General features: G+C 34.4%; 1 pseudogene; it reads left to right on the top strand.

Moving 5' to 3' along the window:
* Positions 1-20,679: 20,679 nt before the first annotated feature.
* Positions 20,680-59,502, top strand: LOC125085591 (39S ribosomal protein L2, mitochondrial-like; annotated as a pseudogene).
* The last annotated feature ends 12,587 nt before the right edge of the window (positions 59,503-72,089 follow it).

The following is a 72,089-nucleotide window of genomic DNA, read 5'->3' as shown; positions in this document are numbered from 1 at the left end:
CTTCGGCTCAGGTCATGATTCCAGGGTCCTGGAATCAAGCCCTGCATCCGGCTCTCTGCTTAGCAGCGAGTCTGCTTCCCCCTCTCTCTCTGCCTGCTTTTCTGCCTACTTGTGATCTCCGTCTATCAAATAAATAAATACAATCTTCAAAAAAAAAAAAAAAAAGAATTTTCCATCTGCTTTGATAACTCTGAATGCTTCTGGCTCTATCCAAAGTCTAATGATCTCTGTCATTATCTGCCTTACCCTGGTCCCATTTTACCTAAATTATTAACTCATTTTTATATATTGTATTCAAGGAGGAGAGATGATTCTTCATTACATGTAAGATGAAGATTTCGTCAATAAACTTGTTGTTTTGAACAGCTTCAGATAAAAAGGAACAGGGAATGTCTCTATATTAATCTACTATCTTATTACAGTAGTGTAATAAAATTTTAAAAATAAGTAATTTTACATTTCATTTTATGATTACAAAAATTAAATTTTAAACTAATTTGTTTTTCAAGTCTAACTTTTATGCAACATTTTAAATTAATAAACCAGTTGTAAAAGTATTAGTGTTTTAATAAGATGTATTTTTATTCCCAGCAATTAAAACCATATTAAATTTTGTTAATATGAATTGAAGGAAATAGCTGCAGAATTTTATCATTTATTATTTTTTAAACTAATCCAAGGCATGTTGTTTTGCATTCATGTGTCTGTGCTCATGTATAAATCACTGCTGTTTCACAAATGTCCATGAATCTCAAGTGTACAATAAGTTAAACATAATAGTTTAATATTTTAACATACTTAATGAGAATATTGAAAGTAAACATCTCCAATAACTATTTAACTGATTTTAGTGGAATTTCTTTTAATCTCTCAAACTTTATTAAGAGCTTGACATATTAAGAGCTTTGATAACTACTTTGATAACTTTTACCATGATCACATTAACAAATATGTTTGGTTATACCAAAATTATTTTTGGTGAAAATAAATTTTTAAGACATTCAGAAAAACATTTTTATGATTCAACAAAATTTATTACACTCCAATCTTGACCTGTATATTTGTAGTCTAATAGCTACACTTTGACTTCTCTTTCAAAGAATTTTGTCATAGTCCTATACCATTTTATTTGGTTTGAATTTACTTTTCTTATAACTACATATATGTTTTAAAAGTGTAATTGTTTACTAATCTTGCTATCAAACTCTACTATGATGGATTGCTTTGTCCAAAAGTCTTAGATAATTCTGACTAAAGATAGACTTTCCATCAACTTACATTGAATTAGTTAATTCACATACTTTGTGAACAGTAGGAGGAGGACTAATTAAGCAGGTTAATGAATATTCCATCCAAAAAGGGATCTATCAGTTTATCAGTTATTTGTATAATCTTTTGATTGACTAAGCAAGTCACAAAGCATTGAGGAGTTCATTATCTATGAGTAGAAAATAATAAAAGCAAACAAAAATCCTTTAGCTGGGAGCAAAAGTTTATCTTAAAGAATGATCCCTGTTTTAGAAAACACATTAGACCTTTGGTTTATTTGTTTTGGAAAGTTTGTACTCAGGTCCTGGTCAGAATGAGCTGGGAAAGAGGCCTAGATTTAGTAAACTGTATTGCAGAAGACTATTAAATTTGGGGAAGGAGACTGGGGTAGAGAGTGATAATAGCTAGAAATAGAACAAAAGAGTTACCCCAAAAAAGGGAAGAGCAAAGCAAAGAGTTGGAAGGATAAAGCCAAGTGATTAAAAAAATAAGAATCAGTAAAGCACCTGCAGTTAAAGGCAGGGGTTCTAGTACTGTGGTTTGCTGAATCGCAATTCCCAATCATGGTAAAATCTTCACTTTTTCTTTAGGAAAAATTGAAAACATGCACCTTATTGTACATTTATGTCAGAATAGTGTGGATAAAAGTAAAGTTATAAACATCATGGCGTGAAAGATACTGAGGTTTTAGGGGAGCCAGAAAATTGAAGACAGATACGGGTAAATAATATTTGTCACTTCTTAAGAAACAGTGCTGATAATGGAAGAGGATTTCTTCTTATGCTCAGGAAGAAAATTTGAGTTAATTTTAAGAGAATGTTGAAGTACATGATGAATTCTGGATTACAATTAGATGAATGCAGTATTATTAATTGAATGAAAATTAATAGCTAAAACCACCATCATTACAATAATTTTGCTTCTGTAATTACTTGGGATTGGTATAAAACAGCTAGCACCCATTCCCTGCATTTTAAAAATGATCTTCAATATATCTCCATAACGATTTTAATTTTTGTGTTTCATTTACCCTTAACTAACTGCTCACTCACATGCATTTATCTTCAGGCAATTATGTTCAGTTTTTAACATATAAGGACTCTTCTTCTGTTTCAAATAGAACTATATCCTATAAGGTAATCCACCCTATAACTATAAAGCAGTCATATACCCAAAAAGTCAAACGTATTCAAGAGAAATATTGAACAATCTGCTTTCATTTTAAAAGATAATGTTATGACTGAAGATCTGTTAGTATAACATTGGTGGAGACATATTAGTTGCTTTTTTCTTTCTCAAATTTTCTTCTCCCGTATGTTATAAAAAGCACTTCATGGTATGTTTATTTTTCTATAAAATTTTCTCTCAGTATAAGCATTTGACTGTATTTTCTGATCATTCTCTCCTGTCCTTGCCACAAAATCGAATACTTTTTTCATTGGATACATACACATCTCCAACTGGTGATATCCCCATCAGTCGAAATGAAAATTAATTTCTTTCTAAAAGAAAACATTATTTTCAATGTTTTCCAAAATCATGGTCCCCACAACAAATCTAATTTATTTGCCCACCCGTATTTTTAACTTGGGTATCTATAATATTTCCCCAAATACACTACTGATTAGAAATTCTTGTTTCTTTCTAGAGCATAAGAATATGCCTCTCTATAAGAAGGTGTCTGTATAAAGAATAACATCACTTTACTGTTTTATAGTTTCTTTCCTCATTTTGGTCACTATTTTTTTATATTGCCAATTATGATATGTTGGTCTCTATAGAATTGGTTGCCCTACATTATTGTTTTTTTGAGTATTGAAAAAAATCATTTTAGAAAATTTAGTAATGAACACAAACTAACATTGTATTTGAAGCTTGTATAAGGGAAGAACCCTCTGACTAAGCTAGTTCAAAAATCCAATATGATGGGGACACTATACAGACACAGAAAGTGTTTAGATATTCTTTATTACACTGTATATACGATAAAACATATATAGCTAAGATTATCAGATCCCTGAATGACCATCAGCTTGGTCATTATATAACTAGTTTTCTAAATGAACAGGAAGAATTGCTTCCTAATGCTAGAAGAAATTAGTTTCTCCCCAAAAGAATGTTGTCAATGACACCACAAGAAATATCTTTCTCAGATCAGGTTTTTGTTGATTTTCCCCTCAAAACTGTACTTTCTTCAATACAGTTTAAAAGCTCTCATCTTTCTTAAAATGTTCTTTCTTAAATTGGGAGAGTAATTTTCTTTTAGGAAGCACGTTACTGCTACTAGTTTGTGCACTAAAACAAAGGTGTACCCTACAGGCATCAATAACTGTAGAGTCAGCTAATATGCCGTTAAGAGAGAGTGTTCTAGTTTACTCTCATCTTCATTGTCTCATCCCTTGACTTCAGATCATTTGCTTTGTTCTAAGATTCACTCTAAGAGGCTATTAAATTGTATCCTCCTGCTTACCTTTCCTAGCAGTTTCTTATAGGAGAATTTGTACAGGTAAAAATAATTAGCCATTGCCAGTCTCGAATCAGCAATTAGCTTCAATTAATACTTCCCACCTGCTCTGTCAGGCCTGTGCTGACTTCCTTCAGCTGCTTCACACCCTGAAGCTTGATCACAATACAAGCTAAAAATGTAAGCATCACTCATATCTTCTCATTCTGATGGACAAACTTTTTGATTACCTCCTGTTACCAAAGCAAATTTCTTATTTTGTGGGTTCTCTAATGCATGCAGCTGTAGGCAAATCAGTATCTAGGTGGCAAAATGAGACCATGAAATATATAGGAGGTTGGTGGAGATAAGCTATAAAAAAAGAATGAAAATTAAGGCAAATGTCACACATTCACAATTTAGCCTAGAATCCTGGAAGGAGTGCAGGCTATATGCAATTTAAGTTTCTTATTAAAGTATTCAAAAGTGCACAAATATGAAAACACAAAAATTCATAAATAATAATGTATAATCAAAATAATGATTAAAGAAATAAAAGTATAGATAGCTATACTATTTTATCTCATAGATGACGAACAGGTAGACAGGGAGGCAAAAATGAAAGAAAACAGAAAGGAAGAAGGGGAGGAGAAAAGGAGAAAGCAAGGGAGTGAATCCTCAATGCTAATGTTAGTGCGGTAACCGGAGTACCCATACACCACTGGTGAGACTAGAAAGAAGTTCAGTCTTTCTGGAATGCTGTTTATTAATGTGTATTAGGAGCTTAAAATGCTATTTTTCACATCACCAATTAAAGTTCTAAAGATGGGCACCTGGGTGGCTCAGTGGGCTAACGCCTCTGCCTTCAGCTCAGGTCATGATCCCAGCGTCCTGGGATGGAGCCCCACATCAGGCTCTCTGCTCAGCGGGCATCCTTCTTCCCTTCCTCTCTCTGCCTGCCTCTCTGTCTACTTGAGATCTCTGTCTGTCAAATAAGTAAATAAAAATCTTAAAAAAAAATTAAAAAACATAAAGTTCTAAAGATTTATCCTAAGGGGAAACAGGATAAGCACAAAAGTTTTATACAAATGGGTTAATCCCAGATTTTCTAGTAACTGTAAACATTTAAAACAATGTATGTTTTTGAAAAAGAATTTTTAAAAAATAAAAAACTTCTAAGGCAACACTATAAAACTTCTAAATTTTTGTTATTAATAGTATTTAATGATTTATCTTATGTTATCTTCTGGAAGTTCTATAGTTTTGTGCTGTATGTACATTTAGATCTGTGATCAGTTTTGAGTTAGATTTTTGTGAAGGATATGAGGTCTCTGTCTGGATTAATTTTTTATAGAATCAGCTTGTTGGTATCCACAAAGTAACTTGCTGGATTTTGACTGAAATTGTATCAAATCTACTGTTTAAGTCAGGAAGAATGGATATCTTATATATACTGAATCTTCCTATCTATGAATATGGAATATCTCATATTACATAGTTCTTTGATTTCTTTTTTTCAGAGTTTTGTAGTTTTCTTCATATAGAAATATATATGAATTTCATATAAAAATATATGAATTTCTTCATATATTTTGTAGAGATTTATACCTAATTATCTTCCTAGTATTAAGATGCTAATGTAGGGGCACATGTGTGGCTCAGTTGGTTAAGCATCTGTCTTCGGTTCAGGTTCCAGGGTCCTGAGCCCCTTGAGATCAAGTCCCTTATGGGGCTCCCTGCTCAACAGGAGTCTGCTTCTCCCTCTGCCCCTCTACACTGTTCATGATCTCTCTATAATTTCTCTCACCTTTCTCTTTCTCAAATAAATAAATAAAATCTTTTTAAAAAGATGTTAATGTAAATGCTGTTGTGTTTTTAATTTCAAATTCCAATTGTTTTTGCTGATGTAAAGAATTGACTTTTGTACTTTGACATGCCACTATATGCTGCATGTGATTATATATTTTTCCAGAAGTATACAATGTACAACACCAAGAGTGAACCCCAACATTAACTATGATCTTTCTGTGACAATGATGTGTCATTGTAGATTCATCAATTGTAATGAATGTATCACTCTGTTGAGGGATACTGATAACGAAGAGGCTATGTATGTATGAGAGCAGAGGATATATGGGTCATCTCTGTACCTTCCTCTCAATTTTTCAGTGAACCTAAAACTGTTCTAAAAAATAAAGCCTATTAACAAATATTTAATGGTTTGTGATATAAACTTTAAAAACAGAGATTACTATGGCAGAAGGTTTAGTTGCCACCAACACAATTTTTTTTAATTCTTTATAAAAAGAGAACTGGGGGCGCCTGGGTGGCTCAGTGGGTTAAGCCGCTGCCTTCGGCTCAGGTCATGATCTCAGGGTCCTGGGATCGAGTCCTGCATCGGGCTCTCTGCTCAGCAAGAAGCCTGCTTCCCTCTCTCTCTCTCTCTCTCTCTGCCTTCCTCTCCGTCTACTTGTGATCTCTCTCTGTCAAATAAATAAATAAAATCTTTAAAAAAATAAATAAATAAATAAAAATAAAAATAAAAACAGAACTGTACATATGTAGCCAAAGCAAACGAATGTTCATCCACCCAAAGCAAAGGAAACCAATAAAAACTCACACCGAGCTTTTGTATTGAAGAAAGACAGGCTCTTTACTGGTGTGATGACACCCAGGAGAATGGAGAGCTAGTGCTCTATCATTATCTATCATTAATACATTCCAAACACCTTATTAGAAATATATATATCATAAATATTTTTAAATCATCTTACCTTTTTGTTTGGGAACCACTATTTTCGTGCTTCATTCTAGCCGGATTAGTTTCTAGACTTTCTGCACAAATGTCATCTTTGAGATTTTTCAAAACATGTTTCTGATAAAGTACCCAAAACAGACACAGAATACTTAGAATTCAACAATTAGAAAACAAATGAACCAAGCAAAACACTGGCAAAAGATTTGGATAGCACCTCACCGGACAACATAAATAGAAAAAACAAACAAACAAAAACAAAAACCATGGGAAAAGATATTCAACATCATTTGTCATTAGGGGATTATAAATGGAAACGATAATGAAATTCCTGCAAACACCTATTAGAATAGCTACAATAAAATAAAAAGACACTGACAGCGAGGCTGCAGATCTACAGAAAGTCATATTCATTGCAAGTTTGTGCAGCCGTTTTGGACAACAGTTTAGCAACTTCTTACAAAACTCAGTATCTTTTTGCCATAGGATCCAGAATTTATGTTCTTAGGTATCTACACAACTAATTTGAAAAATTATTCCATGGAAAACCTACATGTGAGTGTTTATAGCAGCTTTAATGATAATCACCAAAAACTGGAAGTAATCAAAATAACCTTCATTAGGTTAATTGATAAACAAACTGTGGTATATCCCATGAAATGAAATGTTATTCTGCAATAAAAAGCAGAATAGCCAAAAAAGACATGGATGAACCTTAAATGCACACTGCTAAGTAAAGAAGCCAGTCTAAAAAGGCTACAGATTGTATAATTTCAACTGTATGATATTCAGGAGTAGGCATAACTATAGTAATGGTAAAAACATCAGTGGTTGCCAGGGGCCTGGGGGGAAGAGAGGGCTGAATAGGTAAGCACAGGGAATTTTTGGATGTTCTGAAATTATTATTTATGATACTATAACAATGGATAAAGACACTGCACATTTGTCAAAACCCACAGCCCATTACAGCACAAAGACTAAACCTTAATGTATGCAAATTCTGAAAAGTCATGTAGGAAGTTGGAGATCCCAGGAGGGAATATAGAGTGTGACAAGATAGTCTAAATGTATAACAAATACATGAAAGTGCTGACCTAAATAATTTTGGAAATGAGTGTAGTCTGCAGAATTTAAGGCAAAACAAATTACGCATAAACATTATAGTCTGCTTAATAGAGTTGTTTTCCATGGGAGTGCGGGTTAACAATTCTGATGCTGATTGACATTCACACTGGAATTGAACAATGAAGTAAATAAGTGGCAAATGGTGGCAGCCAGATTTTTATTGGTGAATGAGAATTTATAGATAAGAGAAAGAACTAACGTAATTCACATTACTAGTAATCTAATAGTACTGATAGATCAGAACTGGAGACAACAGAATAAGCTCATGTTAAATTTAGCATAGATTCAAATTGTTTCATACGGAAATATTTGTAGATATATCTATATACATGACTTAGTAGACACACGTGTAGTTCCTAGCTTGGACACCTAAGAAGGCTTAGACATAAGGGTACTTCAGTAGCATTGAACACACTAGTACCTGGTTCTTGATTTCTAAGGCTATTGTCCAATAAAAGGAATGAGGGATCCATAGAAAATGGCTGATTCTAGGATTGGAGCTAGAAATAAACAAGATGAGGTAAGAGAATTGTGTTGTGCCAGAATGTAAGAAAGCGAATTTTTAAATACCTGGATTGATGAGAGTATGTCAAAGGCAGACAGGAATCAAATGAAAGAATACTCAATGGCTAATGCTGGACCAATTTGAGCAACAAAAAAATTAAAATAGTATTAAGTAGCAATCCAACGTATGAAATAAAAATCTATGATCTGGGACACCTAGGTGGCTCGGTGGGTTAAAGCCTCTGCCTTCGGCTCAGGTCATGATCCCAGGCTCCTGGGATCTATCCCTGCATAGGGCTCTCTGCTCAGCAGGGAGCCGCTTCCTGCTCTCTCTCTCTCTGCCTGCCTCTCTGCCTATTTGTAATCTCTGTCAAATAAATAAATAAAATCTTAAAAAAAAAAAATCTATGGTCCACTCTGATATAAATGATTGAGGAAATACATAAATGGGGAAAGAGATACAAATATCCTTTGCAGAAGAATTCTAAATAAATTTATGTAGAAATTACACTCTCCAAGAAATTACACTCTCCAAGAAGTCTAAATAAATTTATGTAGAAATTACACTCTCCATAGTTCCCCAATTCTTATGTGTGGGCTGTGCATAGCAGCCAAAAAGTACAGTATGGGAAGGGTACAAAAAAGTAACCCTATGGTAGAGAAACCTGACCAACTTCCATTAGGTGATCAAAGTCAGCATCAACAATAATAATAAGAATCACCTATATGTCTATAAAATACTAATCCCATACTCTTCAAAACTATCAAACTCATCAAAAATGAGGAAAATCTGAAAAACTGCCATAACCAAGAGGAAACTAAGGAGACACAATGACTAAATTTAATAATGGCATCTTGGGTTGGGTCCTGGAATGGAAAAAGGGCACTAAGTTAAAACTAAGGAGAGAAAACTAAAGGAATCTGAAAAAGGTATGGTCTTTAGTTAAAACTAATGTATCAGTGATGTTTCACTGATTGTATCAAATATACCATACTAATGTAAGATGTTAATAATACAGGAGACTGGATATAGTATGTATGACAACTTTTACTATATTCACAATTTTGCTGTAAATCTAAAATTGTTCAGAATCTTTAAAATTTTGGTTAATAAATTAAAATCTTATTAGTAGATTAAAAATTCTATTTTTAATTTAATTTAATTTTTTCAGTGTTCCAAGATTCATCGTTTATGTACCACGCCCAGTGCTCCATGCAATACATACCCTCCTTAATACCCACACCCAGGCTCACCCATCCCCACAGTCTCCTCTGCTCTAAAACCCTCAGTTTGTTTCTCAGAGTCCACCATTACAATGTTTTCTATTTTTAAAAAGGAATTGATTATGCTCAAGAAGCAAATGAAAAAAAGCTACTGATAGCATATGCCATATTTCATAGTTCTGTTCAAACAGCATTATACCAAACCAAAGATGTTTTTGACCATTATCATTTAATTTAGTGTTTTCAAGAATATTAAGAAAAAGGACTAATTGATAAGGTAACATCGTAGCAATGGAGAATAAATGGTCTTTATTCTGGCTTCTTCTAAACTGCATTGTTTCAAATAGGCTACAGTAACACAAAGGGTTATCTAGAACTTCTTGTAATATAATTTACCCACACTTTCTTAAAAATAATTATTCTGATACACAATGAGGTGAAATATGAACACATGGTATTAGGTAGATTTTATTCTTTCCACTAACAGAGGTTACTGGTGTTAGCACTGTTGCCAGAGTTTCCATTAATTTGGGGTCATTAGTCTATTTTTGGCTCTAATGCAGTTTTCCCTCTTATTCTTCACTTTTTTTTTTTTAACACAGAGCACATTTATTGAACTGTGTGGCTTCTATAATTTTCAAATAAATACCACCCAAGTCATGCTTCATATAACAAGTCCTTAAAATTATAACAAGATAACATGTATCCCTATTACAACATATATCATTTCGTTATTCTCTAAGTAAATTAAAACTGGTTATACTTTGTTGCTAAGAGAATAGATCTTAAAATTTCTTATTACAAGAAAATAATTGTAACTATAGATGGTGATGAATGTTAACTAAACTTATGGTGGTAATAATTTTATAATATTTTATGTATATTGAATCATGCTATACATCTTAAAATAATATAATATTGTATGTCACTTATATCTCAACAAAAAAAACTTGAAACAATGTTGGTTTGTAACCCTCCTGGCGGCTTCCCTGGTATAACCTGAAACTGGCCTGTGTACTCAGAGGTCATAGAGAGATAGAAGAGGCAGTTCACTCCAGGTTGATAAGTGGCAGTTTCAATAAAAAAAGGGAACTCACATATCAGGTTTGTTTTGGGCAGCAGCAAAATGAATGGACTCGCAAAGTAGCTCATCAAAGCTTAAGTTTATAAAGAGGCCTTAACTGGGTTGAGTCATATATACTGTGCGGATGCTGTCACCATCACATCAGTTTTTCAAGGCTGTGTTCTGAGAGCAACCTCTGGAAGTGGAAAAGGCAAGCAGAACCCACATTTCAAGGACATGGGAGGGGGTAAGTAGCCTTCTAGTACCAGAGTCCAGCTCATAGTCAACTAGTGGTCATGGCTTTTCAGTGACACTCCCCAACAAACAAAAAAGTGGGAATAAATTATCTGTAACTTACATAAAAATAATAGGTTATTTTTTCTAAAATATAAAGAGCTCCTACAAAATAATAAGAGATTGACAACTTAATAAAAAATTGGGAAAGGTTCATTATATGTGAATTCTTTTTATAAGAATTTTAAATGGTTCTTAAAATATGAAAAGATAATCAACTTTCCTCATAATGTAATAAAAGAAATACAAATTAAGTCCCACCATGATATATTTTATACCTATTCAGTCAACAAATATTTAAAAATGTATTAAACAAATAAAAATTTATATCATCTGTATTGGCTAGAGTATGGGAAATAAGCACTCTCATACATTGATGGTAGGAGTATAAATTGATATAACTTCAACTTAAGGTGATTTGGCCAAATCTATCAAAAATACAAATGCATATGCTGTTTAGCCAGAAATTTTACTTCCAAAGTTTTTCTATAGATACATGCATACATATAAAAATATTTACATACAATAATATTCTAAAAAATAATATTCTCTTGAGCATTATTTTAATAAATAAAGTTTTTAAAAACCCATAACAATAGAAAAGTGGTTACATAAAATATCCATAAACTGGTATGCTTCACAAGAGTCAAAAAAGAATGAGGTTTATGTACTTAGCCTATAAACTGATATGGACAATATATCATTTTAAAAACCTAGGGACAGAGCAAGTTATATACCATGTGTATGAGCAGTATATTTCTATATAACAAAGCACCCCAAAATGTAATAAAACACCCATTAATACAAAAAGTGGTTGCATTCTTTCCTGAATGATACATTTTTATCTGGAATTGTTACATTTTTGTGTCTATGTATGTGCATATATTTGCATTGGAATGGATAAATATAAATTTAAATAAATATAAAATATATATTTTACATACAGGAAGAGATTATACACTCTATTCATAAGTATTCCATTTTTATGCTTTCATTATAAATCCTAAATGAATTTTTAAAAGTACATTGAAAAGTTCCTCAACCCCAGAATTATTATTGTGGTTAAAATAGATTTTGAAATAGATCATGCATATTTTTGTCTGCAAAGAATCACATCGTCTTTGTTCCCCAAATCCAAAAATGATATTTGCAGTTTTAATGACTTTGCAACCACATTCTGGTTTTTATAAGTGTCAGATAAGATTTTATATGGAATTAACTTGTTCACAATAATTATTATTCATTATTTTTATTATATTTATTACTATGCCTATCATAATGCTTAACCATATAAGAAGAAGTGAATAGCAGTTTAATAAAGATTTAGATTTTTGGTTTCTGTCATGCTTGAAATTTTGGTAGCAAATTGGAATCAGGATGACTAGTAATTCAAGCAATTAATAGGCTATCATATTCCTGGGAACAAAAATGTCTTTATCAAAATGTTAATTAAAGCTAACTATGCATAAAGTCATATTTCTGTCCCAAATTATACATAAATTTACCCACCTTGGGCTTCCTGTCTCATGCACACCCAGCTTTTCCCCTTGGAGTCTTCACACAATGTTATTCTTTGTCCTTAGCACATTCCTGCCAACTCATTTTCTGGTGAACTTCTGCTCTTAATTCTGAGCTCATTTATCTTATTACTGTAATAAGGCCACATTAAAACCACCTTAAAACCTGGTGCTTTACCACAGCAAAAGTTATCTTTATGTATGAGTCTATAGTCCACTGTGAGATCATAATGACATAGTCTGGGCTCAGCTGATCTTGGCTGGGCTCACTCAAACATTTGCAGGAAGCTGGTTATTTGGCATAGGCTGACTGATGTAGGATGACTCTACTTGTGCTCCCATTCTTCCAACCACCTACTCTCAGCATGCTCTATGGTGGCAAGAAGATTACCAAGGGAAGTGAAAACACAAATGTGCTTTCTCAATCTTCTGCCTGGTCAAAGAAATTGTCAAAAAATTGAAAAAAAATCCCACAAAGCCCAGAGTTAGTGTGGGAAGATCTTGTCAAATGATACAAATATTGGCAGGCATGAAAAAAAAATGGAGTTATTCATGCAATGCATCTACCATAATACCTGTTATTTCTTTTATAAGCAGAAAAAAACTACATTCTGAGTCCTATCAGAGGGAAGTAAATTGAAGGATTAAGGAACAATAATAGAAAATAATAATTAGAGTGATATTGCAAAGTTCTTGACTTTTGTGAGAAATTTTATACACGGCTTCCTTACATAATTTGATTTTTTTTTTAAATCTAAAGATTTAGATGAGTTACTGTTATCAGGATTTAGTCAGAAGGTTTTGGTCATCTATTCTTGTGCAACAGTGTATCCCCAAATTTAGTGGATTAATACAAGAACTATTTCATTTGGAGCATCTGCGGGGCTTAGTGGGTTAAGCGTCTGCCTTTGGCTCCGGTCATGATATCCAAGTCCTGGGATTAAGCCCCATGTCGGGCTCTCTGCTCAGCAGTGAGCCTGCTTTCCCATCCCCCTCTGCCTGTCTCTCTGCCTACTTGTGATCTCTCTCTCTCTCTCTCTCAATCCCTCTGTCAAATAAATAAATAAATAAATAAAATCATTAAAAAAAAACAAAACAAAACAACTATTTCCCTATAGGGAACTAGAATAGTTCCCTATCCTATGAATCAGGAACTTTAACAGGACATGTCAGGGACAGCTATCTTTGTTCCGTGAGTCTGCTAGGGCTGAAATGCCCAAGATTATTTCTCGTTTCACATGTGTAGTCCCTCAGCCAAGATTGCTTCAGTGGTTGAGGAAAAGCTGAAATGTCTCAAGTAGGACTGTGTGATCCATTTCCAAGATGAATCACTCATATGGCCATCAAGATGGTCCTGGCATTTAGGTAGACGCTCCAAAGAGAGTTTCAACTGAAAAAAAGTATGTCCCTTGTTGTCAGTTGGGATCCTTCATTCTCCTGATCATGATGGTCTTAGGTTTTCTCACAGCATGATGGAATCAGTGTATTTATACTTCTTAGGTGGTTGCTTATTTCTGAAAAGTACAGAAGAAGCAGAAGTTTCTAGAATTCCTTATGGCTTAGGCCCAGAAATGGCACAACATCATTTACTTAAAGGAGATCATATAGACATCTGGGAGGGGGAGGGGCAGTGGAAGTACTAAAAACATGTGAATATCAGGAAGCATTCATTAGGACTGCCAACATGACCTTTTACAATAGTCTACTCTCTGTCCTCTGCTAATTTATGACCTAACATATGCAAAACACATTCAAACACCCACCAAAGACACTCCAAAACTGATCTTGTTACAACATCAAACTCAAGTTTGAAGTCCCAGGTCATGTTATGTAACTCATGCTCAGATAGGAACAAGACCTCTCAAGTATAGTTCCTCTCAATCTGAATATCTATGGACTAAATAGATAGGTTGTTTTCTTTTTCCCCATATTTAAAGTAAGAACTGTGTAATTTCAATAAATATTTCATTCATAATGAGGCATTGTTAATGAGTTATACATAGCATCCATTTGTTTATAATCTTTCTTAAATACAGTCAAGCACATGTAACCAGTTCTTAATGAGATCCCGGTTTTACTCCTGGGAATGGTTTTATGTGATTCTTATATCATATGTCTATACCATCCATATGGTCTATATGTCTTCTGTGATCTTTGAATCTTCCTTCTGAGTCATATTTTACTTAAAAAAAGAAAAATGACATGCTTGTAGCTGAGAAGCTCTCCCAGCCTCTTCTCTACCTGTAGGAAATTGGAGGCCTAGAAACCTATATCTATTTTGCAGTTTAGTTAGCCCTTTTTTTCCAAATTAATATATTTTTCTTTATAAGTATGGGCATTTCCTATGTATTAAGTTATAATCTTCTCCAGTAGACACAGCACAAACACATTTACACATGTGAAAACAGGTACACAAACACATCTCTCAAACAGGTAGTCTCCCCTTCACCCTGTGCTGTATACCAGGGTTCTTAAAATTGTTATGGGCTTTATTCTCTGGTTGAGAGAATCTTGACAAAAGGTCTTACAGGAATTTTGTTGTGAAGATGGTAGTTTCGGACTTTTAATCTCTTCACTAAGACCATTTCTTATTTTGAGAACCTTAAACTATCTCCAAAAACATTTTTTTTTCATTCTTTATGAAGAATAGTTTTATTTTTCAATATCAGTTTTGGTTTAGAAATATTATCCTTAGATTCTGCTTGAAAGTGATCAGTTTTTCATTAGTTCATTTCTTTTCATCGTTATATATATAGATAAAATAAAGCACATAAAACCAAAAACCAAACAGTAGTTGGCACTTTTAGTATCTGCAATGAAATTCTCTTGGCCAAATATGCAAGTTTACAAGTTAATTAAAAATATTTTTTATCTTTGGAGTGCCTGAATGGCTCAGTAGTTTAAGCATCTGACTGTTGGCTCAAGTCATGATCTCATGGATCCTGGGATTGAGCTCCCTGTCCCACTCTGCACTCAGTGGCGAGTTGGCTTGAAGAATTGGTACCACTGCCCCTCCCCTGACTCACAGTCTCTTGCTTTCTCTGTATCTCTAAATTATATAAATAAATATTTTTTTAAATATATTTCTTGTCTTTAAAGTCACCACAGTGATATTCTTTCCAATTGTCCTGCCAATAAAAATGTAAGTTTCATTTTCTCTGATTTCCAAAGGCAATTTCTTCACTGTCCTTTTATATACCTCTAAGTCTCCTCATCTTTTTTCAGCCTGCCACCACTGATACAAGTCAAAACTACTTTTTTTTTAGATTTTTGTTATGTCAACATCCAAATTCTAGTTACTAATATTTAACTAATCTATATTTGTTGCCTTAGAGCTTTTAAACTGCTGTGACAAAATGGCACAGATTGGGTGCTTATGTAAACAAAAGAACTTAATATTTGTTACAGTTCTGGGGACTGGCAGTCTGAGTTCAGAATTCCAGCATGGTCAAGTTCTGGCGTAGTCCCTTTTCTCAGTTGCAGACTGCCAGTTTCTCATCGTGTCCTCACCTGATGGAAGAGAGATCTCTGAACTTTTTATTGTAAGGACACTAATCTTATCCTAATCACCCCCCAAAGGCCCCACCTCCTAATACCAGCATCTTGGGGGTTATGAATTTTGAGAAGACACATAGAAGTTGTTACTGTCTGAACTGGGTTGCACCCCCAAATGCATATGATGAAGCTTAACTCCCAGTGTAACTGTATTTGCGGATAGGACCTTTAAAGAGATAACTAAGGTTAAATGAAGCCATAAGGATGGAGCCCTAATCCAATGTGACTAATGTCATTATAAGAAGAGGAAGAGACACTAGGGATGCAAGGACACAGTGAGACTGTAGCTATCTGTAAGCCAAGGAGAGCAGTCTCTGGAGAAAAACCAAGCCTGCCTATGCTCTGAAACTGGACTTTCAGGCTGCCAGAACTGTGAGATATAAATTTCAACTCTTTTTTTTTTTTTAAGATTTATTTTATTTATTTATTTGACAGAGAGAGATCATGAGCAGGCAGAGAGGCAGACGGGGTGGGGGGGGGGCAGGAAGCATGCTCCCCGCTGAGCAGAGAGCCCGATGCGGGGCTCAATCCCAGGACCCTGAGATCATGACCTGAGCTGAAGGCAAGGCTAAACCCACTGAGCCACCCAGGCGCCCCTAAATTTCAACTCTTAATCTATGGTATTCTGTTAATGGCAGCCTTAAAAAACTAATACACCTGTATAAGAAACTACTCAACATTTAGTAGCTTCAAATAACAGCTATGTTATTTGCTCATGATTCTTTGATCAGGCATTTGGACAAGGTCTTGTAAGGATAAATCCTTTTTTCTCTACATAATGTCAGTCCAAGATGGTTGCTTTATTCACATATCTGGTAAATCAGCTAGAATGGTTTGAATGTCTGGGAGCTGGCCAGGATCCATTTTCAAGATGTCAGAATCATGTGGCTGGCAACTTGGTACCAGGTATTGGTTGAAGGTTTATCCAGGACTCTCGGTTAGGGGATTAGTGTTTGCTCTGACCCATGGGAGCTTCAGTTATCTTTCATGTGCTCTCTTTAAATGGCTATTTTAGCTATCTGAGTCTCCCGTATAGAATGATGGTCTCAGACCTGTTGCTTTACATGGCTAACAACTTCCTGATAAATTGTCACAATGTCTTAAAGTTTTGGCCTGGGACTGGCACAGCTACACTTTCTGTCACACTCTTTTAGTTAAAGCAGATCACAGAACTGGCCTACATTGAAATAAGGAAATGAACAGCACTTATTTGGAATTATCTGTGGATTCCAGTTATGTTTTATCATGAATACAAATAAGGAATAATTAAAAATTATTTTATTGACAGATTTTTTTAAAAATCACATTTGTTTTAGATTGTCTTACAAAATTAAAAATGCACATGACATTTTTATTTTATATCCAGGAAAAGTAGCTATAATTGAGGCCTTTTGGAGTCATGCATATCCCTAATCTTTATGAATTAGGTGGCATAGTATATTTGCATAAGACTTATTTATGATGCTTTCTTATGCCTGTCTTTGTTTTCCATTAATTATGTAAGATCTCTTAAAACTGTCTAAATCCCAATGTGCTGCAGGCTGTGTTCCAAAATTTTATTTTTATGCATAAGGTGCACAATGGAGAAGACTAATCCTGAGGGAAGTATTTAATTCAGTTGTTAGTGAATCAGAGAACACTATTTCTTCAAGTCTCGACTGTCTTTCTGTTGCTGAAATCTCATTATCATTGTCTCAAAACTCAGTGTTAATTACACTTTATTAGTATATACATATCTATTAGCATTTTTCAGAGACCAAAACAAATTTAGGAGCAAGGTGGCTAAATTTTTAAAATCATTTTTTTCTTTACATTTTTTTTCTTTTCTTAATAAGAGATATGGACAATGTTCTAAATTGCTCTCATATCACTCCTCTTTTTGTAAGTCATATTTGGATTTACTTTAAAATTATACTACACATAAAATTATTTTGTATGTGCTTTAAAGCTTGATATGGATCATGTAATGGGTTGAATTGTGTCCTCCTCAAGTTCATGTGTTGAAGTTCTGTCTCCCTGTCCCTCAGAATGTGACTAAAATTAAAAGATAGGGCTTTTAAAAAGGTAATTAAGGTTGAGTGAGGTCATTAGGGTGGGCCCTAATCCAATATGACTATTATAAGAACAGAAAATGTGGACACACATGTGAGTGTGCACAAAGGAAAGGCCATGTGAGAGAGAAGATAGCCATCTACAAGCTAAGAGGAGAATTCAGAATGAAATTCTGCTGAGACCCTGATGTGGGAGTGCCAGCCTTTTTTAACTGTGAAAAAATAAATTTCTATTGTTTATCTCCCCTGGTCTGTGGTACTTTTTTATGGCAGCCCTAGCAAACTGATACAGATAGTAATATCAATAATACAACAATAGGAAGGGGAGGAACTATCCCCAGTTACCATCTATACATACATTCTAGAATGAGACTAAGAAAACCCAGAAGCACAAACCTATATTATAGATAAATCAAGGTTAATACTATATATATATTTCCTAGTTAAGAGGAACTGTCCTAAATGGCCTTTCTGTAGAAAGGCATCCTAATCTTGGTCAGCACCCAGTGAGTAAATTAAGCAGATTTCCACACAAACAGAGATGGTACTAAATATCACAGTTTTTTCCTGGATAATTTGAATTTAGAAATGAAAGTAATTGTCAGTTGACAGGGACATTTTGAGCTAAAAAGGTGCTTGAAAATATTCTATAAGATGGCAGTAGCAGGAGGGGCTATACATACAAAAGAAAGCTATGAATAATTAAACACTAAGCTAACTGAAGGCATGAAATAAATAAATAAATAAATAATAATAAAAAAAGATCACCTGGAATGGAGATGGCTGGTGACTACAAAAGAAGTGGAAATGGAGAAAGATAGAAAGGACAGTGATGGAGGTGGGCTCTGAGACACCATAATTAAAGTGGATCAAAAATACCCTATTGCTGAAGACACAACAAAATACTTTAGTGACTGAGGCTCAGTCTCTATAGCTATGGTAAATTTTTCACATACATGAACTGCTGAAGTTGTTGACAGAGACAACTGAGTGATGATTCCAGGCTGTGCATAAATATTTGGACATCTTTATTTCTTCTAACAAAACCCCATTGTTTGAAGGAGCCTGAGTGGATAAAACACAGAGTTCATAGAATTATGCCAAAACATTTGGTTTCATTAGAAGGCATGAAGTCTCTATCTCCATTTAGGGGAGTATCATGAAAGCATTAAAATGATTTTACAGAATGCAATATACCATGTATTAACAAATCATCATATCAACACCTTACTGTGATTTATTATTTGCACATTAAAAGTGAGTTTCCCTTTGGATAATATAGATATTTTCACAATATTGTCTTTTCATCAATGAACATGTGATGTCTTTCCATTTATTTTTCTCTTGAAATTTCTTTCATTGGTGCTTTATAGTTTTCAGCATACAAATCCCCCTTGGTTAAGTTTATTTCTAGGTATTTTATTCTTACTGATGCAATTATAGAGGGGGTTGTTTTTGAAATTTCTTTCTTGGATATTTTATTGTTAGAATAGAAAGGCAACTGATTTTTGCATATTGATTTTGTATCCTGCCACTTTACTGAATTTATGTATTCTAACATTTTTTTCTTTTTGTCATTGTTGAATTTTATTTATTTTTATTTTTTAGTGGAGTCTTTGAAGTTTTCTACATATAAGATCATGCCATCTGCAAACAGAGATAATTTTACTTTCTTGTCTAATTGCTTTGACTAGGACTCTTACTACTATGTTACATACAAGTGGTGAGAAGGGGAATTCTTATCTTATTTTTGATCTTAGAGAAAAAGCTGCCTTTCACTACTGAGTTAGGATGCTACCTGTGGGCTTTTCACATAATCTATAAATTCAAATCTATAAATTCAAAGCAATCTATAGATTCAATGTAATCCTTTTCCAATGGCATTGGGGTGCCTGGATGGCTCAGTCAGTTAAGTGTCTGCCTTCAGCTCAGGTCATGATCTCAGGGTCCTGGGATCAAGCCCCACATCGGGCTCCCTGCCCAGCAAGGAGTCTGTTTCTCACTCTACCTCTCCCTCCTGCTTGTGCTTGCTCTCTCTCTCTCTCTCTCATGTTCTCTCTCACACTCTTTCGCAAATAAGTAAAATCTTAAAAAAAAAAAAAAAAATTCCAGTGCATTGTTTACAGAAATGGGAAAAAAATCCTAAATTATGGAACAAAACATCCTGAATAGTTAAAACAATCTTTAACTAGAGACATTATATTTCCTGATTTCAAAATATATCACAAACCAAAGCAACTACAACAGTATGGTACTGATACTAAAACAGACATGTAAACCAATGGGACAGCATAGAAAGCCTCTTGAGTAAATAAGTCCTTGAATAAATAGTTCCAAAAAGTAGATATTCATGTGCAAAAGAATAAAACTGGGCTCTTAATTTATAACATACACAAAAATCAACTCAAAATGGATTAATAATTTAAACCTAAGACCTTAAAGTGTAAAACTTCTGGAAGAAAACCTCATGGGATAACACCTTGACAAGGTTTTCACAATGGTTGTTCAGATGTGGTATCAAAAGCACAAGCAACAGGAGCAAAAATAAACAAGTGGGACTTCATCAAACTAGCAAACTTCTGCAAAGTAAAGGAAACATCAACATAGTGAAATGCAACCAAGGAGTGAGAAAAAATATTTGCAAACTATATCTGACAAGGGATTCATATCCAAAATATATAATATCTTATATTTCAATAACAAAAAACACAAATAAACTTTTAAAAACATGTTTTAAATGGGTCAATAATTTGAACAAACATTTCTCCAAAGAAGACATATAAATATCAGGCCGATTTCTGACAAGATACTCATCACCACTAATCATCAGAGAAATGAAAATCAAAGCCATCATGACATAACACTTCATACTTGTTAGAATGGCTGTTACCAAAAAGGTAACAAGTGAGAATGTAGAGAAATTGGGACCCATATGTAAATGGATTTAAGTAAATCCATTTTAAGTAAAAAATAAGTAAATAAAAAATAAGTAAATAAGTAAAAAACTTAAATTTAAGTCAATTTAAATAAGTAAATGGATTACTTATTTTTTCCTAGAGGAAGACAGGGAAGCATATTGTTGGTTGGAATGTAAAATGTAAAATGGTGCAGAAGCTATGGAAAATAGTATGAAACTTGCTCAAAAAATTTAAAAAATAGAACCACCGAAAGTAAAGATAAAAACAGAACTACCTTCTGATATAGCAATCCCACTCCAAGGTATATACCCAAAAGAATTAAAATCAAGATCTTGAAGTGGTATCTGCACTCCCATGTTAACAGCAACATTAGTCACAATTGCCAAGGATGTGGAAACAACCTAAATGCCTATTGATGGAGAAGGGATAACAAAAATTAGGTATGTAGGTATATAGATAAAAGGAAATACTGTTCATCATTAAAAAAGAAGGAAATCCTGCCATATGCGACACCCTGGATGGAACTGCAAGGTATTCTGCTAAGTGAAATAATCCAGTCATAGAAGGACAAAAATACTGAATGATTTCATTTATGTGAAGTATGTAAAAATAGTCAAACTAATAAAAATAGAGTAAAATGGTGATTGCCAGAGGTTGGGGTGATGAAGAAATAAGGAGCTGTTTGTTGTTCAACAGGTATAAAAATTGAGTTACTTGGAGGACAAATGTCTGGAGGGGAACAGTGGCGATAGTTGTATAATGACAAAAATGACCTTAATGATAATAAACTGTACATTTAAAAATATAGTAAATTTAATGTTATGTGCATTAATCATTTTTAAGTGAATTTCTGAGATGTTAAATAAATTTTCCAAGCTTACCAAACTATCAAATGAGTGTGAAAGCAAATTCAGTTTCTCTGATTCTAATTAAGACGGTCTTATCAAATATATTTAATAACTATATAGGCTCTGTGGTGAAGAATCAGTAGATTATGAAACTGTGAAAGGTGCTTTGTTACTGAGAATGATATTTTCTTATCTATGATTATAATTTAATTGGAAACAATCAGATGTAAACTTACCTTAAGGAAATTCAAAGCAAATTCAGGTACAGCAGCATTTACTAACAAGCAGAGTCATCCCATTATCTATTTATGGGCATTTTTCCTTTCAGTGTAAATAATGCATAGATGTTAAGGATCATCACCTACCTATTGTCTGTGAATTCAGATGAAAGGACATAGTTGTCACTTTGATCTTGACATAAGGCAGGAATGTCATGCTGTTCAACATCCAAGCCCTCATTGGCTAAAATGTCACCTCATCTATGGGAGCAATCTATCTACTGCCTCTATAATCCACAGATTATATGGAACCTAAAATTGTCCTTGAACTGATGAAATTAAATGCTTACTTAGGAATACGTCATATAAATTTATGATGCTAATAATTATTCCTTTTTAATATTCATCATGAGTACCTGTAGCACTTAAAGGAAGAATAATTTCTTTAAAAGCATACAACCATTTTCAGTTTTTTTAGTTCCATTTAATAAATGTTGGCATTTTGACACAAAACTTATTTTTTCCTAGAGGAAGACAGGGAAGCATATGTTTGTGTATCTTATAGTATATAGATAAACCTAATTAGCATTGAATTAAGCTGCCATATTAACATGACCTATGTATGTGTTTGTAATTTAATTGCAGATAACTAAAAAATTCATTTATCAAATTTTCTGTGCAATATATACATCATTCTGTAAAAAGATGAGAGCTTGAAAAAAAAAACAATCCCAGAAATCATGGGTCTATCCTTGTCAGTGGAAACTACCTTGATACAACAGATTGTTATACTAACCACAGTCTCCATAACCTCAGGTGAACTATATTTAGCAATATAAAGCTAGCAACATTTTAAAAATTATTCAGGGAGGGGCGCCTGGGTGGCTCAGTGGGTTAAAGCCTCTGCCTCCAGCTCAGGTCATGATCCCAGGGTCCTGGGTTCGAGCCCCGCATCGGCCTCTCTGCTCAACAGGGACCCTGCTTCCCCCACCCCTCCTCTTTCTGCCTGTCTCTCTGCCTACTTCTGATCTCTGTCTGTCGAATAAATAAATAAAATTGTTTAAAAAATTCTTCAGGGAATGTTTAAAATATTGTGGACATAATTTGAATATATGATTTACAGAGAAAGGTCCAGATATATAATAAATTATTTTTAAGTCACTAGGTAAACATGGCTTGTACAAATGGATTATTACTTAGTAATGGCTTTTAAGAAAAATAAAAGTAAACAGCAGACGTTCTTTGCTGTTTCTACCAGTTATTTCTCCTTCTCTCTTTGCTGCCAGAACTCTGACTTTGCTTGGTGCATATTCCAGTCATGAACCAGGATTTTTAAGCCAATTAGGACACTGTCACCCATGTGTCATATTTTAAAGATTTTATTTATTTATTTGGCAGAGATCACAAGTAGGCAGAGAGGCAGGCAGAGAGAGACAGGGGGAAGCAGGCTCCCTGCTGAGCAGAGAGCCCCATGTGGGGCTCGATCCCAGGACTCTGAGATCATTACGTGAGCCAAAGGCAGAGGCTTAACACACTGAGCCACTCAGGTGCCCCTCATACTGTTAAGTTTCCCAGCCTCTCCTGCAACTATAAATACCTAGTTAAGCACATTCCAGCCAATGGATGTAAGGTTAGGAATGTTTGTGTGCTTCAGGGGATAATAAATGTTTTTCATTAAAAAAAATAATAATAAATAAAAGAACAATGGAGGAGGAAAAACTTTTACTCCATATGCCTCTGTCCTGTTTGGGACATGTGGTGTTTTTTTGTTGTTGGTTTTTTGTTTGTTAGTTTGTTTGTTGTTTGTTTTTTTGGGGGGTGGAGGAACATGTGTTTTTTGAGGAGTGTTTAAGTTATCTTAAAACTCTCCCAGGATTATATTTCTTTGACATTGGAATTCAACACAAGGAGTGTTTGGAAATCACAAAGGATGATTTAGAATCAGGTAGGAAACCTGGCATCCAGCATGAGCCAAGATTTAGATTTGGAAAGTCATTTTACTTGGTTTCCCAATATATTCTATGAGGAAATTAAACGAATATAATTTCATATAAACAATCTACTTCCTAGATTTCTGGTTGAATGAACTTAAAAGAATGACTACTCTGAGAAAAAATCAAATAGGCCTGCCATTGTATGCTTAAAACAAACAAACAAAAACTATTTAACAGTTTGCCATAGTTCAACACAAGTATATCGTGGGTACTTTGAACTTGAATTTGAAATATAGGTAATGTATTTTAACTGGACAAATTTGTAGGGAAAAATGCAATCTACTTTCAGTAGACCCATTACCTTTGTTCAAACACTCATCAAAGAGAAATATGAGCTTAAATGGGTAACAAAATTTTAAGAACATTCTTAACAAAAGAAACAAAAAAGCTCTATGAATCAAAATGAGTTAGTGCTAAGTTACAATTTAACTACAAAATACCTTAGCAAGCTTTTCATATTTTTGAAGATACAATATTAAAACATAGTTTTCAATGTAAATTTACCTAGATTTAATTATCCTGAGCATAAAAAGATCTACCCTTCTGTAACCTAAAGAAAGCAAAAACTAATTTTTAAATATTATCCTAATGCTGTGATCAATGGTTCTTTTTAGTCTGCATAATTGTTTATCATTTAAACAATATTATAATAAAGTACAACCCCCCCCCCCCCCGGACTTTTCCTAATTATTTCCACAACAAATATTTTCCAATGATGGTAATTTATGAATCATTTTGACTGGACTAAAGGATGCCCAGATAGCCGGGAGAACATTATTTCTGGGTATGTTTGTGAGGGTGTTTCTGGAAGAGATCATCAATTGATTTGGTAGACTGAGTAAAGAAGATCATTATCCCCAATGTGAATGGGCATAATCCAGTCCCTTGTGGGTCCAAATAGAGCAGAACTGCCAATACTTATACATACACTCTGTCTCTCTCAATCTCTCTCTCCTTGAGCTAGAATGTCTATTTTTTTTTTTCTTTCCTAGGACATTGGAGCTCCTGGTTCTTGGACCTTTAGACTCAGATTACACCAACAGCATCCCCTCACACACACAAGCACACACACAGCTGGCTCTCAGGTCTCTGGCCTCTGCCTGGGAGTTACACCATCAGCTCCCTTGCTTGTGGACACTTCAGACTTGGACTAAATAATACCACTGGCATTTCTGGTTTTCCACTTTGCAGATGATAGTGGCTGGGATTTGTGCCCTCCATAACTGTGTGAATCAATTCCTACAATAAATCCCTTCTTACATATGAAGAGATTATACATCATCTATTTTATATATATATATATGATTGTATATCATCAATAAAGAGATTATTATATATAAAGGATTATATATAGATAATATGGATGTACAGAAATATTTTATTTTTTGTTTCTCTTGAGAATCCTGAGTAATAAAAGCTCATTATACAGTTCAGCTTAATGTATTTTGAATACAAAGTCTCATTTACCTTTTCCCGAGGATTGTATCATATTTCAATGGCATTAACTTTTTAATTGCTTTTATATAAAATGGATAATGTTCATAGTAGCTGAAATGTTTGTTGGATAAGATGATTCAGATTAAAAAAATACTTTTTCTTTTGTAGCTAATGAAATACAAAAAATCAATTTATAATACTAATTAAAATTTCGAAATAATTTGCTGAGGACTTATTTTTGGTTGTCCTGAGTATATGGCTAGAATTTGAATGTATACCTATGACTGTGGATTCTCTTACTTAAATTGCAGAAGGTAAATGGGGAGGCAATTAATGGAAAAATTTATATAAGTAGAATTGCTTCCAAATCTCTACCTGGACTCCTTTCCAGCAAATAAAATTAAGCCACCTAATAACCTCAATGATTTTTGTGTGTGTGTATGTTTTGGGTTCTTTTGGTCCTTCTAGTTAACTCAAGTTTGAAAGACTATCCTTTTTTCCCTAGCCAAACATGAAATTTTGTCCCTTTTCCACATCCCCCAAAAAAGTGTTAATTATTTTTTTCCAGTTATAAGAGCCTCTTATCATAGTATTTGGAAAATTGTAACTCTGAGAATTCCTTTACAAAATCATTCATCACATTAACTTTCCCTCCAGCAGCTAACTTTGGGAATTTTGTAGACTGTAATGGCACAGATGCATCATAGTTTGTGGAATGGAAGCTGAGTCATTTATTTTAGGAACTTAAAGAAAAATTAATTATTCAAGAATTAAAGACAATCTAATAGAATATATTATGGTGAAGTGATTTGAAATACTATCCTTTTTAAACTATGTGCAAGGCATAAGCCATGTTTCCATTTTGCAATGTATAAGTTAGCCGAAATCTTCCCAGTTTCTTAGTTCTTTAATTTGAACTATTTCTTCTAGGCTGGGATATGTGTGTGTGTGTGTGTGTGTGTGTGTGTGTGTGTGTGTGTGTGTATTTGTGTGTTCAATATGGCAGGGAATTGGGGAGGAGCTCACAAATAAAACACTTCCCAGATCCTTGACAGTTTTCACAAAATCGTTACTTTGTATTTCTACTCAAAGGTGATTTACATTCAAAGAAAATTCCAGGGTCATGCTCATGCTCTTTTGCCTCAGAACTTCAATTCTTTTCTAAATTTTTCATTATAAATTTGGTGGCCAGCTTATTGGCACATTTGTGTATTTAGATTGTTTCTCTTATCTCTATGGCTTTTCCTTCTGAATGCCTGTGAAATACTTCATTTTACTTTGATTTTAGCAATCTGAGAAATAACTATTTCAAACTCCATCCTTCACTCATGATTTTGCACTTTCAAACAAGTTGTGCCATTTTAATTACACATTCAGTTTATTTTTCATTTAAGGAACGTCATATTTTATATTTCACTTAAGGAATCTTAAAATAATAAATCTTATATTTTAGACTTAATTTCTCTTTTTTTTCCTATTTTCTAATTCTTTGGTATAACATATCCAAGTGTTATAACTATTAATTTATGTGTTATTATATTTTGTAATATCATAGGATTTCTTAAATCACAAATGTTTACTAAGGTAGTCTGAAAATTGTGTGCCTTGGATCTGCAGGATAAGAAAATAAATTTAAGATATTTTAAAAATAATTTATAAATATTAAAATGTCAAAAAATGTTTAGTGGATTGTGGTTTTTGCTATTTTCTTTCAATTTAATGATTATTACCACTGACTAGCCAATGATCAATGAATTATTAACTCTTCAAATAATAACATCACAATTCCATGCCATGATGTTATTTTTTATAACATCAGATGTAACTTTTAAAGTGCACAGGAGATGGGACCAAAATTCTGCTCAAGTATTAAAGATGGTTTAGATAATTTAACTCTAAATAGCACAATGCAATATTTTCCTCATACCAGAATATTAATGTACCTGCAATGAGAGAGTTGCAATTTTTTTTAAAATTTTATTTATGTACTTGAGAGAGAGAGAAAGAGCATGAGAAGGGAGAGGATCGGAGGGAGAAGCAGACTCCCTGCTGAGTAGGGAGCCAGATGTGAGACTTGATCCTGGGACTCCAGGATCATGACCTGAGATGAAGGCAGTCGCTTAACCAACTGAACCACCCAGGCACCCCTAGTTACAATTTTTTTAATCATGATTTTTCTTGAGAAAAATATGAAATAAGAATTTTTCTAAGGGCGCCTGGGTGGCTCAGTGGGTTAAGCCGCTGCCTTCGGCTCAGGTCATGATCTCAGGGTCCTGGGATCGAGGCCTGCATCGGGCTCTCTGCTCAGCGGGGAGCCTGCTTCCCTCTCTCTCTCTCTCTCTCTCTCTGCCTGCCTCTCTGTCTACTTGTGATCTCTCTCTGTCAAATAAATAAATAAAATCTTAAAAAAAAAATCTTAAAAAAAAAAAAAGAATTTTTCTAAAAAACAAAGTAAACACTCAATTCTTGATGTAAGTACACAAACACAAAACACGCAGCAATCACAATCATCAAGATACTTGAAGCCTAGATACTGGTTTTCTTCTGCAGATTTACTGTGTCCTAGCTAATGATAAAGTTCTGTTTCTATGAAGCTATATGAAGAAAATTCTCTAGTAATACCCAGCCAACCTACTGGAGAGAAACATGCTGGCGAGTGACAAGCCCCAATACACCTTGACCTAAGTAGAGCTTACCTTGACCTTGGAATTTCTGTTTTCAACATTAAGAAAAGCTGTCAGCTATTTCAACATCATTCATGTGGATACAAACTGACTTAATGGAAAGTAATAAATGCATTAAAAATTTTGATAGCTCTTCTAGAAGCTTTGTGTGAAACAGATGAGATAAAAGGCCTTTTAAGAATAAACTCCTAGGGGCGCCTGGGTGGCTCAGTGGGTTAAGCTGCTGCCTTCGGCTCAGGGCATGATCTCAGGGTCCTGGGATGGAGCCCCGTATCGGGCTCTCTGCTCAGCAGGGAGCCTGCTTCCTCCTCTCTCTCTCTGCCTGCCTCTCTGCCTGCTTGTGATCTCTCTCTGTCAAATAAATAAATAAAATCTTTAAAAAAAAAAGAAAAAAGAAAAAAAAAGAATAAACTCCTAAAGTAAATTGGACATGTGCGAATGAAGAAAATATGTTAGGGATGATTGATGAGGGGACTTAGAATCTTATCCTTGGGAAACTATGTGTAGGTGGAAAAGTGACCCAAGCCTAAAGTGTTCGAAGTAAAGTAGCTGAACTCTCTGTTTCTAGGAATTTAAGATTTAATATGTGACAAAATTTATGATGTTACAAAATATAAAATTATTATTTTTTCTCCAGTCAGTAGCAGAAATACTGTACTTATACTCCTTTCAAGAATATAAAATAACCAGGCTTTGGGGAACTTGATAGCTGAAGTACCAAAATTAATCTCTGAGTTCTATATTTGCTGTAAAATATAATCTTCAAGTTTTATATTCATGTTGTATTTAATTTTATTATTTTAGAGAATGGACAAAAATTATAATAGGTTTAAAAAAGGAAAAAATGGATTGAGTTTGTCATTGTTGCACAATTAGAATCGAGGTTTTTCTGTTTTTTATTTTTTTTTCCATGAATATATTCCCTAGACTGGAGAGGTGTGATGTTACATTAATAGAAAGTCAAGAGGTAGGCCACTGAATTTTTCAACTATTTCAAAATACAAAGTATATTTATATGCAGGATGAGAGTAACTATAAAGATGAAACAGTATAGTTTGATTACTATAAAGATTCAGTAACATTTGTTTGGGAGTGGGGAGGTGTGTGTGAACCAGTAGCCAACAGAGGTATTGAGAGTCATGACAATAAAGCATTTATTTATTCATGTATTCAAAAAATATTATGAGCTCATGTATTCCAACTTTTCAAAAAAGTTTGTTAATAAATTTAAACATGCTTATATTCTGTAGGAATTTCTAAAACTTATTTTTGGGAAAAATATTCACTATGAATTGCCAATGGAACCAAGAACATGCCACACTTCAACATTTTCCAAAGGGAATCTCTAGGAACTAATGTTTTTCATAGCAAATACTTGGGGGCATTGTGAGATGAATTAATCCTTACAACAAATCTAAGGAGATAAGTAGTATTATTATCCAATCATTTTGATGAAGTAATTTAGTTTAGAAGATTAATTTGTTCAAGTTCATTCATGCATTAGTAAGTAAAAAAATTGGGACTTGCACCCTGGCCCTCCAACTCTATATCGTAAATATATCTCACTACATAACAGTGTACTTGGAACTTAAAGTACCTACTGCATTAAGACAGCTATGAAAGTGGAAGTTCTCTATATTCAAAATAACAATAATTCGCATAGTAAGATTAGTACTGATTCTAAACACCTGAACAATTGTGGCAGACTTTTGGAGTGTTAACTCTTTAAGTGTTGATTAATTTCTCCCTGTCTTTTGGAATTGATATGCTGAGCATGCACGGATTCAGCCAGCTGAAAATGGGGCCCTATGGGATTGGCACCACACACCCTTTACCTCATTATCATCTTGTTTCCTATTACTCTCTACCTTATTCACTGTTTTGATCATGTTGACCTCTGTGATGCACAGTTTTACCCAAAGGTTTACATATAAGTCCTGCTGATTTTCTGACCTACAAATCAACAGACAAAGATTCACCCCTAACTACCACCTTCCACCTTTCAACTATAGGGTAACTGCAATAACATCTTAAATGTGAAAGGGGAAATGGGGTATAGTAAAGTTCCTGGTCACTTACGAAATCTACCAGATAGATTATGAAGCCTGCCTTTCTCAATGTTAGAGTAACTTCTTTAAAGATACTTGAATCTACTCTAAGATAGATCTGTCATGGTCCTTATGCCCATGTTTAAAATAAAAAATGAAGAGTATGCCTTTCCTAGAGCAGAAGAGTTTTAACAGCAAACTCCTTGTTGGTCAGGTTTTCAGACTTAGATTTTGTCTCAGGAATTGGAAAACAGCAGGCTTTGAAGTTAAAGTTTTTTGGACAAAACAATTTCCTCAAAAACTCAGGAAGCTCCTGATTTATTTTTATTCCATTCAGTTCCATGTGAAAGAAATTCCAATACAATCAAACCTCTACCTGGACTATCTCTTAAGCCTGGATGACTCTCTTTTATTTACTAACATCTATACTCATTTTAATGGCAGCTACCTCAAGGCCATCTGAAAAAAAATGGGCTGAACGAACAGACAATATACATAATCTGATCTTTGCAGCTGGGTTGGCAACCATTTTATATCCAAGCACATTGATGTGTAGGCACCATAATCTTATCAACTGCTGTTCAGTGGACAGAAGCAGTTGGCTTTTATAACCCTGCAAGACTCAACTTCAGTGGATTCTCAGTCAATTTAGATTGCAGATGCAGTCAGACTACTCCTCAGTAAAGTGGTTTCCCCTCCCTCTGCGTTCTGGTTCGTTAATCTGGTTTGTACCAACTTGCTAAACCAGGAAGGAATTAAAAAGAAATACCAATACTTGAACTTTTTTTGCCAGCTTTGTAGATATCTATCTCTCACATTATTTCAGTGAAAGTGATTTGCCATCACAGAACAATATGTGTCAAAATATTTTTATTTACTTCCAATACCAATTCTGATTATTAATTAAAGTATGGTGCTGTAACAAAGCTATTTAGTTGTCCAAACAAGCTAGGCATTGATTTTTTCTGCCCAAACTTTCACAAAATAGATGACTATCCCAGGGAAGGGAGGTTTCTCTGTTCCATGAGTTTATCCATAGAGCTTGGTTCTTTTTACCTTATGACTCTAACATCTTATAGGGCTTTCTCTAAGCCATAGTTGAAGGCCAATTTTCAGCACATCTGAATTCCAGTTTCAAGGAACCTTTCATTCATGAAAATGCAAAGTTGTTCAGCCAGTTTGGGAGATATTTTGGTAGTTTGTTAGAGAGATAAACATAGTCACACCAATTTTGCAGCTAGGTATTTATGCAACTGGGTTTTTAAAAAGGACTTATTTACTTATTTATTTACTTGAAAGAGTGAGTAAGGTGAGGGTCCCAGGGAGAGGGGCAGAGGGAGAAGAGAGAGAGAATCCCAAGCAGGCTCACCACCAAGCATGGGACCCAAAATGGAACTTGATTCTGCTACCATGAGATCATGACTAGAGCCTAAATTGAGAGTCAGATGCTGAACCAACTGAGCCACCCAGGTGCCCCTATCCAATTGGTTTTAAAATTCTGATTTCCACATAGGAAACTAGAAAAAGATGTTGATCAACTTTATTCAAAATTGCCCTGAACTGGAAGCATCCAAAATATCTTTCAGTGGACAATTACATGAACAAATAGTGATATATCCTTACAATGGACTATTATCCAGCAGCAAAAGGAAATGAGCTATAAGCTACACACACACAAAAAGAAAAACCATGGAGAAGCTTAAAATGCATATTGATAGGTGATTCCAATTATTTAATACTCTGGAAAAGGCAACGGTACAGAAAGGGTAAAAAAAAAAAAAAAACATCAGATGGCTTAGAATGTGGAAAGAGAAGGACAGGAGTGAATAGGGAAAAACAGGAGATTTTTTAGGGGAATAAAACTATTTTGCATGATATTATAATGTTAGAAACATGGTATTATGTTTGTTAAAACCAATTATAGCTCACAATACAGAATGAACCTTAATGTATACAAATTAAAGAAAATATATCATTTACGAGGTTGGAGGATCCTCAGAAGCAATTCAGACTATGGCAAAAGGATGTCACTATATTTACAAATATATGAAACAACCTCAGTGAGTTGGTGGGTGTGGGTTGGAAGAAGGAATTAAGTTAAGTAATTTTGGAAATGGGAGATACATGTAATCCTAAAGGCAAAGGAAATTTATAAAATTACTGTATTCTAGCTAATTAAATTATTCCCTTCAAGGTAACAGTTAACAATTCTGATACTTCTATACATATATACTGAGTTGGAAAAGGAAGCTAAATAACAAATAGTAGGAAGCAGCCTACTCTGTTGGAGTAGGAATTCACATAAAAGCAAGAGCAGGAGGCTATAATGGTTCCTCTGGAGGCAATGGATTAGAGCTGGCGATATCAATAAGACCTAAGTTAGAGTCAAGAAATATAACAATTCTAAATATTTATGCACCCAACATGTGAGCACCCAAATACATAAAACAGTTAAAAACAAACATAAAGGAACTAACTGATAATAATACAGCAATAGTACAGGACATTAACACTCCACTTATATTAATGGGAAGATCATCTAAACAGAAAATTAATAAGAAAACAATGGCTTTGAATGACACACTGGAACAGATGTTTTGAATAAAGATATTCAAATATTCCATCTTAAAACAGCAGAATACACATTCTTGTCAAGTATTCATGGAACATTCTCCAGAATAGATCACATATTAGCCAACAAAACCCAGCCTCAACAAATTCAAGAAGATTGAAGTCATACCATGCAACTTTTCTCACTGTAAGCTATGAAGCTAGAAGTCAAACACTAGAAAAGAATCTGGGAAGACCACAAATACATGGAATTTAAGTGAATGGGTCAGCAGAAAATCAAGGAAGAAATAAAAAAGTACATGGAAACAAATGGAAATGAAAACACAATGCCTCAAAACCTTTGGAAGGCAACGAAAGGGGTCTAAGAGAGAAGTGTATGGCACTATAGACCCACTTCAAGAAACAAAACAAACAAACAAAAAGAAAAAAAAATCTAGACATATATTACATATATGACATATATGAAAAACACACAGCTAACATCATCCTTAATGAGGAAAAACTGAGAGATTGTCCCCTAAGGTTAGAAATAAAACAAGGATGTCTACTCTCACCACCTCTTTTCAATGTAGTACTGGAAGTACTAACCACAGCAATCAGAAAACAGAAAGAAATAAAAGGCATCCAAATCAGCAAGGAGGAAGTCACACTCTCACGGTTTGCAGATGACATGATACTCTATATAGAAAACCAAAATTCTCCACCAAAATATTTCTAGAATTGATAAACAAATTCGGTAAAGCTGTAGGATACAAAATCAATATACAGAAATCTGTTGCATTTCTGTATACTAATAATGAAGCAGCAGAAGGAAAAATTAAGAAAACATTCCCAGGGCGCCTGGGTGGCTCAGTGGGTTAAGCCGCTGCCTTCGGCTCAGGTCATGATCTCAGGGTCCTGGGATCGAGCCCCGCATCGGGCTCTCTGCTCAGCGGGGAGCCTGCTTCCTCCTCTCTCTCTGCCTACCTCTCTGCCTGCTTGTGATCTCTGTCAAATAAATGAATTAAAAAAAAAAAAAAAGAAAAAGAAAACAGTCCCATTTACAATTAACTAAAAACAATATGATTGCTAGGAATAAACCCAACCAAAGAGATGAGAGACCTGTACTCTAAAAACTATGAAACAGTGTTGAAAGAAATTGGAGACAACAACACACACACACACACACACACACACACACTGAAAAGACAATCTGTGCTCATGGATTAAAGAATAAATATCATTAATATGTCTATATTCCCCAAGGCAATCTACTCATTTAATGAAATCTCCATCAAAATTCCAATAGCATTTTTCACAGAAGTAGAACAATTCTAAAATTGTAACCAAAAGAGCCCCAAATAGGAGCGCCTGGGTGGCTCAGTCATTGAGCATCTGCCTTCGGTTCAGGTCATGATCCCAGGGTCCTGGGATGGAGCTCCGCATCAGGCTCCCTGCTCAGTGGGACAGGACAGGCCAAATGGCAGTTGCTGCTCGGGAAGGGGACGCACATCCTCTTGGGGCCTTGCCTGTGGGGACACTTGTCGACAACGTGGAGAGTGAGCCCGGCCGGGCGGCCCAGTATATCCGAGCCGCAGGGACGTGTGGTGTGCTGCTACAGAAAGTGAATGGGACGGCCATCATCTAGCTGCCTTCCAAGAGGCAGGTGCAGGTTCTGGAAATGTGCATCGCAACAGTAGGCCGGGTATCCAACGTCGATCACAACAAACGTGTCATCGGCAAGGCTGGGCGGAACCGCTGGCTGGGCAAGAGGCCTTCTGGTGGACTATGGCACCGCAAGGGGGGCTGGGCTGGCCGCAAGATTCGGCCACTGCTTCTCCCTCTCCCACACATCCCTGCTTCCCTCTCTTGTTGGTTCTCTCTCTGTTAAAAAATAAATAAAGATTAAAATTTTAAAAAAAAAAAAAGGAAGGAAGGAAGGAAGGAAAAGAGAAAGAAAGGAAGAAAGAAATACATAAAGAAAGAAAGAAAGTCTTAATTATAGAGAACAAATTGATGGTTACCAGACGGGATGGGGTGGAGGGTTGGGTTAAACCGTGATGGGGATTAAGGAGTGCACTTGTCATGATGTATGGTATTGTTGAAGCATTATATTGTACACCTGAAACTAATATAACACTGTATGTTAACTGGATTTAAAACGAAAACATTTTTTAAAAGACCTAAGTTAGAGTTGGAGTTCTCAGATAATTAACAATATATAATTTGGTCCATATATATACTTATTTTTATATAAATATATACAGGTTAGCTTATACACATATATTTGATGTGTTTGATGAAAGAACCTGAAAGAAATGGCTCTTCAGTAGAATTTGCACAATAAGGATCCAGATCCTATTTCCAGAGCTCCTTGTATAAATGGCTGATTCTAGGACCAGGTCTGCAAACAACACAAGATGAACCTGGAGCGTCTTATCGTGCCAGAAATTTAAAAGGTTCTCAAAAGTCCTTCAAAAAATATCAACACCGATGGAAGCACATCAAAAGGGCTTAAGAATCAACTGAAAGAACATGAAATAGTCAATACTAAAAAAATTGAGCAAGAAAATTTTGGAATTTGATTCAAAGTATAAAATACTTATCATGAGGCCACACTAATAATTTTTTCTATAAAAAAGTAAATACATAAATGAGAGAGAAGAGAAAAAAATTTCCTATGCAGAAGAATTTCAAGTGATGTATGCAGATTCGGTCATCAGGGAGGGGTACTATAAGTTGCACATAATGATTTTCTGTCAGATTACAGTATGGAAACAGGAAGAAGATATGAATAACAGTACAGAGGACAAACCAGGAATGCTACCTCAGCTGGGTAGTCAAGGCCAACATAAACAGTCATTAATCATGTTGATATGATGCTTTCTTTAATGATGTGATGAAAAGGACACTTTACCTCTATCGTCTTCTTCCCCCAAACACGTAACTGTGGTCTATTCATGAGAAAAATCACAATTACCCATAGAGGTTCATGCTCAAAATACTTGAGCAATAGTCCTCAAAATTTTTACCACCATGGAAAATGAGAGATATCTGAGGAGATGTTGGTCAAAGTACAAACTTCCAGTAATAAGATGAATAACTTCAGGAGATCAAATGTGCAGCATGGTGACTATAATTTAAAATACTGTAAAAAGTTTTGAGAAATTGACATAGCTGGCAGGAGCCTAAGGAGACATGGCAACTAAATGTAACGGGGTATCCTGGATGGAATCCTAAAACAAATAAGCAGAAAGAACATCAAGTAAAAGCCAAGGAAATCTGGGGGCGCCTGGGTGGCTCAGTGGGATCCCAGAGTCCTGGGATCAAGCCCCACATCGGGCTCTCTGCTCAGCAGGGAGCCTGCTTCTCCTCTCTCTCTCTCTCTCTCTCTCTGCTTCTCTGCCTACTTGTGATCTCTGTCTGTCAAAATAAATAAAATCTTTAAAAAAAAAAACAAGGAAATCTGAGTAAACTGAACTTTAGTTAAGAATAGTATATCAATATCTGTTCAATAATTAAACAAATATACTATACTAATAGAAGAAATTTATAAGGGTGGAAACTGAGGGATAGGTACATGGCAACTCTATTATTTTCTCAATTATTCTATAAATCTGAAACTTTTCTACAGTATAGATCTGTAAAAACATTTAATGACCTCAAAATGGCCCACAAAGCCATTCATAATACTGACATAAGTCTATCTTTCTGTGAACACCTTCCATTGCCTGCCATTTTCACAGTCTGCCCCTATAACAATAGCTTCCACACTGGTCTTCGAGGACACTATACCTGCTCCCACCATAGGGAGGACATGATGTGACTTCTGCCTGGAACATTTTTTTTTTTTTCTACAGACATCTGCTTATATCTTTAGTTCTTCAGATCTCTACTTGAAAATCGCTTTGTATGACAGAAACTTCCCTGTTGATCCCCTACAAAATAAGATAGTCTCCTTAGCCCATCTCCAGAAATTCCTATCACTCTTTCTCAGTTTTATTACCTAGCCTTCATAGAATTTTGCATTATTTGGCATGTTATGTATTTGCATGTTTACATATTTAAGGTCTGGCTCCTTCCACTAGCATATAAGCAGCATGTGGGGAGGAATGTGACAGTTCTGTTCACTGTTGTATGTGCAAAATTTAAGAGTATTTGGTTTATGGTCGTCATCCAGTAAATGAATGAATGAAGCATGCAACAGACTGATGAATGTAGGCAGAATCTCTACAAATTTACATTAGCATATCTAATATATACGTAGAAAGACTGTCTTACAGCAGAACTTTTAATATTAACTTTCTCCTTGCTTAATTTCTGTGAATTTTGCAGAGTTTAAGTTTACATTTTATAACTGTACAACACTTTATAATACTTCCATTATGACAGCTGCACTAGGCATAATGCTGTTTGCAGCACAGTGTGAATCACAATCTGGAATATATAATGCTTAAACCTCTGACTGAACTGGAATATATAATTTAGCAATGTAGTAAAAAGTGTGCATGAACTTGGCATTAAAAATGACAATAAAATATTATTACCAAGCAGACTTTTGGAATACTTTTTGGAGACTTCTTGAGTGTGTACTAGAAAGGAAATGCTTTACTAACACTCAGTTCATGAACATTACTGCAAAAAATCTGACAATTGGATTACAAGGTTGTGTCACAATTTGAAAGTAATATCAAAAACCAGGAGGATGTGAGATATGAGAGATAAAATACTAAATATGCTTCCTACTGAGTATTCAAATCAAATGTGTTTTAAACACGAAATGAACCCATAAAATTCCATTTTAATTTTCTTCCAACCATAGAAGCTGGGGAAAAGCTGTGCTGTAGTTTGAATATGCTGAAATTAGTCACTGCAGAGGCTAAGATGTAAAACAAGTGATCTGGAAACACCCATTATTGAGAGACATCTTTAAACAATGAAAAGTAAGATACATAATGCATTTCAAGTGTTACTACTAACATTGACTCCTTGCAACTAAGATATTCACAGTACAAGGAAATAAAAAAAAACTCTCGCAATGTTGAAAGACTATTAATATATTCTTCAGACACATAGCAACAACCTGATATTTCTCAACTTATGTATTTCTCATTAATATATTTTACTGCTTTAAGATTTCAGCAAAAGTTCTAAGGTTTGGGTTTCAGAAATTCCAGGTGCTTTTAATTATTCAGTGTATTGAAAATATTATAGGGGCGCCTGGGTGGCTTAGTCCTTACGTGTCTGCCTTCGCTCAGGTCATGATTCCAGGGTCCTGGGATCGAGGCCCACATCGGGCTCCCTGCTCAGCAGAGAGCCTGCTTCTCCCTCTCCCACTCCCCCTGCTTGTGTTTCCTCTCTTGCTGTATCTTTCTCTGTCAAATGAATAAATAAAATGCTTAAAAAAAAAAAAGAAAAGAAAATATTATATTAAGCCTCAACTGGAAAAAATAAATTGGTCATTGGATAAATATTACTGTCATTCAAAAAATGTTGATGGAACATACCTTATATTTGTTTTAAGGAAATGTTATTATTAGTCAAGAAATATTCACTGAAAGGCACCTGGCTGGTTCAGTCAGTAAAGCATGTGACTCTTGATCTCAGTCATGAGTTCAAGCCATATGTTGGGCATAGAACTTACTTTAAAAAAATTATATATTCATTTATCATCTACTCTGTTAAAGAAAATTGCATAGAACCAAAATTTAAAGAGTTAATAGAGAAGATAAATTTTATAAATAAATGTTTACAAAGAAGAATATTTTGTGTTGCATCACTGTCTTTGTATATTTATAATAGAAAAAATAAGTGTGATTGCACACAAGATAGTTAATAAACATGAATTTCTGGCAGTTATTTCTAAACCCAGACTTAGAGATACCACCAAAAAGAGAAGGAATTGTACGTATATAAAACTGCAGGAAACATCATTAGGAAACTCCACGGACTGAGAAACTTGGAGAAGTGACAATGGAGTAAAAGAACAACGAGGAGGAGTAGGACCAAAACCAATGGGAATGGGTTGGCTGGGAGTTCTGGGTATATTCTTCTCTTTATATTGCCCTGGGTAAATCAATACCCACCTGTCAGAACTATGTATTAACTATTTTTGTGGTAGTTTAAAAATATATCCACAATTTTCTTGATGTTCTTAACATCAAAAGGCAAAGTCTAATTTCCTTCTTCTTAAATATGACCAAACTCAAGTGACTGACTTCGGACAATGCAGTAATGTGAAGTCATGATGTGCGACTTCAGAAACTAGGGCAAAAAAGTCTGGGGCTTCCTCTATCTTTGATTGTTTTCTCTGGGGAAAGCTGTTATGTCGTGAGGATAGACAAGTAGCCTATGGATAGGTTCAATTAGCAGGTATCTGAGGCACCTGCTAACAGCCAGTGACGATCTGAGGCCTTTTGCCTATAGCCATGTGAGCAAGCCATTCGGAAGCAGATCATTTAATCCCACTAACATCCCGCATGTAAACAAGTGAGATACTCTGAGCCAGAAGCACATTTTCAAGTGTTCTTGAATTCCCCAACCACAGAAATCCTGAGAAGCTCATTTCTTTTAAGCCACTAAGTTTTGGGGTAATTTGCTACACAATGATAGATAACTATTTCCCTTTACCTTACTGAATCAGGAGCTCTCCTTAAAGGATATCATTGTGACCAAAACTTATCATTTTCATGGACAGATACTTTTCCAATGTATTTTGCTCCCATTGTGACCAAAACTTATCATTATCATGGACAGATACTTTTCCAATGTATTTTGCTCTTTTGACTCTGTCATCTGTCTTCTGGTATCTGTCACCAAAAAGTCTTTTGAAGTTGAGTATATTGAATATTTACATTTTTTTTTTTAATTTGAGGGCTTCTATGTATTGTCCTGGGTAAAATGGAACAGAATTCAGTGGAATAGCTTAGGACAGATAAGAAGTAAGAGAGAGGTAAAGGGCACAAGTTTCAAGGTGTGATCTGGAGTCACTTAAAAGAGAAATATGTGTAAAGTTTTTGAATTTTCATGGGAATTGGATATGAGTCTTTCAAGGAAGGGACTTCTTTTAAAAACTTCATTATACCAATCAAAAAATGAAGTATATTAACATCACTGGATGTTTGTGATATATTTTATCACTAATCCATTCAAATGAACAGTGTTACTGATATCAAACTTTCCTTGACGTTACAACTATAATTCTAAGTTATCTTTGAAAAAGGTATGCAATTTAGACAGATAACACATAGAGTTACACTGCCAGTACATTAAAGAAGCAGGTGTCTGGGCCAGAAGACTTAGACCTTAGCATCTGACAAAGTTCAGAGATGTGTTGCTTGTTATAACTCCCGTTTCCATTCACAATCTAACAGTTCACTTTCTCCAATGGCAGAACTAAGAAATTTTCCATTTCCAGTGAAAAGGAGGATTAAAGAATCTCTTTCAGCGGTGTTTTATCTTGAACAGAACAAACATGGCTGAAGAAAGTTCCTATGTGCTTTTGTTTTTGATATCTTATTTAATTTTTTATAAGGATGGAATAAATATTTATGTTTTTATTTCAAAATATTACATGTAAAATACAAATATCCTTTTCTTGTTTTAAACAAATCTCATACCTACCTTTCAAAAGAATAAAGGGAAACCTAGGTTTCTGTCTTTTGAGACTTTGTAAGTCCTGAGCTTATTTTTCTATGTGCCTATCCAATTCACAGACTCAGTTCAAGAATTCCTACTAGGGTAGATCACATACCTGCAGGCTTCTTGCAATGAAAGATTTCATTTCTACAGAGTCGGGCATTTTTATTTCTTTATTAATTTATTTTCTTCGAAGCTTTAACAGAAGCAAAAAAATAATATTCTAGTATTATTTTTCAGCATACATAGATCCTCTCCTTAAAGGTCATCTGAAAGTCAGTGGGTAAGATATTTAGATCAAGTCAGAATAGTATACTAATAAGTGCCAGGATGAACAAAACAAGTGTTAGGGAGTTGAACTTTGGACCATTGGATTTTTGCAGGTTTTTTTTTTTTTTTTAGAGATTCTTTGGTTCCTGAACAGATTAACAAATTCCCCTTGCCTTGAGTTTATTGATAGGAAGAGATAAAGGAAAAGCAACTGGACTTTGTGGCCCACTTGTTAACTCAGAAGGCTTGCACTTGAGTTATGTCCATTCTCCTTAACCACTTTTTTTTATCTTTTATTTATACTGGAGTGGCAGAATCTGGTTGAGAAGCCCAGAGCAATTCATGCCCAGGCAAGTCAGAGGGCATAAGTAAACACATAGGAAGGTTTATTGGTGAAGGAGTTAGAAAAGCTATGATCTTTTTAGGTCAATATTATAAGTCTAGTGAGAAGTTCACAGTGATAATAATACTGACTGAAACAAATGGAAAGACCAAAGTGGAAAACAAGGTAAATGTAAGCACACTTTGTAAAAAAATAGTCCTAAGTAAATAAGCACGACAGTGGTAAAACATAAAGAAAACATGTGCTATACTTTTGAGTTCCACAAACTTTTAAAAAAAGCAGAACAGGGAAAAGTTTGTTGGGTCATAGCACTCTACCAGCATCCAAAAGCTGTACATTCTAGACCAACACCAGACCATCATGATATTGATTACATATGTTCTACAAAAGTGTTTATAATTCTCAATATTTTTTTTATTTTTTAAGATTTTATTTATTTTTTTGACAGAGAGAGAGAGAGAGAGAGTGCATGCGCACAAGCAGGGGGAGCAGCAGGCAGAGAGAGGGGGAGAAGGAGGCTTTCCGCCGAGCAGGGAGCCCAATGAGGGGCTCAATTCCAGGACCCTGGGATCATGACCTGAGCTGAAGGCAGATGCCTAATCGACTGAATCACCCAGGTGCCCCTTTCAATATTTTTTTCTTACTGAGTTTTCCTTTTTTAGGAAAATTGTCATCAGCATGTAGTACCAGAATTGGGAACTTCACCAAGCTTTCAGGAAAGCTTGGTTTTCTTGTAAATAGATGGTCTTCATTTTTATTATGAAGCTATTCAATATAAATCAGTAGAAAGATTTATTCTTTAATATTGGCCTTCTAGAATAGACTTTTTCAAACAAATATAGATCATAGCCTAGAAATAGATGATGTTACATAACCTGACTTGGTTGTGTGGTGTAGAAAAGAAAGCCATTTGAAATAAATTGGGAGTTAGTTCCAAAGTAATTTTTGGAAAGATACGCTTATATGTTCCTTAGTTCAAGAGTCTTTAGAAACTGATTCCCTGTATGGAGATTCCTGCTGGTTCTGTACCAATGTCTCAGTCATGGATTTGGATGATTCCTCTCATACAGTTTCAAAAGCATCCCAAGGCAATGTTTATCCTTTGAAGGATGACTTATCCAACACTACACCTGTCCATTTCTTTAGGAACTTCATCTGAGAGATTGATATTAAAAACTAAAAAGATCAGATGGAAAAACAGTTCTTGTAATAGTCTAACTAGTTTCTGATGTTTGATCACCAACAACTTCTAAACGTCACCCCCTCTCTTTTCTCTTCTCCTCCATGTCCTCCCATCTTCAACACTAGTCGGGGATTTAAGCAATGCAAGCCCCTGCCCACAGACAGAACCCAGCCCCATCCCCTAATCACACTAAAACTTCAAGTCAGATTCCTTTTCCTGTCTTCTCAAACAATTGTTGGACCAGCTTGAGAGGTTTGACTTGTTCTTCATAGAAAACCTTATCATATAAGCAGTAAACCTTTCATGCTATCTTGGGGGGTGTGTGTGTGTGTGTGTGTAACATGAAGTTTTAATATCTGAACCAAATTTTGGGTGAGGGTCCATCCTGTCCCTGTGGGATAGTCACAGAGTTAATAATGTTAGTAATAAAGTAGCTTTTCGTTAAGGATATGTCTTTTAAATCTAATCAATCAATTCCTAAAGGAGGTTTATAATTTGTAGGAAACAAAATAAACTTGGTATTTGGAAGACTGATGAATAGAAATCAGAGCTCAGATCTATTGTGAAACTTGCCTCAACACTTCAGTCGGAGAGATGCTCATATTTAGGTCAAGAGTCCTCAGGAGTTTAAACTGCTCTGAATGGTGGCAAGGGTTTCCTTATTGGATTTCACAGGGGCTACCAAAATTGAAGGTTGCTTACTCTCTCGAACATCACTAGAACAATCTGTTAATTAAAAAGGAGATAATTTTATTAAGTCTATTGTGACATGTGAGAACACTTATTTTTTTTTTTAAGATTTACTTATTTCTTTGAGAGAGAGAGAGAGAGAATGAGTGTGGGGACAGACAGAGGGAGAGAATCTCAAGCTAACTCCCCGCTGAGCAAGGAACCTAAGGTGGGGTTTGATTCCAGGACTCAAAGATCATGACCTGAGACAAAATCAAAAGACCAACGCCTAATCTAACTCAGGCACTCTGGAGAGAACACTATCTTGATAGTCAGATACATATGAATAATCTGGATAAGGCTATAAAATACATATCTATGGCATTGCTAGATAGATGATAGAGACAGAGATAGGGATATGAAATAGATACATATAGAGATGACTAAAGCTGTATGTTGGAAATAAATTGTTATTAACAAATAATATTTTTCTTAATTTTCTCTCATGCTATCTAATGTCTCATCTGTAATTTAGTATTTCCTAGTCAACTACTTTTCCTTCTCTCTTTTTGCATTTCTTTTTTCCAGATCTCAATTAGCAAGAGGTAAGTTAGTCATACTATTCAGTTCCAGGTTCATTTTTTTTTTGCTTTAATGAGGTATAATTAAAACTTGTATATATTTAACATGTACAATGTGGTGTTTTGATATAAGTTTACCTTGTGTAATGATTACCACAATCAAGCTAATTAACATATCCATTATTACAGAGCTCTAAAAAGCTTCCTTTTACTTGAGGTACCTGAATGATTCTATATACCCACATCCTTAAAGTACTTAGTACCATTCAGCATTTGAATTTTTGTCAGTCTGATAAAGATAAAATATCTCAGTATTGAATTTATTTCCATTTTCCTCTGAATACTGATGATTTTGAGTAATTCATCATTAGTAGTGTTTCAAATTTCTTCTCAAAGTTTTCTCTTCTTATTTTTATCATTTTTCTTATATTCAATTTTGACAGTGGACAAATACTAATTATTAGGTTCATCATGAAATAAAACAAAAATTGTGATACCTTAAATTGAAGGTTTTACAATTTAATGATATTCTCACATATTTTGGAGAGTTAGAAAATGTCTTCTAAGATGGAAGTGCTTCTCTGTTTTGCTCTCAAAAAACGAGATTCTAACCTTTAAATGGCAAAGTTTCAGCTGTCAAAATATATGCTGAGATGTTGGTGCCCTATTAACCTAGAATGAAAATAATTGCCATTGGCTCAAGAGCAACAGCAGGAAGTGTGGGTCGCCCTTCTAACACCTTTGACTTTCTACAGTAAAGTAAGAGGCAAAAAAACCTATGTGGACCTTAAATGTGAAAATGACTATGTTATTGATGTTTCACTTCTAAGAGAAACAGAAAAGAACTTTAAAAGTACATTCATAAAACAAGTTTTAAAAAATGTTTAAGCAATATGTTTCTCTGTTATTTTCATCTCACAGTAAAAAAAAGTATTAGCATTTTTATGATCAATTTGTTTAAAAGAATAAATCCATAGGCTAATATTTTAGAAGCCATATATGCAACATACAGAATGAACTTAATTTTTCCTTGTGTAACTTATGTATATACACTTGTATATACAAGTGCATAATAATATAATTATTATTGATTATAATAATATTCATATAATAATCATTGATAATAAAATCAATTATATTGATTATAAGTATTATTAATATACTAATTGATTAGCATAATAATTTTCATATCCTCTGTGACCTCATTATCAATTAATGTATGAGCAAAGGTCACCAATAATTTTAATAATTCATACTCTATTTACACAATAGTAAATCAGTGGATTAACCTACTTGGTTTTGTAGAATTAACCCGGTCAGGAGTTTTAAAGCACTAATATTAACTCATTTTTAATCTGCCAGTAATAATAATTTTGTTATCATTAGATGGTTCAGCTGTTGGAACATAAAGTAGGAGTAGTTTTCTTTTCAAGACTTCTTAACAATTCCAAATTATGCCTGATTTACAATGTGGTTCCTAAATTTTAATAGTTATAAGTCAATTTTGGTAATTTTCTGTTAAAATTGAAAAATCTGGAAATTAAATGTTCAAAGGTTTGAAATAACTTTTTACATCCTTATCCTCCATTAGAATACAAATTTATGGGGCGCCTGGGTGGCTCAGTGGGTTAAGCCGCTGCCTTCGGCTCAGGTCATGATCTCGGAGTCCTGGGATCGAGCCCCGCATTGGGCTCTCTGCTCGGCAGGGAGCCTGCTTCCTCCTCTCTCTCTGCCTGCCTCTCTGCCTGCTTGTGACCTCTCTGTCAAATAAATAAATAAAATCTTTAATAAAAAAAAAGGAATACAAATTTATTTTCACAGGACTATTAATTAGGAGAGGTAGCATATATGATTTTACATTTGTCACCTAGGATAATTTCTAATAAATAGTAGACATTCAATAAATAGTTGTTTTAATGAAGAAAAATAATAAAGCCACACTGGAAAATATTTGGTTTCACCTATAATGTAATTGCATATTACAATTTTAAAGAATTAGGTCTTACCACCTCTCAATTCCCAGGAAAGGTAGAACTGACTCAGAACTAAGGATTGCTCTATGAATGCATATCATCATTTCAGGAATTGTAATTAAGTTTGCTGGTGGAGAATATTCATCAATTATCTCCAACAGGAGTGCCAGCCAGATGACCGAGATGCAATAAAACTCTAGTTCAGAATTCATTGGGCTAAAGTTTAGGGCAGGAAAGAAAGAGAATCCAGTTTGGAAAATAACTGAAAACTTTTTTTTTTTTTTCTTCCCGTCTATTCTCATTTAAGACTCGGGTATTAAACATGGCAGTCCATGACTTTGGAAAGCCCAATAAGCAATATACATCAAGGAGTGTAGGTTCCAAGGATAATGGGAGAAGAAAACAATAAAATTTCCTTGCATGCTTTCATTTCTCCTTTGTTCTAATCAAGAGAAGTTGATCTATGTGAATTCTTTAGGGTAATTTAAAGTGCCCAGGCAAATGGTAATACAAGACCATGGCACACTAAATTTGTATATGACTTTTTTAAGATTGCTACCCCCTGAAATCTCTAGTTGGCATTATTTTAGCTGCAAATAACAAAAACTTATCTTACTTATCAAAATTAAAAACTAATATTTTTGTGAATAACACTAGACATCTCAAAAATTACAAGAGAGTAATTTGAATTAACAAGACTCAAGAATGAAATAAGTCTGGAATGCTCAAGGAAACTTGAAAAGCAGTGTTCATCTCACTTCCAATTGGTTGGCTATTGTAAAAGAAAAAGAAAAGAAAAGAAGTGTTGGTGAGGATGTGGAAAATCGGAATTTTCATGTACTGGTGGTGGGAAGGTAAAATTATACAACCACTATGGGAAGCAGCATGGTGGTTTTGCAAATAAATAAATAAAAATATAATTACCATATGATCCAATAACTCCACATCTAGGTAAGTACTCAGAAGACTTTGAAGCAGTATCTCAAAGAAATATTTGTACATCTATGTTAATACCAGCATTAATGGTGGTTCCAGAGACTAGAGAAATGGGGGAATTCAAAGCTATTGTTTAATGAGTGCAGAGTCACAATTTTACAAAATGAAAAGAGGTCTGGAAATGGATGGTTGTGATGGTTGGACATTATGAATATATTTAATACTACTGAACTGTACATTTAAAAATAGTTTAGGAGTGTCTAGGTGGTACAGTTGGTTAAGCATCTGACTCTTGGTTTGGCTCAGGTCTGATCTCAGGGTCATGGAAACAAGCCCCACGACAGGTTCTATGCTCAGTACAGAGTCTGCTTAAGTTTCCCTCTCTTCCCTCCTTCTCCCTCTGCCCTCCCCCTCTCTCTTTCTCAAATACATAAATAAAGCTTTTGAAAAAATTAAAAATAGTTTAGGTGGTAGATTTTTTTGTTGTGTGTATTTTACAATAAAAGCCAGGAAAAAAAGATTGATAACATTTCATTGATAAAAATAGAAAAACATAAGAACATTAAAAATATTTGATAATACTTAACATAATTTTAAGACAAAAATTTTAGTAAAATAGATATAGAAGAGAATGTTTTAAATTAATAAAGATTGGGTACAACAAACTTAGAGAAAACATTATACTTATTAAATATTGGAAGTGTTCTTACTGAGATTGGGGGGAAAAAAAGATAAGGATGTCCATTATCTTCATGTTTATTCAAGTCAAATATTTCCTAAAGGGAAAAGGGAGTATAAAGTTGAGACATGAAGAAAAACGACATAGACTGTCGTTTTCATGGCTACAACTAGTTGGAAAAAGTATTAAAAGACTGAAAATCTATTCAAGTTAATAAATCATTTTAGCAAGTTGTCTGGATAAAAATCAATGTGCAAAAAGTAAATGCATTATTATATACCAGTAACAATTAGAAAATGAATATTATTTATCTTTCAATTATGAAAAAATATTAAAACCTAGCAATAAATGTTATAAAATGCATGCAAGATCTACATGTAGAGTTACAAAATACCATTTTTTTAAAAGATTTTATTAATTTATTTGAGATAACAGAGAGAACGCAAGCAAGGGAGGGGTTGGGAGAAGCAAGCTCTCCACTAAACAAGATGCCCAATGAGGAACTCAAGCCCAGGACCCTGGGATCATGACCTGAGTCAGCCGAAGGCAGACACTCAACGGTCTAAACCTCCAGGAGCCCCTACAAGATAGTATTAAGAGAAATTAAAAATAAAGACAAATAAAAAGAACTATACCATGTTCAATGTTTGGAAGATTGAACATTTCAAAATTGGGAAATAGCCTTAGGTTGATATGTGAATTCATATAGATTATAGGGATTCAATACAATCCCTATCATCATTCTATCAGGTCTTTTGTGATTTCTGTGTGTTTATATTGCGAACTGGCAAACAAAATAAACTAAAGATACAATGGAGGATAAGAATAAGGTTAGGGGAGTTAGATTAGCCAGTCCCAAGACTTACTATATTTGCACAGTAATTAGAATGGTATAATATTTGTAGAGGGATATCTAAATAAACCTATGGAAAATATTTTAGTATAGAAACAGACACACCTACATATGTTGTCCCCAGATTTATGAGAAAAAAAAAAAGGCATTGTAACACAGTGAAAAAGAATAATCTTTCCAATAAAAGTTATTGGATAATATGTCTATTTATATGCAAAGAGGGGAAAATATTGAATCTTATTATCTAGATTAGTACCTTACACTGTATTCAAAAACCAATGCCAGATGAATTATAGACTTGACATGAAAGGGAAATTAACAAATTATCTTCTAGAGATAATACAGGAGGATACCTTCATGAACTTTGCACGGGTAAGCGTTTCTTAAATGGGATACACCAACACTAACCCTGAACTAAAAATTAATGAATTTTGCTTCATTAAAATTAAGGAGGTCTGTTCATCAGAAGGCATTATTAAGAGAAGAAAAGGGAAAACCAAAGAATGGGAGATGATAGTCTAACTGCGTAAAACAACAAAGATTTGTATCAAGAATATATAATGAAAGAGTAGAAACCTGTCTGGGACTTGAAGAGTGAAAATCAACTTGGACTGAAAAAGAGAAAAAAAGTATCCCTGCCATTAATCACACTGGGAGAACAGACACAGATAAAGTCAGCTGCAAAATTAACTAGAACTGTTGTTTTTCCAAGGTCATGAAGCAACTGTGAAATACCATAATGACCTCTTTTTTAATGAATATTGCTTTCTTATCAATGACACCCTAGAGCCACTTTGCCAGTCCTATCTATATCTGGTGATACCTAATCACTAAGCTGTCTTTGCCTTGTGATAGCACCCAATCCCTAGTTGATCCCTACTTCCTAAACCCACCTCAAAAATACGAACCAATCTAGGATTGACTACTGCTTCCCTTAGACTCTAAGAATCATGTGGAAAGGCCAAACCTTAGAAAAGATGCTTTCCTAATCTCTCTTATGGGGCATTTTATAGTTCTCTTGAAGTTCTCTCCCTTGAATCAAAATCTCACTTTGATAGACTTCAGGCTTTTACCTGGTGGTCTTTGATTTATTAGGCTTTACCAAATAATCGTCAATAACACTAAGAAGAAGAAGAAGGGGGAGAAAAAGTAGTAGTGCCGGAAATAAAAGAAATTTTCAAATAACCAGAAAGCAATGAAGAGTTGCTAAACATCATTATTCATAGGGAAGTCTAAAATAAACACACAGGGATGCCTGGCTGACTCAGTCCATAGAGCATGCAAGTCTTAATTTTGGGGTCATGAGTCCCAGCCCTACCTAGGATGTAAAGCTGACTTTAAATTAAAAAAAATAAATTAAAAAAATAATAAATCCACAGAAAGATAAAGCTATATCTTTTTGTATGTGTATGTATAGACACATACATACAGCTCCCTAGAATAGCTAAGGTTTAAAAGCTGAGGATAAGGAGAGAACATGTGAAATAACTAGATCTACACACTGTTGGGAATGTAAATTGTTGCAACCTTTTTGGAAAACTGAGGAGCAGTATCTTTCAAAGAAAAATGTAGAGATACCCTATGACCAAATAATTCTAATCCATGGTATATACCTAAAAGTGATCCATATATACATGCAAAATACATAATATAAAATTATTTCTACAGCATAATTTATAAAAGCCTCAAACTGGAACAACCCAAATCCACAAGCAGAATGGGTAACACTTTGGAATATTCATACAATGGGAAACTACACAGGAAAAAAAAATGACCTACTGCTGCTTGAAACCTAAATGATGGCTTTTTCAAACACTTTACTGAGTAAGAAAAGATAAAAATAAGAATATCCAATGTATATAAAGTTCAACAGCAAATAAAGCATATTTACGGTGATAAATGTTGGATTTAATGATTGGGAGTAGCAAGCATGGCATACAGTTTGCTGATAATCTATAATTTGACCTTGGGGGTGATGTGTTACTTATTTGGTGACAATTCTTTAAGCTATAAAATTTGAATTTGTGCATTTAAAAATATTTTTGTTATATATTATAATTAAGTAAAAATTAAACTCAAGAAAGACTTAGAAACAGTTAATGGCCATTTTGCATTTAGATTAATAATTAAGATGTTTTGGAATTTCATACATTTTGGAAATTATATTGTTTTCTATTTATTCAAAATTTTCACTTTAATTTTCACTATTTATAGTATATATTTATATTAATAAGTATAATGCATAGAATTAGAGGTTAGCATGAAGTTTTCATAACTTTAATCTACAAAGCACATGGATAGTCATTATTTTTTAAAGTTCTTATGATCAATTATCTAATAGTATTAAAGAGAATAGTAAACTTATGATATTTTACTATAATTCACTGCATCAGGAAATTATAAGGCAGAGTTCTAAAATACTAAGCTCTAAAGCATATCACCATAGCCATTAAATGTTTGTGAATCTGAAATTCAACTTAAAAATATTAAAATGTGCGTATAAATTTTATGTACATGACAATAATTAATAGAATGAGAAAAAGAGAGTTCTGATATACAAAATGAAGGAATTGAAATAATTCAATGTTTTATCCAAATTTTTGGTGGTAAAATTGAGAGGAATTCATTTCCATATTTTACAATACATAAAAGTAATTTAGATGTCTTTCTCCCTCTCTCATTTAAAAACAAATAAAGATTTTATACCAGTCAACATTTTCTGGAGGAACATATTCAATATCAAACTTTTTCTCTGATAATTTTCATGTTGCTCACTTTATTCAACTAAACCATCAATCCAATGATGGAGTGATTTCACTACAGATGAAAAACATGAAGCTTGGAGAATAATGACAAAGATATTTTACCAAATCCAACTCTAAATAATTTTGGAGACTAGATTTCTACCTGAGCAGTTTAATTTCAGAATCTGTGCATTTAATTGTTACACACCGCTGCTTTCCCTCCCATCCCTGAAATTTGTTATATTCCATACATCATATAATTAACTCAGAGGAAAAATCATAACTGCTACTTTAAAAAATTCCCATGTAAGAAATGTCATCTACTATAATATCTTTTTTCTCATAATAAGAAGTAATGATTTATGGTTCCCATGACATTTAGCTCATTATCAAATAAAACTGAACAATAATAAGCATTGCTTTAGGCAGGTAATGTTCATTTTCTTTATGTTTATAATCACATTAAACATATTTTCAGCATCATTGCTCTACTTAGATTATTCTCGAGCCTGTATTTTTGAAGAATTAATTTCTAAATTTGAGTGTAATCTAATGGTGAGGAAAACTTTTACATATTTTATAAAATATTTTTGAAATATATTATAAGACATATTAGAGAAATTTAATTGTTATCAATTAAGAAAAAATATATGTTCACTTTATATTAAAAATTGTTACTTTTCATAGTCCAAAATACATTTTTAATGTAGGCTAAAATAAAAAATATTTTAGATTAGCCTACATTAAAAATCAGAGATTTAATACTCAGGTCATTAACTTTTGTATACAATCTCAATTTCATTTGTTAATTAGATTATCTATGTATATTATTTTGCACACATTCTAATAATTACTATAACATATTGATGTGTATACTAATAACTAACATATTTTAGAACATATTTTCTGAACTTTTTATGTATATTATTATATTTAATCATCAAAAGCTGCTGAGAGAATGTTTTCCATAATCATAAACAACCTTCCTAATGAAAGGCAAATGTTGAATTGCCTAAGAGCTAGGAATGCCTAGAAAAGCATCATCCTAGAAAAGGAATTGGCATTCTATAAAACTCAGTGGAAATCAGCAATAGTTCAATGCGTAAAATGATTACTCCTATTCTAATGCAAGGATTGAACAACTTTAAGTCTTGGGTCCCATCACTTCTCCAACATTTGATCACACCAAAACATCACGCTGATGTATCTAGGGATGCCAGGGTGGATAATTCTACCAGTAGTTTTCCATACCACAAAGCTGCAACTGGCAATGCTTGAACCTTCACCCAATGGTTATAGCTTGGCAAGGCCTGCTTAATAAGCTACCATGGTGGGTAAACTGGCATCCAGGGGTAAGTGGTTATTGCTTCCCTCATCATGGAGCTTATGCTCTCATCAGTCTAAGAGTCAATGTTTAATTATGAAATAGGAAACCACAGGAATAAGATTCCTTGGTTTTTATTAACACTACTACTGTTGATGAAATCATTAAATAAAACACTTTAGTAACTATAGCATTAATTTTGTTGATGATGTATTTTCCTAATACATTTTGATTTATTTTCTCCATTAAATATTACAAACTTTTACTGACTAAAAAGTCCTCAAGAAAGCTTAATATATGTAAATCACATAGTTCATATTCTCAAATATACATATTTGAGTGGAAAAAGAAAATAATTTAGAGTTATATTACAGGCACAACTATGACAGCAAAATCATCAGTTTCTTATTTATAAAATAAAAATAAGCTTTACTATGTTGAAAAATAGACATAATTTATATAATTTAGCTGTCTACATCAGTGTTTAACATTTGGCAAATATTTGGTAAGTTACATTACATTATGTATTCTATATTATATTTTTTATTAGTGATTATTGTTGCATATATGGTATTATTGGATGAATATATGTGAGAATGAATAAATGAAAGTATAAACAGTTCAAGTACGCATATTTTTTTTTTTAAGATTTTATTTATTTGACAGAGAGAGACACAGAGAGAGAGGGAACACAAGCAGTGGGAGTGGGAGAGGGAGAAACAGGTTTCCTGCCGAGAAGAGAGCCCAATACAGGACTCGATCTCAGGACCCTAGGATCAAGTATACATATTTCAAGTAAAAATAAAATAGATGAGGAAACTTGAAGTTTCTGATGTAATCACACTGTTTTAATGCAAACAATTCTGTCTTAAATATTTTAATACAATATTTCAGTTAACAGATTGGAAAATCACTAAGACACCTAATTTTAAGTCTGATTCCAATATGAATAGTCAATGTGGTAAGTAACATGACTGAACTGGAGCTATCCCTCCACTCATTTAATTGTTATATTACATCAGAGATTTAAAGGAAACAATTTCACCGTGGTATTTGGTTTGGATGATTTTTGCACATATTCCCTCTCTTTTTTTTTTTAAAGATTTTATTTATTTATTTGACAGACAGAGATCACAAGTAGGCAGAGAGGCAGGCAGAGAGAGAGAGAGGAGGAAGCAGGCTCCCTGTGGAGCAGAGAGCCCGATGTGGGGCTCGATCCCAGGACCCTGGGATCATGACCTGAGCCAAAGGCAGAGGCTTTAACCCACTGAGCCACCCAGGCGCCCCCATATTCCCTCTCTTGCCCCCTGCCATCACCCAAAGCATGTACTACATAGCAGGTCATTTTATACTTTATCTATTATCTTTGTTCGTTAGGAACTTTTACTCAGATGTTAATCTTCATTACAGAAAACATATAACTTACTGTTAAGTTGTTTCCAGTAAGCAGAGTGCCTCACAAATGGTCAATTTTTAATATTTTTTTTTCATTTTATGAAACATTGATAAGGAGTTTATACTCCATCTAGTTAGAATTTTATACTAACAAAATTAACTTACTTGATTTCATGCCCTTCTGTATTTTTTGTTTCCAAGATAAACTAACAAATGCTTGCATTGTTATGGGGAAAAAAAAAAAAGATTTAAACTAGTCCTCCTAATTCATATCTGTCTGTGCTATTAGGATTCAAAGCACATATTATAATCAAATTCTTTACTGTACATCTTAAGTAACATACAATTAGGGAGCAATGGAATTTCTTATCATTTTTTAATCATCAATAAAATTACCTTTCTTAAATTAAACTTTATCTTGATATAATTATAGGTTCACATCCAATTGTAAGAAATAATATGGAGAAATCCCATATATCCTTTAATATCATTCAGAATTATAATACAATATCAATATCACAATAAAGATATTGACCTTGAAGATATAGGACATTTCCATCATCAAATGATCCTTCATGTTACTCTTTCATAAACATGCCCTTTTTCCCATTATTCTCTTTTCCTCTGACAACCAATAATCTGTTCTCCATTTCTGTAATTTTGTCATTTCGAGGAAGTTATATGAATGGAATTATCCAAACGTAATCTTTGAGGATTGACTTTTTCACTGAGCATAATTCTCTGGAAAGTCCTCTAGGTTGCTGCACGTGTCAATAGCCTGTTCCTTTTTACTGCTGGGTAGTACTCCATGGTAGAGACACGCCACCACAGTCTGCAAAATCATTCACCCATTGAAGAACATCTTAGTGTTTCTAGTTTTTGATTATTGCAAACAAACCTGCTTTAAACATCTACACACAGGTTTTTGTGTAAACATAATCTTTTATTCCTCTGGGATAAAAGTCCAGGTGTGTAAGTACATTTTTTTTTTAAAGATTTTATTTATTTATTTGACAGAGAGATCACAAGTAGGCAGAGAGGCAGGCAGAGAGAGAGGAGAGGAAGCAGGCTCCCCGCCGAGCAGAGAGCCCGATGCGGGGCTCGATCCCAGGACTCTGAGATCACGACCTGAGCCGAAGGCAGCGGCTCAACCCACTGAGCCACCCAGGCGCCCCATTTTTTAAAGAGAAAAAAAATGTATAAAATCTTTCTAGGCATACTTTTACATTGTTGTTCTCTGGAAATAGGAAGCTAACTTTGTTGTCACTGGTATTACCCATCCTTTTATCTATGTTTAATATATTTCAAAGACTTGTCACTCATAATTTTTTTTAAAGATTTTATTTATTTATTTGACAGACGGAGATCACAAGTAGGCAGAGAAGCAGGCAGAGAGAGAGGAGGAAGCAGGCTCCATGCTGAGCAGAGAGCCCGATGTGGGGCTCGATCCCAGGACTCTGAGATCATGACCCGAGTCGAAGGCAGAGGCTTTAACCCACTGAGCCACCCAGGTGCCCCTGTCACTCATAATTTAATAGAATAAAGCATCTGTTTGTTCCCCCCACAAAAGAGAATATAATTTACTATTATATCTGAATTTAAATGATATAATTTTCTTCATTTGATGAAATAATACTGTACTTACCACCAGAAACTTGGTTCAGTGCCACATCATTTCTCAGTATACTTAGCAATTGATAGATTTTTTTTTTTAATTTTTTATTTTTTCAGCATAACAGTATTCATTATTTTTGCACCACACCCAGTGCTCCATGCAAGCAATTGATAGATTTTAACTCCATCTAAAGACAATCAGTTAACGGTCATTTTAGACATAATATTAATATTTTATTTTATGATCTACTTTTATCCTAGACAAAAATTTATACATAATATGGAATCGTAAGCGTAATTTTTAGCATTTTCTTCTAAAGGAGCAAAAGTATTATATATGCGGTCTTTGTTTTTCTGCACACCATTTAGTTGGTCACGTTGATACATCTTTCAAAATAAATAAACATGTTTCAGATCAGACACGGTAGACTGAGAAAGACTTAGGAATGTTGTTAATATGTGGTAAAAATGAAGCGAAAGGATAAGATGGGGAAAACAGGTGTGGGGGGAAGCTCCTTTCAACTTAATTGTGAAACTGACAGCTGACTTCGCTTCAGGCAATTTTGTATATAAGCAGCATTGGCATTTCCAAGTCAGTTTATAGGATAACATGGAATAGGCAAAGCAAGATAACACAGACGTATGTATGTTACGTATAATAAAGGAAACAAGCCAGCACACTGTGATAGTGAAGTAGAGGTATTTATTGAAGCCTAAAACGTCAGAAATCAGAGTTGCCAAAGAAGGCTCTTAGAACTGGAGCTGAGTTGAGTGTTGAGGGATGAGGATGAAAAAGCCCAGTAAAGAGATTAAAAGCTGGGGTGCCTGGGTGGCTCAGTGGGTTAAGCCTCTGCCTTCGGCTCAGGTCATGATCCCAGGGTCCTGGAATCGAGCCCGCATCGGGCTCCTCGCTCAGCAGGGAGTCTGCTTCCCCCTTTTGTCTCTCTGCCTGCCTCTCTGCTTACTTGTGATCTCTGTCTGTCAAATAAATAAATAAAATCTTAAAAAAAAAAAAGAGAGAGAGAGATTAAAAGCTCTACAGAAATAGGAAGCAGAAACACAATGAGGCAAGGAAAAGCGTGTGTGTGTTTAAAACTTTTGTAGTTGGTAACACTGAAGGAACAATGTGATAGAGAGGTGAGATATAATGGTAGGGAAGTAGAAGAGGGCTTGGTGTATCTTGAAAACGAACTTGTGCTATCTCCAAAGAGGACTTTAAGAAGAATGATGACAAATGCAGATAGATTTTTTTAAAGACTTTATTTATTTATTTAATTGACAGAGGGAGAGTGAAAGCACAAGCAGGTGGAGTAGCAGGCAGAGAGAGAGCCAGAAGCAGGCTCCCCGCTGAGCAGGGAACCCAACGCCAGGCTGGATCCCAGAACCCTGGGATCACGACCTGAGCTGAAAGCAGATGTTCAACTGGCTGAGCCAGCCGGCGCCCATAAATGCAGATTGATTTTGTGCCTGTCACTTGGGTCTAAGTATGGCAGTCACACAGGAGGGTAAGCAAAACTAAAGATCAGGGGTCCCATAAGTGTTGACCATAATGATCAAATTAAAAAATCTACAAAAAGACTATGAGCCAAGGATATAAGCTGTGACAGAGTGACATTTGGAGTAAGGAAAAAAAAAAGTGATGGTTTGAAGGAATATTTAAAAGATGGATTCCGCCAGACTTGATGCTGGGAGGAAAAAAAAAATAGGTCCTTTTGGACTTGACTTAATGACTTGAGTGGGTACCAGATAGTGATGTTCTAAATTCAGGAGTCCAACACAACTGATTTAAGGGAGGAAGCAGACCTGATCACTCAAGGCTGAAGCTGTTTTCCTACTCCTGGTGCTTTTAAGCCCTCAATAAAATAGTGCCTTTGGGGACATTACTGTTGTAAAACTCTTCAGAAGTTGCCTGCATTGCATTGTCCCACTCATTATATTCAAGAGGCTATTTCTAACTGAATGTTAAAAATAAAGTACCTAGGCACCCTCTACATCAGTGGTATAATTTAAACTAGGTTTTCCAAATTCTCCTAAAAATATTTTTGAAAGGCTATACCTGACACTTAGGTAACTATCGACTGTGTGGACCACCTAAAATATAGTTAATTTAACTATTTTATATAAGCACTACTTATGTCACAGAATTCTAGTCCACTAATATCTCTCAATAAAAGGTGTTAATAGACCAAAATTAAATGCTTTATTGTGATAAGGCATGTCTAGCTGAAACCAGGAGGAATGTTCATTAAAAGAAATCACAATAATATAATCACATTAGGAACTAGAAAAGCCAAAAGACCTAATAAGAATATTAAGATTAATTCAACATATAATATCTGAATAGATATATATGACTATTATTTAAACCTTTAAATGTAGCACATTCGCGATTAGGAAGGAAATACTTTGTAAATACTTTTGTTTTAAAATATAATTTTATGGGGTGCCTGGGTGGCTCAGTGGGTTAAGCCGCTGCCTTCGGCTCAGGTCATGATCTCGGAGTCCTGGGATCGAGCCCCGCATCAGGCTCTCTGCTCTCTCGGGGAGCCTGCTTCCTCCTCTCTCTCTGCCTGCTTGTGATCTCTCTGTCAAATTAAAAAAAAAAAAAAAAAAAAGTATTTAAAATATAATTTTATATTTCTTAGAATCTATAATAAAATCACCAAGGAAAATTCCAAACATACTAAATAAATCTAAATTTTATTTAGAAGACTATTATAAGGAACATCAAATTAGATCTTTGTAATATGTGTAGATTTTGACATATTCAAGATGATCTATAGTGAGAACATCACTGCAATGCCATCATTTTTCCACGAGACTTTGTCATTAAAGCACACAAACTAAGAGGCACAAATGTTCAGTAAATCAGATAGTACTTTGATGTATTATGTGATGCATACATATGGATATGTACATATATTTTTTATCTACATACACAGAAATGCAAGTATTTATTGTACTTTGGACATAAAAGTTTATATTTTTATAGAACAGTAGAATAAAAATAAAAGGTAAAAAAGTGATTAATAAAGGATGAGTAAAAGAGTCTATCCATTCAATTTTTACTAATTTCTAAGTGTTAGTTATTTGAAAATATTAATTTATCTCATATTTCAGCCTATGTCAACAGCAAGTGTTTTGACATAAAATGTAAACATAAGGGGCACCTGCGTGGCTCAATCGGTTAAGCATCTGCTTTTGGCTCAGGTTATGATCCCAGGGTCCTGGGTTCTGGGATGGAATCTGGGATCCAGCCACCACTGCATTGATCTCTCTGCATAGTGGGGAAACTTCTCTCCCTCTGCCTGCCTCTTCCCCTGCTTGTGCTCTCTCTCTCTGTCAAATAAATAAATAAAATCTTTTTAAAAATTTAAAAAATATAAACATAAGTTCTTAGACAAACAGTTGTGTTTATAGGTAAATGGAAACACTTTAATTGATTGAATAATTTTGTTATTGCCTATATAGCTGATTTCTAATGTTAGAACTAGAGATCAGGTCGTGGCTGAAAGTTCTTTCCTTTGATCAGTAGCTTCATTTTAGTTGCATCCTGATAAGAGCAAGTTAATACAGATTATGAGGATCATAGTACATTGATTTTAAAAAGTTAAATGATTTAAAATGATCATTTTATTAAAAAAATAAAATTCAATAAATATATGAATTAAATATACTTAATGTTATTGAAAATAATGTCTGCCTTTGCTATTGGATTTTACCTTTCCGGATGTGTTTCTAACATGTATGTGACTCATGTTTGTTTTTGAAAATCGTACATGACAGCATCACTCTCAGGACTTTAAATAAAAGGAAAATATGTATGTACTAAAGGGATTTATTTGCATTTATAAAGCGTTCAATATTATTCACTTTACATAAGTGTTTTGCTTGATGGCTCCACCTTTCAGAAGCATGTTTTATCTGAAGTTTCTTCTGGTAGTAGATCTTGTCATCTAAATATCTTTGAGAGTATTAAGAAAGTCCTCTGAACAACAAGAAATATAGCTACTTTTTACTCAGATTAAATACTGGCTTCAAGTTTGCTTTTCACAGTAAGATTTTGGACCTTGGTGCAATTAGATGAAGTGAATAGGTTACTGAATTGCTGTTTTCCTTAGGTAATCACTCCCCATGTGCTGTATAAGTTATATTGTAGGGCTAAAACCCTGCAGCTACATTTTTTATATCTTAATAATCCCCAGCCTTCTTTCCCCTAACAAATCTTTCTCTAAATACCTGCTCATGATTTCACAGACATCAATTGTGGTACATTAAGCAGATAGTCCAGAGTAAAAAATAGTAAGACCTAAATTTAATGATAATAAAACTGACTGAAAATACTGGTGAGTTTCTAATTTGTCACAAATGACTTTCAATGAACTTCTATCTATGAGTGGTATGAAACTACTAATATTTTTGAGAAGAAATATCCTTTTGCTCCTGTAATTGATTTGCTTGACACAGCTCCTAGTAAATACACTGTCTTTAAAAGTAATTTCATTTATTTTTCTCTTCTAAAAGTAAAGTTAAAAAGGCACAGCATGGCATTTTATAATTTGAAATGAAGGCAAAGGCCTAGGGTGAGGTTATGCAAGGGAATGTTAGTAAACACAAAGCTTTATTGTAATGTTAAGTACACCTCTTCATCAATGCAGTCATGAAGAACATCTCGAGGGAGGTGGCATTACCAGCCTTATCCTGAGTTCCTTGCAGGACAGCCACGATGGGACAAGTCTGGCTGTAAGCCCCGAATATCACACTAATGGCAAGCATGTAGACTGCTGTGCTGACTGGAGATAGGCTAATGAAATGCTTCAGCACTGAAGCCTAACCACATTCATCTGGAAGACCTATTCATTAGGCACCAGGGAAACACCGGAGAAGAGCCACAGGAGTTCATATATTCATCAGTATATAATCACATATTATAAAGTGAAAATCCAAGTGCACTACTTGAAGTTTTTTCCTTTGGGAGGCTTTCCCTTCACCAGTGTCCTTCAGGCTGTCCCAGAAAAGGACTGTAGCACTACAGTTGTCCATTTTCAGGTATTGTCTGCACATCATGTAGAACCATCTCTAATGACAAGAGAACCATCTCTATGAAGCCTTTCTAACTCTTCCCCTATCAGCTGATAAGGAACTTTTCATGCAGCATAGGTACAGGCTGGGAGAGAGCAAACAGTATGGGAGGAGTGGGGACCATGGGCACTGGAGTGGGGACATGGTGCCTTAAGGGCCTGCCTAGGCTTTATCATATATCTACCACTTCCATTTGATGGTGGAAAGTTGCTATGCACAGTCAACTTTATGGTTTGGTGGATTAGGTAATGCCTAGTTCATATGGGCAGCCCAGATCACTCGGTGGCCCATGGCTTAAGTGTTTGATCTCTATTGAGGCCCAATAGCAGGCCAAGAACTATTTCTCAAAAAGATGGTAGTAATATGTGGAGGATAGCAGTTCTTTGAACTCAAATCATATGGGTCTATGCTGTTATTCACCTATAGGGACTTATTTAAGGCTCCAAACAGCATCCCTGTCTGTCATTTACATTCTAGGCACCAATGAGTCTGCTGAATCGTGTGGACCTATTGCAGATCCTTCTCTTGTTCTGAACCCTGTTTAAAGCTAGCAGCTTGTCTCTTCATTTGATAAATGGGTTGGGGCAATACTTAGATGAGAAATATATACCTCCAAAGACCAAGGAGGCCCTCTAAGCACTGGGCCTCATTTCTGGTTATAGGATGAGTCAGATGGAAAAACTTCTAGGCACACCAGAATCAACTAGCCAATGTCATAGGTCTGCATAAGTCAGACTGTGCTGTTGCTTTAGCTTTCGCATTTGAGTGCCAGCACTTGGTCCTACCACTCAGGCATCTAATTATTGCCACTGCATTGAGGTTTCCTAATTCGATGACTGAAGCTCCCACGTGTCTTCTGGCCTAAAGAGAGGAATAATCACAGAGCTACTCAAGGATGCCAGGGCTCCTCTCATAAATTTAATTCTGATAGTATTGGTGAAAAGTATGCTCTGGACCCTCATAGTATACATGAGTATGTACAAATATACTCTAATATTTCAATCTCCCTAAGCCTTTGGATCTATTCCACTGCATTAAACAGAGATAGGTATGACATTTCTAACTCATTCACTCTGGGCCACCTTTTAATCCATGTTTCAGCCAACCAAAAATAAACAAATGCTAAATCTCTGTTTAGTGAGCCTGTATTACCAAGTTTGGCCTGTCTAACTTTATATTCCTTACACCATTATCTCACAGCCTTATTATCCATTCCTACACACGTTCCTCTGATTTTTGTGTATATACAAATATATACATATATATAAAATGTTATATATATACAAATATATATGTTAAATATGTGTGTATACACACACACACACACACACACAAATAAGTATAATACTAAAAAACAACAACTCAAGTGGTTCTTTTGAAATGTAACACACCTACTAATGGGTCACATACTGTACCCCAGGTTTAGGAGTCTGCTGGGATTTGGTTCTAGTTATAGTTCTAGAGGCAAAGAGGAATGGTGGGGCTGGTTTCTTAGGAGAATCAACACTGTCTAGCCTGGCAACTGCCTCAGGAAAAATCATTACAGTTTTTTAGGCATAAAAAAATTCATAATCCCCTCAGAATTGGAAAGGAAGATACTATTGGAGAGGACCATACTACCAGGGGTAAGAGGGCCACTTCTTGAGATAGGGAGGGAAATTTTGCTATAGATGGGAAAGCTGCTTCCACTGGGGATTAGGAGAACTCTTCCATGGAAAAAGAAGACTCATCAGAATTTAGAGTCTCAATGTCTCAGTTTCATTATGGTTTTCCACACATTACTATTTCAACATATAGGACCCTATTCTTGGGCTTGTTTGTTCATTTCATCCCAAATGTCTGCAGCTACTTGATACCCCTTTAATTGATTTTTAATATTAATTAGCATAAGTTATCTTCTATTCCAGACAACTAAGATATCTATATCACATATATCTATGTCAGTTGCCATGTTCATAATATTCTAAGGTGTTCTATAGGTAGCAATGTTACAAATTCCATTGCATAAATAGAACATAATTTCTTAAGAGTGAATTACTTTTCCTTCTCTAATTAAGAGGTAATATGTCTCTGAAATATTGACTTAAACTTAATCATCAACAATTTATTTTTTTGGCATTTTGAAATAAGATTAGACCTCAAATAAAGCTCTAAGAGTTACAGCCATGCATGCCTTGCAGTACTCAATTTTCTCCAAATGTTCAATAGTCTGTAAGTTGCCATAAAATTCCAAATATGTGATGGGGAAGGATTTGTATATTGAAAACACCTGCTAAGGATAATTAAGAGCCTTGGTAAAATATGTGAATATTCATGATTTTTAAAAATATCAATACAAATGGTCCAGATGCTACCTCATAATAATTTACTTTGACCATATTGTGGGTTAGATTATGTAGGAAGACAAATCTTGTGTTTAAATTAAACGTGCAAAATAATAAAAAAAAATTACAGGTATTGATGGTTACAAAGTTTTAACCATATGTCTTAGAAAAGAAACTATCTCTGATGCCAAACTCTGAAATACTACCCATCCCTTTGTTCAAAAATCACTTAATGAAATGTAACTATGTGCCAAACAATAGTCATTAGAATGCAACAGTAAATGAAAGAGTTAAAATCTCTCATGGAGCTTATATTCTAGTAGGATAAGAAAGACAATACAAACAAATTATAGAACAGATAAGAGTAGTGATAATGTATATGTAGAATAAATAGTATATCAAATGATGAAGAACAGATGTCAGGAAACTTATTTCTGTAAAGATGAAATTTAAGGAAAGCAATGAATGAAATCAGAAAGCCATATGGAGATCTGGGAAAAGATATTAAATAGAGAATATAAGATATCTAAAGGCCCCGAATCAAGGTGAAAAAAGTGTGTTAGGAAATGCATATCAGTATGGCTAGAATACAACGAATAGTGAATAAGAAGAATGATAGAAAATGAGAATAGTCAAATAAGAATTCATATGCCTAAGATATTGTGAGCCATTGTCAAGACCTAGACATAATTTCAATTATTGGGCAAGTCATTGATTGATTTTATGACTTATGTTTTGAAAGTACACATCATTAGTAACTAAATTTCTAGTTCTCTAAAATTTTCCAATAAAGACCACAAGGAAGCCCTTTATCTTCCCTGCATAATTACTAATTTCTTACTTTTCCTTAAGTCCAGTTAGAAATATATGAGAGTTTCTTTCTGTTTCAGTTTTGGTAGTTTCTATGTCTCTATGAATGGATCCATTTCTTTCAGACTCCCTAATTTGTTGGTATATAGTTGCCCATGATATGTTCTTATAATCGTTTGCATTTCTTCAGTATTGGTTGTGGTCTCCCCCATTTCTTTCTTTCTTTCTTTCTTTCTTTCTTTCTTTCTTTCTTTCTTTCTTTCTTCTTTCTTTCTTTCTTTCTTTCTTTCTTTTTTTAAGATTTTATTTATTTGACAGACAGACATCACTAGTAGGCAGAGAGGTAGGCAGAGAGAGAGGAGGAAGCAGGCTCCCTGCTGAACAGAGAGCCCAATGCGGGGCTGGGATCAAGACCTGAGCTGAAGGCAGAGGCTTTAACCCGCTGAGCCACCCAGGCGCCCCATCCCCCATTTCATTCATGATTTTATTTATTTGGGTCCTTTCTTTTTTTTTTTCTTTTTGATAAGTCTGGCCAGGGGGTTATCAATCTTATTAATTCTTTCAAGGAACCAGCTCCTAGTTACATTGATCTGTTCTACTGTTCTTTTGGTTTCTATTTCATTGATTTTCACTCTAATCTTTGTTATATCTTTTCTCCTGCTGGGTTTAGGCTTTATTTGTTTTTCTTTCTCCAGCTCATTTAATTGTAAGGTTAGGTTGTGTGTTTGAGACCTTTCTTTGTTTCTCCAGAAAGGCTTCTATTGCTATTTGCGTCTCTCTTAAGACGGCCTTTGCTGGGGCGCCTGGGTGGCTCAGTGGGTTAAGCCGCTGCCTTCGGCTCAGGTCATGATCCCAGGTCCTGGGTTCGAGCCCCGCATCGGGCTTTCTGCTCAGCAGGGAGCCTGCTTCCTCCTCTCTCTCTCTGCCTGCCTCTCTGCCTACTTGTGATTTCTCTCTGTCGAATAAATAAATAAAATCTTAAAAAAAAAAAAAAAAGAAAAGACGGCCTTTGCTGCATCCCAAAGATTTTGAACAGTTATGTTTTCATTTTCATATGTGCCCATGATTTTTTAAATTCTTCTTTAATTTCCTGGTTGACCCATTCATTCCTTAGCCTCCATATATTTGAGTTCTTTCCAAATATCCTCTTTTGATTGAATCCTAGTTTTAAAGCACTGTGGTCTAAAAATATGCAGGGAAAGATCCTAATCTTTTGGAACTGGTTGAGACCAATTTGTGATCCAGGATGTGATCTATTCTGGAGAATGTTCCATGTGCACTTGAGAAGAACATGTATTCTGTTGCTTTAGGATGGAATGTTCTGAATATATCTGTGAGGTCCATCTGGTCCAGTATATCATTCATTCCTTGTTGATCTTCTGCTTAGATGATCTGTCCATTGCAGTGAGAGGGGTGTTAAAATTCCCTACTAAACCTGAGCAGACCCATAACCAGCAAAGAAATTGAAGCAGTAATAAAAAATCTCCCAACAAAGAGCCAGGGCCAGATGGCATCCCAGAAGAATTCTACCAAACATTTAAAGAAGAGTTAATACTTATTTTTCTGAAGCTGTTTCAAAAAATAAAAATGGAAGGAAAACTTCCAAATTCTTTCTGTGAGGCCAGCATTATCTTGATTTAAAAACCAGACAAACACCCCACTAAAAAGGAGAATTATAGAACAATATTCCTGATAAACACGGATGCAAAAATTCTCACCAAGATACTAGCCAATAGGATCTAACAGTACATTAAAAGGATTATTCATCACAAACAAGTAGAATTTATTCCTGGATTTCAAAGGTGGTTTAACATTGACAAATCAATCAATGTAATACACCACATTAATAAGATAAAGGGCAAAAACCATATGATACATTTACAAATTACAACGCCCTTTCTTGATTAAAACTCCTCACAGTGTAGGGATAGAGGAAACATGCCTCAATATCATAATAGACATATACAAAAAGCCCACAGAGAGTATCATTCTCCATGGGGGAAAACTAAACACTTTTCCTCTAAGATCAGGAACATGGCAAGGATGTCCACTATCACAACTATTGTTCAACATAGTACAAGAAGTCCTAGCCTCAGCAATCAGACAACAAAAAGAAATAAAAGGCATCTGAATCACCAAAGAAAAAGTTAAACTTTTACTCTTTGCAGGTGACATGATAATCCATTTGGAAAACTCAAAAGACTTCACCCCAAAACTGTTAGAACTCATACAGAAATTCAGGAAGGTGCCGGAATATAAAAATCAATGCACAGAAATCAGTTGCATTTCTATACACTAACAATGAGACAGAAGAAAGAGAAATTAAGGAGTCCATCCCATGTACAATTGCACCGAAAACCATAAGATACCTAGGAATAAACCTAACCAAAAAGGCAAAGGATCTGCACTCCGAAAACCACAGAATACTCATTAAAGAAATAGAGGAAGAGTACTCATGAAAGAAATGAAAGAATATCCCATGCTCATGGGTTGGAAGAACGAATATTGTTAAAATGTCTATGCTACTTAGCGCAATCTACAAGTTCAATGCAATCCCTTTCAAAATGCCATCAACTTTTTTCCAGAGAGCTTCAACAAATAATCCTAAAATTTATATGGAACCAGAAAAGACCCAGAATAGCCAAAGGAATGTTGAAAAAAGCAACCCAAACTAGTGACATCACAATTCCAGACTTCAAAATTATGATAAAGCTGTACTCATCAAGACGGTATGGTACTGGCACAAAAACAGACACATAGATCAATGGAACAGAATAGAGAACCCAGAAATGAACCCTCAGCTCTGTGGTCAACAAACCTTCAACAAAGCTGGAAAGAATATTCAGTGGGGAAAAAAAAAAACCTCTTCAACAAACGGTGTTGGGAAAATTGGACAGCCAAATGCAGAAAAATGAAAATGGACCATTTCCTTATGACATACACAACAAGGGACTCAAATGGATGAAAGACTTAAATATAAGGCAGGAATCCATCAAAATCCTAGAGGAGAACACAGGCAGCAAGGTCTGTGACCTTGGCCACAGCAATTTCTTGCTAAACATGTCTCCAAAGATAAGGGAAACAAAGGCAAAAATGAACTTTTGGGACTTCATCAAGATAAAAAGCTTTTGCACAATAAAGGAAACAGTTGACAAAACCAACAGACAACAGACAGAATGGGAGAAGATATTTGCAAATGTCTTATAAGATAAAGGGCTAGTATACACAATCTGTAAAGAATTTATCAAACTCAATATCCAAAGAATACACAATCCAATCAAGAAATGGACAGAAGTCATGAACAGATATTTCTCCAAAGAAGACATCCAAATGGCCAACAGACACATGAAAAATTGCTCAACATCACTCAGGATCAGGGAAATACAAATCAAAACCACAATGAGATACCACCTCACACCCAGCCAAAATGGCCAAAATTAACAAGTCAGGAAATGACAGATGTTGGTGAGGATGCAGAGGAAGGGGAATCCTCCTAGTCTGTGGCTATGCAGAGTGCAGCCACTCTGGAAAACAATATGGAGGTTCTTTTTTTTTTTTTTTTTAAGATTTTATTTATTTATTTGTTAGAGAGAGAGAGAGAGAGACCACGAGCACAGGCAGAGTGGCAGGCAGAGGCAGAGGGAGAAGCAGGCTCCCCGCCAAGCAAGGAGACTGATGTGGGACTCGATCCCAGGACGCTGGGACCATGACCTGAGCCGAAGGCAGCTGCTTAACCAACTGAGCCACCCAGGCGTCCCCAATATGGAGGTTCTTAAGAAAGTTTAAAATAGAGCTACCCTAAGACCCAGCAATTGCACTACTGCTTATTTACCCCAAAGATACAAATGTAGTGATCTGAAGGGGCATCTGTACCCCAACGTCTATAGCAGCAATGTCCACAATAGCCAAATGATGGAAAGAGTGCAGCTTTCCATTGACTGATGAATGGATAAAGAATATTTAGTGTGTGTGTGTGTATGTATATATACACACTCCATGAATGGAATATTACACAGTCATCAAAAATAAAATCTTTCCATTTGCAAAACTGCAGATGGAAGTAGAGGGTATATGCTAAGCAAATACAGTCAGAGAAAGACAATTGTCTTATGATTTTGGTAATAAGGAGAATTTAAGAAACAAAACAGAGGATCATAGGGGAAGAGTGGAAAAAAATAAGATAAAGCCAGAGAAAAACCATTAGAGACTCTTATAGGAAAACAAACTGTTATAGGAAAAAAAAAACTGAGGGTTGCTGGAAGGGAAGGGAGTGGAGGAATGGTATAACTGGGTGATGGACATTAAGGAGGGCATGTGATGTAATGAGCACTAATTATTATATAAGACTGATGAATCATAGACCTATATCTCTGAAACCAAAAGTACATTGTACATTAATATTTTTTTTTGGAAGATACACTACAGAAAACAATTAATTAATTAATTAATTTTAAAAGAACTATATGAGAGTTTCAGTTGACTCACATCCTCTGAAATATTTACCATGTCATTATTTGCAATTTTAGTAATGCCTTTGAGAGGGTACTAGGATAGCATTGTGGTTTTCATTCATATTTCCCTGATGACTAATGGGACTGAGCAAATTTTTGTGTGTATATTGGCTATTTGTGTATTTTCATTGTGACATACCTGTCCAAGATTTTTGCCATTTTTCTTCATATTATTCTTACTACTATTATTGCTACCTTATTGATTAGTGAAAGTTAATTATATATTACAGATTCATATCTGTCATATCTATATTGAGCTACATCTATCTATGTCATCTACCTTATCTATCTGATAAACACACAGACATATGGGAGTTCCATTAAATTTCAATTTATATTTTTTAAGTTTAATATTTTACATATCCTCATAAATACTTTGCTATTTTAAGTTTGCAGAAATATTTTATGTTATCTTTTTTCTGTGAAACTTAAAAATAGGGAGTTCTTTTATTTCTCAAGATTGTTTGGCTTTTCTAAGTTCTTTACTGTATTATGTAGGTATTTGAGTGAATTTATTAATATCTGCCAAAATTTGGGGGGATTAACTAGATTTGCATTGACTCATTAGATTGATTTTGGTAGTATTGACATCTTAACAATTTTATTCTTCCATTTCATGAAGTTGACATATCTACTTCATTTAGTTGGATCTTATTTTAATTTCTCTCAACAAAGTTTCCTAGCTTTCTGTGAAGAGCTCTTGAAAGTTTTTTTGTTAAATTTAATACTCTTTTCGGTGCTTCTCTAAGGATAATTGTTGGTTCCTTTTTAACTAAAAGTCTATAACTTACTTGAAGCTCTAGAGCTATAGACAACCACTTCTACCTCATTGGTAAGACTATGTCATGAATAACTACCTGGAGAAACAGAAAAACTACAACGTGTTTTTTGTTGTTGTTTTGTTTTGTTTTTCCCAGAACATGCTCAGTCTGAATCAAATTGTGATTCTTACCATAGAGGATATGAGATTAACGTGTACTAGTTAGATGATTTTCAAGGTGTGCTATACCATCTCTCAATGTCACCTTCAATTCCTATTTCCTTCTCAAGGCCACTCCATTGGAATTAATTTTCCACCATTTTTCTACTCCTATGACACTATTATAACACCAACATTTTTTTTTAAGATTTATTTATTTATTTGAGAGAGAGAGAGCAGTTGGGGAGGAGGGTAGAGGGAGAGGGAGAGAGAGAAAATCTCAGATTCCCAGCTGAGCCTGACACATGGCTCTATCCCATAACCTTGAGATCATGACCTGAGCAAAAATCAAGAGTTGGACACTTAACCTACTGAACCACCTAGGCATCCCACAACACTAAAATTTTTTGCCGAAATGCTTTACTAGTTCTCTTTAAAAGAAAGTCATCTTATTGTAATAAATATTTTAATTCATTCAGTATCTACAATCTAGTTGTTTATCATCTAATAAATATTTATAGATACAAATTGAATTCACTTATTATATCTGTTAATATTAGTACCTCTACATTATAATTATTTTGATCATATGGGTCAAGTAAATAATTTATTTCTCATTAACTTGCATCAGAGCTATCAGATCCTGGCCATGATCTTATGTTCAAGTACTTTTTGTCATATATTTTAATTTACAAGTGGATTTTCTAACCAAATCATAACACATTGACTCTGGTCTCAGCCATGTGACTTGTTTTGGCTGACAGGATAAGAATAAATTTAATTCAAGAAGAGTCTTAAAAAAACAAACAAACAAATAAATAAAAATTTATTTTTTATAATTTCAGACTTTCTTCCCTTGTTCATCTTCCTTTTCTGTGAGAACATTCTCAGTTTGGCCTACTGGGGAAATATGAGAAACATTAGCAGAGCTAAATTTCCCCAGATGAGGCCATTGTATACCAGCCAAACTCTAACCAATTTTCTAGTTTATCACAGATGCATAAGCAAACCCAGATAAGATTAATGAAACCTGCCTTAGATCATCAGAACTGTAGTTGTCTTAAACCATTTGCTTTTGGAATATCCTATCATCCAGCATTAATGGTGTGAGAGGTAACTGTTACAATTAGAGGCAAATAATCCATGGGCTAGCTCTGGGTTGTGGATTACACTTCGAGTAGCACTGCCCCAGATGATCCAAATATGTTATTTTTCCTTGTCTGTCCCAAAACCATGTCTTCTACATTTTTTCTCTTTTTCTTCATAGCATTAATTTAAACCTCTAATAGTCTATATAATTAATTATTCTATTAGCTTTTATTTCTAACTCCCCTTATTCAAGTTTGTATGTAAATTTCATGAGGCAAAATCTTCATTATGCCTATAAAGGTACCCCAAGCATCTAAAAAAGAGCCCAGCACAAAATAAATGCTCAATAGGTATTTGTTGAATTAATGAATATTTTCTTAAAACAAATACATAAAGAATGTAGAATGAGTAAATAACATTCAAGCAGTCAGACTGTACAGAATATTTAGCTGTTAAGAGGCTTTTATGACAAAGCATTAATGGATAAACTAGCAATTTATAATTCCTTGATATATCTGTAAAGTGAATATTCTGTGGCAAAGACAGATAACAAGGTGAGGAGAAATTCTACAACAAATAATCTTGGTCTTTTTACTAAGATTACACCTAATCTCTTACGAAATTTTGAGGGCAAACATGAAAGAAATTAAGTCAAATATACCTAAGATTCTCTGTGTGTGTTTGTGTGTGTGTGTGTGTGTGTGTGTGTGTGTGTGTACAACAATATTAATAATTTTAAAATTTTGCTTAAAAATTGCAAAGTCAGGGGTACCTCGGTGGCTCAGTGGGTTAAGCCTCTGCCTTTGGCTCAGGTCATGATCTCAGGGTCCTGGGATCGAGCCCCACATCGGGCTCTCCGCTCAGCAGGGAGCCTGCTTCCCCCTCTCTCTCTGCCTGCTGCTCTGCCTACTTGTGATCTCTCTCTCTGTCAAATAAATAAATAAAATCTTTAAAAAAAATTGCCAAATCATCCTTTCAAAATAGAAAAAATAAAAACAGAATATAGAAATGAACTACTATTTTGCGAGAATTAGGTATATTAAATGTAAAAATGTACATTCATAACAGGAAACACTTATCTTTAAGGAAATCATGAGATTCTGAGTTAGCACAAGGTAACACTGAGAAGGAGTCATGACATCTTAAATACAAAATATATGTACTATGTGATATAGACATTTTTATTAGCTTTTACAGAATTTTTTTTATAGCTAGTGAGGACTATTTGGACATTTTCCTGAGTTTTTATAGCTTAAATTGGGAACAATTCACATAAACCAATGTTAATAAACATCAGAAAGCTCAGGAGCAGCCTTGTAGTTTTGCTAGATAAATTCTCAGTTCAAAAATAAGATTAAGAAAAAACAATTTAACTGTATTCAAAATTTTTATTTATATTTATTTATTTATGTATTTATTTATTTTAAAGATTTTATTTATTTATTTGACAGACAGAGATCACAAGTAGGCAGAGAGGCAGACAGATAGAGAGAGAGGTGGAAGCAGGCTTCCTGTAGAGCAGAGAACCCGATGTGGGGCTCGATCCCAGGACACTGGGACCATGACCTGAGCCAAAGGCAGAGGCTTTAACAAACTGAGCCACCCAGGTGCCCCAAATTTTTATTTATTTAACAACTTTATAAATGTATAATTTCTGCTATATTATTTTTTTGGTTGGTGAAACCAAAATTTAAAACAAAGAAAATTTTAAAAGTGAAAAAAAATTTATTTGCAACATGATTTAAATACATTATCTATGAAAATAAAATTAATAAAACAAAATTAATGACACATAATGGAATTATATTACTTTAAATAAATGCACATATATGTATGATAGACATAGAAATAGAAATAATGGGATGTATACATCAAAAGAAAGAAGATGATGGATAGATAGATGATAGATAATAAATGGAATATAATAGTAAAATAGACATGAATGGCTTATCATTACTCATGAATCAGATATCTTAAAAATCATAATTCTAAAACAACTTCAAACAATAAATTTAAAAGCTTAAATGATATGAATAACTTTCTATACGATGTCAAAATTACTCAAGAACAATAACAAATGGATAAAGCAATAATTACTTTCAAATTGAATTTCAAATCAGATTCAACTTTCACTATGCCAGCTCCAAATAATCCAAGCCCAGAGAGTTTTATGGTTAAGTGTTAATAAAGCCATCAAAATATTTCAATATTATGCAGGTTAAGAGGCAGAAAAATAGGAAAAGTTGATTGATTTTTTTTTACAAAGAAAATCAGACAAAAAAAAAGAAAGAAAGGAAATGAAACCATTATTCACAAACCAGAAAAAAATTAAAATAATGCTCACTTACGAATATAGATAAAAATATCTCAAATAATCTATGTGGAGTTGAATTTAGCAGTGTGTATATGTACATATACAGAAAGGGAATCAAGGAATTCAAGGATGGCTTGTAACATATTAATAGAAAATAAAAAAGAATAATATGACTGATTCAATATATGTCAATAATATTTAATTAAATTGAATTTTCAATCATAAAAATAAAAGTCACTTGGCAGTATAGTGAATCTATCAGAGCTTACCTAAAACACATTAATGTTCCCACTGAAGTCAGGAAAAAAACCAAAAATGTTCCCTAGAATTGTTCTGATTAA

This window comes from Lutra lutra, chromosome 15 (assembly GCF_902655055.1).
Source record: "Lutra lutra chromosome 15, mLutLut1.2, whole genome shotgun sequence".
NCBI classification, from domain to species: Eukaryota; Metazoa; Chordata; class Mammalia; order Carnivora; family Mustelidae; genus Lutra; species Lutra lutra.
The sequence above is the reverse complement of the archived record's forward strand: the minus strand, read 5'-3'. Positions and strand labels throughout refer to the sequence as shown.